This window comes from Brienomyrus brachyistius, chromosome 19 (assembly GCF_023856365.1).
Source record: "Brienomyrus brachyistius isolate T26 chromosome 19, BBRACH_0.4, whole genome shotgun sequence".
NCBI lineage: Eukaryota > Metazoa > Chordata > Actinopteri > Osteoglossiformes > Mormyridae > Brienomyrus > Brienomyrus brachyistius.
In genome coordinates, this window is record NC_064551.1 from 10,018,320 (window position 1) to 10,090,093 (window position 71,774).

Genomic DNA, 71,774 nt, shown 5'->3' on the forward strand with positions numbered 1-71,774 from the left:
TTGCGGCCCTGGCATTGCCCTTGCATGCCCGGTGTTCGCACGTTGGTGGGGGGTAATGTCAGGGTCAGCACCTGTCTGCCTCAGCCTTTCGTGTCTCTTCCCCTTTTGGCCAACAGGTGTCGCTGGCCATCCTGTTCTCCCTGTGCCCAAGTCCTTAGTGTGTTTCTCCAGCTTCCTGGATTGCTGCATGGTGCTGAGTGTGCAACTACTAACCTGTCAGCTGTGTGTTTGAGTCCAACCGCTTTTTTTTTGTATTTAGTAGATTTTATTCCCTAGTGTTTCCTTTGTATTAGTTTTTCGAGTTCCTGACTTTTGTGTTTGCATTCTGGTTTGGTTTTTGCTTTGTGACCTTTGTTGTGTTTTACCTGTCTTTGTTATTTCCCTAGTTTTGGATTCTGTTTCATAGTTTCTGATTTCCATAATTAAATTTATTCCATTGACCTGTTTCCCCGAGCCCCTTGATCGTTCTCACTTGTCCTGTTTTTCCTTGTTAGCTCTGTGTATTTAAGTACCTGGTCCTGCCCTGTTGCCTTTGCAGTCATTCCCTGATGTTGACTGTGATGTTGGTTATTCTGATATGCTGTGTTTGCTGTGTGTGCTTCCCTGCTTTTTCTCTGTGTTACCAGTTTCCCTTCATAGATCAGTTTTGTTCTGCTAATTACATCGTTCATCTATTTAGTTTTGACCCCTCGTGATCCATTTTGTTTGTAGTATTCCCAGTGTTTTCCATACTGTAATAAACCTCTGTTGATCTTGCGGAGTCACCAGTGGATCATCACCTCCTTTCCCTGCCTGCACCATGCACCACGCCTGTAACTGGTACTAAGAGTTATAGGAGTTATAGGTCCATCAGCTGACTTCACCACCTCCCCACCACCTCCTGCCAGGACCTATGCATCCTCCCTGCATTACAGTATTTGATTGTCTTTAGGGCAGATTCAGTACCTCATGTAATACATATGTGTATAGACAGCTGATTTCCCCACATGCAGTCATATATTTATAGATAGTATTAATATTTTTATAAATATAGCCGTTACATATATATATTAATATATCTATCTCCCCATCCATTTTCTATACCTAATTCTTGTAGTCAAGGTTACAGGATAATACAATTAGTCCCCAGGTTATGAACGAAATCCGTTACCTAAGTCTGTCTTTAAGTCAACAATACAGTACATGACAATTATACAGTAATAATAAAAGTACATATGGTACTGTACCTTCAACTGACAAACCGCTGAAGCCTGAACTATGTGTTTTCTTCATGGTTGAGCACGTATTCAAAAAGACCAATAGCAGATATGGCTGCTGACTAGAAAGCTGGCTAGTTATGGACAATGTCTGTCTCCAAAATAAATGATCAGGGTTTCAAGAACATAAAATAAAGAAGTAGACAGAATACACATGGAATGTGGGAAAACAGTGTATAGTGGCAGATGGGGGACATTGCCACAGGGCCAATAATCCTTAACAGCAACCCTGCTCATAATACTAAATATATTTGCACTGATAGGTTATTCATTTTGGTCAAAAATTAATAAATATATGCAAATTTGAATACGAATATCAACATTGAATTGATTGGTGAAACATAATCTTGAAGATCTGGCACGCAGTGTGGAAGTAAAATTGTACATGGGTAGGCCCAGGAGGTTGGCATATTGGGTCTGTTATGTCTTAGGCCTTAGTCAAGAAGAGATTGTTTTGAATACTGTGTGACCTCACTTCGCGATAGCTGCCTGCAGTAAGTTCCGCAGACCCAGAGGAAAGCTCGGACCTTGGAGAGGCAGACAGTGGAACCAAGGGGGGGAAGAAACCACTTGCAGGAAGAGATTCAAAGCTGCCCCAACTGGTGCACAGCCTGTTATAGCTTTATAAAATAGTTGTGGCAGACAATATATAGCAAGCTATGCGGTAGTGCAAATGTATAAGTAATTATGTTAATCATATTAATCATATGTTAACCACGTATTTGCAGTGATTCAATGACAATACGTCAATACGTTAATCAATAATCAAAGGACAACCAAGTATTTACAGTGACTCAATGTCATGTAATCAATATCTATATTCATATCTCAAGTAGGAGCCTAGCAGTCGAGACATGTTCTGGTAAACTGAGCTAGATGGGTGGATTTTACCTTGCCACCAAGGTGAACCAATAGAGCAGGAGAATTGTGCTTGTTATACGTTTGAGCTCGGTTTGTTGGTGTTTCGTGACCAATCAGGACTTAGAAGTCCTTATTGGGAATTGGGAGTTATGGTTTATCAGCTGGTTGCTCTGTGAGCTCCGGGGGACTTGGTACCAAGTGCCAGAGTGTGACAGGAGCGCTTTGCTGAGTTGCTAGAATAAAAGAGATTTCCTTTACCTCATCGAACTGAGAGGTCCGACTTTTATTCTAAGTGTTATATTTAAAATTTTTCTACCACAGCAGTTATATGTGAAAAATTAAACTTCCGTACAAATTGTGCTGTATAATGTAGGCGAAGTCATAAAACCATCCCAAACCAATTTTATAGGCACAGCTCAGTAGTTACATGGAATCTGAAACTGGAAACTGAAGGCCTTTAACAAATGAATTATAAAATGCAGCAGATTGTAGATTTATAACCCAGTGAATACGTTTGAGACAAGTTAGATTTATGCTTGAGGCTACATCAAACTAATATATATATATATGAGAGAAAATAGGTGACATGGCTGTTTTATGAAATAGCAGATCACATTTTTTTCTTGTATGTATTCTATAAATTGCTCTTAATTGTATTAACTGGGTTTTATTGTTATTTAAAAAGTGAAATTCTGTTGAAACAGAGGAAGAATTGAGTAGGAAGAATTTAGAATCTATTCTGCTTAATTTTAATTACAGTTTCTTGGCATTTTTAATGTTTTATACAATAGTGGATGCAGGGGACGTTTAGGATAAGTTTATTAGTAACTGAAGATGATATAAAGTTGTCCAATGAAGAATGAAGCATTTATCTTTGGATGATGCAGACAGGCTAGTATGTACTTCCAGACAAAAATATTGCAACACATATCTACCTGCACAAGAATATCCTTAGGGTGTTCTCGGCTGGAACAGAGCATAGTCATAATCATAATTCTTACAAGGACCAAAATGTCTGACTATATTCATCCTTCATACACGGGTAAATTTGGAGGGTAATATTAAATGCTACTTATCATCTTTAAAATGAGAAGTGAACCTGCTGCACACCATTAAACCTTAAGGTCTTTCTTTTCCATGTACTTTTTCCCATTCACTTAGTTCAAAAGATGCTGGTCATGTTTTAGCATCAAAAAATTTATAGTAGGCAGTAGAATCCATGTTTCATGGAATAAGTGATAGACAAGTGATATTTTGTGTATACAGGGGTGAAACCACAGGGGCACCAGCCCCAACTGAAAGCTGATTGGCCCCCTAAGTGCCCCATTATGTTTGTTTTATCATTTGTTGTGTACAATGCCCTTGAGTGTCTTGAAAGGCGCTTTTAAATAAAATGTATTATTATCCATTGTCAGTCACCAATTCAAAACATACCATTTACTAATGATAAGGTTGGTCCTGCTGTATGAATTATTGCCCCTCGCATGCCTACCACCTTGAATTACCCCTGTGTATAATATACAGATATACAAAACATATACAGTAGGCATAGACTGCCCATCTCATTATAGATTGGACAAAAACTGACACTAGCCTATTGCCACATATTAGAAATACGTCAGCAGCTGATAGCAATTGGGATCTGTGCACCCAATTCATATTCAGGAACTTCACTGCCATCTGCTTGCATATAGGGAGCACATCTGATAGATAAAAACTGTAGTTGTCCAGCATTTCATATTATGTTGGGGGGCCGGTGTGTATGCGGGTTTTCACTGCATAGTTTACTAATTAGAGGACTGATTGACTGAAGAGTCCTCACATCTGGGTTTTAAGAGTTGACTTAAAGGTCACCCCTAAAACCTGCACACACACCGGCCCTTTGCAGGTATTGCCCACTCCTGTTGTAGGGACATTATGAGGTTAATGGTAAGGTAAAGATTGGCATTTTAAAAATACTTGGGATTGCTAGTGTTTTGTAATATTATCTTACAAAAAATATGCTGTGTGCAGAGCTGGGTGCCCCTGTAAGTGCTAGTTTTGGTTGCCACTGATCTCCAGAATAGCAAAGTACCATCTGGCAATGCCTCAGGAATCCATAGCAACCTGAAATTCATAAAGGTATTGTGGTTCATAATAATACATAATGCAGTATTACTTTGTATAGCACAACATACCTGATGCTAAACCAGTCCATCACTGAAAGGAGGCTGGGGCCTTTGCATCAAATCCTCAAAATAGGGGAGGAATTGAGGGTGGGAAATCTTGAATAAAGCTACTCCCTTTTGTTGCCTCAGACAAGTGTCATTACCTAGTTAGTACCAGATCCACAGCTCTATACACCAACTTACTCTGAAGACGTCTTTCCTTCAGCACTAAAGGATGCCATTAGGACTGACCCTACCAAGGCCTTTCAACCTTCCATCTGATGTAATGTGCAGCTCTCCCACGGGACCACCATAGGAAATGTTTCTGGGGAATTTCTAGACAGACCAAAAATGTATGTGGGGGCTGAGAATTAAGCAGGCAGTACCATTTCAGTTACACTGTCTTTATTCAGTCACAAGACAGTGACTTTGGTTTCCAGTGCAGTCTAATGGCAGCTATGACATGGGGGGGGAGCATAATGCAGAATTCCAGGCATGTTAGGTGGCTCCTTCCATCCTGGTGCTGTGCATGAAGATAATGGATACTTTGCTTCAGGGCCAGCTGTAAGCTTACAATTAGCTATTGAGGCTTCTGTTAGCTAGAGATTGAGCCCAGAACCTTTCCCTTGAGGATCTGAAAAGGCAAGAGTTGTGTCTTAGACACAGCAGCACAAGCCATCTAGAGCATCTTCTGGGCCAAGTCAAGCATACCTGCGTACTGTACATCTCAAAGCCCTCAGCTGGTGTCACAGCATCCATACCTGGTCACTTATCTACAGCCATCCACCTACAGTGTGGAATAATTTAGCAGTGCAACTCATCCAACATCACAATGCTAGAGCCACAGACCTGTTAGCAGCTGGACAGAATGATGAAGCCTTGTGTTGGAAATCCACAGGCACAGAAGCCAGCTGCTTTCACTTGGCATGAATGTAGATCTAGAGTACATCACAAAGCTTGTCAGATGCCATCATACATACCCAGATGCATTTTGTTATTTTATCAATATAAATCCAGCATAAACACTTACCTCCCTGAACTTTTCATCTTGAGACAACCTGAAGCCCTCAAGCTGAAGCTTATCCTGCTTTCTCAGTAGACACTGGGATCCTTTCACCTTGGTATCAGTCAGGCACCTGAAGGTCAGACATGGGCAAGCAGCACTGCCAAAATTGCCACTCAGGCATACATATTACTTACCCAGAGATCGCCACAAAAAAGGCATAGCTAGAGAATTCATAGGGACTAGAGTGGCCACACAGCTGTCCAAAGATAAAAGGGCTAACTGTTAGCCTGGGTAACCGGCATCACTGGTCTGCCTGATGCGTAGCCTGCACCGGGGGAACTGGAATCACTGGCCTGAATGATAAGTAGCCTGTACCTGGGGAACTGGAATCACTGGTCTGCTGGTAAGTAACCTGCACCTGGGGAGCCCGAGTCACTGGTCTGCCTGATAAGTAACCTGCACCTGGGGAGCCCGAGTCACTGGTCTGTCTGATAAGTAGCCTGCACCTGGGGAACTGGAATCACTGGTCTGCTGGTAAGTAGCCTGCACCTGGGGAGCCCGAGTCACTGGTCTGCCTGACGAGTAGCCTGCACCTGGGGAGTCTTTGCAGGAAAGAGACTTCAGCTGAGCTTTGTCTTATAGTAGGAGAAGCAGCACTAAACTCCACTCATGCACTACCATTGTCCTGACACTGGTAACAAAGCACACTATATTTGCTGGTGTACTTGGAGTCTAATTTATAGTATACTGAAATCATTGGCAACCCTCAGTCCTGATCTGATTTGTCAGTATGGAATCTTGCCATGCAACATTAATCAAACACTGCTTGGGCCCTAATTATTAAACTCAGTTTGGTTCTGTTCTGCTGTTATTGTCACAGAGCACATATACAGCAAGATCATACACCATACACCATAGTGGTGATTTTTATTTGAAATCATTCTGACACATGATTGCACATAGCTAATGTAAATGGGTGGGACATACTGTATACAGACAGTCCTCAGGTTACAAATGTGATCCATTCCCTATGTCTGTCCCTCTATCTCTAGATCAGTTTTCTATAACTCTTATTCTATTTTGGCTCGTAGAGAGCCTGGAGCCTATCCATCCAGGGAACATCTCAGGATGGGGCACCAGCCCATCGCCAGGACCTCACACAGGCACACCTCTGAACAATTTGGCATCTCAAATTAACCTCAACATATTTTTCATTGGGGGGGACTGGAATACTGGGAGGAAACGCCACAACGATACAGGAGAACATGCAAATTTCGCACACATGGAGCAAAGGCAGAGTCTCGAACCCTGGTCCAAGTGGTGAGAAGCAACAGTGCCAACCACAGCACCACCCTCCCTCCAAGTCTGTTTTTAGGTCAAATTTGCAAGATAGAACCATAAGAACACAGAACAAAATAATACTGCAGTACAAAACAATGATAATGATACAGTAATAATAAAAGTAACTACATATCGTACTGCACCTCAAACTGACGAATGGCTGAAGCCGCCTAATGTTTACATGAGCGTTGCAAAGTAGTGCGTGCATTCGTTATTACTAACCATTGTTTTTTAATTCGATTGGTTTTATAGCAGTCTGTTCGTAAGTACAAATTCTCTGTTAGCTCTTTCTTAATCCGGAGACTGCCTGTACTGCTTCTTTGATATTTCACTTGTGTGTAACATGATTTTGTGTTGTCTCTTTTGATTACATTTCACAGAGAATATCGAAATACATCTGCACTCTTATAGCAATGAGCTGCCGGCACACAGTAGTGTTTGGGCCAGTTCATCTCTTATTATGTACAGACAAGGCCAGGCATATTCCAGAGTAACACAGAGAACTTTTGCAAGGGTTGTAAGGGGAGAAGAGAGCAGAGAGAAGACTAAGTATGTGATACATTTAAATTATGTCCCCATACTCAATTCAACTGTAATGTTAGAATTAATGAATTAGGTTTTTTTTTTTTGTGGTAATCGTATTTTATATCTCATGTATAATCGGTGTATAACTGAGTAGCCAATGGGGGCACGAGGCGGGTGCCTCTGAGATCATGTCGAGGAGACTGCAGCTGACTTCAGATTCTCTCTGGACGTGAAAGATGCACGCTTTGTTGTGCTTGTGGTTGTGCATAATTATTAGTTGCCTGTATTTCTCAGGTCAGTATCTTCTTGTTACTCTCAGTATATTCTTATTTCTCTCTCGTGTGCTCGCCATTACGGCTTTAGCTTCCATAGCTGCGTGTGGCACATTCCTTGTGGTACTTTAAAACTCCCTAGTTGCGGGGGATGCTATGCCACGGCACTCTTGTACACTGTCCATAGTATTGTTTTGTGTGTTGGATTTCCTAAGGTTAGTTACACGGGTTCAAAGTAATATATTGGGATCTAACATGTTGTGAGAAATGTAAAGAGAATGAAAACTCTGTGGATTTATGGAATGCCTTCCAAATCTGTAGATGTGATGTGACTTTGGCATATTGCATAGCAAACCCTGTGTAAATATGGCTGGACATTACAACAAGTAAAGAACTCAATTATTGGTAAAAGAAAACAATATTGTGTGTCAACGCTTAAGCACTACTTGAGGATAATGCAACTTTTGACGATGTAAATTGTGAAACAGCTTAAAATGAATTTATTCGAAGATAAATTAGAAGATTTATTAGAAGATTTCACGGACTTTATTTTCGTTATGTACATTGGGGCCAAGAATTGCCTCTGGACATGAAAGATGTAAACTGTGCTCCTGTGTTTAATCACTACTTGCCTGTATTTGCCAGGGTGCACCATATTGGCACGACGTGGTGATCTCCATGGGACGTGTAAGGAGTCACAGCTGATTGGATAATATTTTGTGTTAATTGAATTAAGTGTTAAATGAAGCCTACACCTTAAGTATGGTTTCTCATCATTGCTGCCTCCAAACAACCAGGACTTACCAGTAGGATATAAGAAACACAATAAAATGCAGCAGTAGTAATCAGCGACAGGATCTAAAAAGGGGTTTAAGTTGGAGTGAACATTGCCTAAGGAAAAAACATATTGTTGGTGACAGGAAGAGGTCCTCAGTTCTTTGTGATGTCCTGTTTGTGACTCGCCGGCATCCTCAACATACAAAGACAGTAATTAATGATTTAACAGGACCCAAATCAGAGTAAGAACCTTGACTTTTGAGATGGATGTATATCCCATGGTTGCAAAAGCATTCCACTGTCATGTGCAAAATGACTGACTGATAACCTAAAGGTACTCAACGTGCACACGTGAGAGGTGTCATTCATCTTAGAAATATGTGTTGTACCATCAGTCCCCTTCTGGGGTGGGCAAAAAACCTTGCTCTCCCCCAGCGATATTTGAATAGATTATCATATTCTAATGTGCTTCATGACATTTCATAATTCTCCCCAGGAAGTGGCAGCAGAAATCTTCAAACACTTTGGCCCATGAGACAAGAATTTTTTTTTTTTTTTTTTTGGTGGGGGAGGGGGGGGGTTTGTCTACAACTGCAAGCATATTGTACATCATCATTCTTCAGTGTGGGGTGGGGGGGATCTATGCTGGAACTGATTTGTCCTCAGGGGCTCAACAATGATGGCAAAGGAATAACGATCAATACAAAAGAACATAATTTTGCTCACATCTCACAATCTGGATCAATTCTATCAATATCAGCTCTCTAACATGAATTCTAATCCAGTTATCTTTCAGAAAGTCACCCTGTAGGAAGAGCTTATATAGAACATATCTGAGTCTTAAAAGAAATTCATCAGAACAACATTTTTAAAAGGATGCCTGTATTTCAATGTTATTATTTACGTAATTAAATATTCAGAAATTTTCATGGTAAGTGCTTCACAATGACTTGCGAATTCTGGGAAACCATTATTCATAATGTTACAAACAATAAAAAAACAGAACTGGGAAACACAAGATATAAGAATAATACTGGATTAGAGCAACATGTCTCAACGCTAAACATCATGTTCTAAGATAAATCTAATATCCATTGTAGCAGTGAAGAATCAAAGGTCATCCAAAAAGGAGAAATTACACAGAAGTATGGGCTAAAATCAGCTGTGTTCAAGACCCGTACAAAAGATCTGTTGGCTTTGTCATAGCTATGATGCAACTACAGTACATAGCTGGGGCGTAAACTAGGTCTTGAACTGTGTGCAGAGTTATATCTTTTTCCCAGTGACCTTTTTGCACATATTATAGAAACAGAAGGAGCTCATCAAGGAGGCTTCACTACACAGTAATTAAATCTAAACAATACTCCACAAATTGCTCTTCAAGGACACCCATTTGTACACAGTGAAGCAATCCCATAATAAATGCAATGGCACAGCAAGGACAAACCCATTACATTGCCACTGGGGAAAGGATAAATCCTATTTGTTTAAGCTCAGAGACCCTTTGAACTTTACAGACCATTGATTAACAATTTTTTTTCACTTTTTGTTTACTGGAAGATGAACTGGCCAGTCTTATGAGAAAAATCTGATGGGTGACCTTCTACTGTCATCATCATGGAGAATGAACCACTGCATGAACTTTTAAATGGAAGTTAAATGGAATTTCTTGATTATTTTCTAGTTCTATGTGTCATATACACTGATCCTTATAGAAAGGCCAGAGCACAGCACAGGGTTTCCAATAGATTTAAAAGCCAGTCTGGCTGATTAATATTCCCCCCACATTAACACTTTGCATCGACAGCACATTACGAGGTCCTCCATAAACGGATGCCATGCCAGGAGATGAAGTTGTAGGCTACTGGAAACATTAGACTTGCCTTCTGCTGCATTGCAGGTTTTGCTCCGTGATGTGCTGACTCGTGTAACATCATCAGTGACGCCACAGAGAGTGCAGTCGTGAGGGTCATCATAATTTCTCCTCCTGGAAAACCCAGATGCTTAGCTCAACCAATAGGTTGTAATTTGCCAGTACTGTGATTTAGTATCTGCTGATCCTGTGCTTCTTCCACAACTTGGTCACCCTGATGGTATTCTCATGACTGGAACAGAGCAGCTCAGGAAGCCAATCTCTATTTGTGAAGTTTGAAAAGGGAAGTTGGAAGCATAGAATTGTCCAAAATATATTTATATTCGAATCATGCTTTTCTGTCAGGCAGTCTGATGGACGAGTCTGGGTTTGGCGGATGCCAGGAGAACGTTACCTACCTGACTGCATTGGGCCAACTGTAAAGTGTAGTGGAGGAGGGATAATGGTATGGGATTGTTTTTCTGGGGCTTGGCCCCTTAGTTCCAGTGAAGGGAAATCTTAATGCTTCAGGTAACCAAGACATTTTGTACAATTATGTGGTTTCAACTTTGTGGGAACAGTTTTGGGAAGGTCAGTTCCTGTTCCAGCATGACTGTGCCCCAGTGCACAAAGTAAGGTCCATAAAGACATGGTTGGTTGAATTTGGTGTGGAAGAACATGACTGGCCCAAACACAGCCTTGACCTCAACTCTATGAAACACCGTTGGTATGAACTAGAATGAAAATTGCGAGCCAGACCTTCATGTTCAACATCAGTACCTGACCTCACAAATGCTCTTCTGGATAAATGGGTAAAAATTCCCACAGACACACTCTGAAATACTCCCAGAAGAGTGGCGGCTGTTATAGCTGCAAAGGGGACCAACTCAATATTGATGCCAATGGACTTAGAATTTGATGTCATAATAGTTCATGTGGGTGTAATGACCAGGTATTTTTGTCCATATAGAGTGAATGCTATTGTTAATGCTATTCACAATGTGAATAGCATTGTTTGGGGGGGGGGGGTCAGTTTCTGTAATATGTTGTGTGACCATATTAACCATGTAATGTCCCCATGGAACCCTGAAAAAGCTCCCGTATGCCCGCCCAATCCAGTATGCCTGCCCAATCCAGTATGCCCGCCCAATCCAGTATACCCGCCCAATCTGTGGGGACTGTAATTCTGTTCATGGTACCAACCAAACACACTACCAGTTTGTCAGCATTCTGACATTTATAAATGGTGTTGAAAATACGGTAAACCAACCAATGACTGGGTGCTCGCTCTATGGCACAACGCTAAATGAAGTCATCAGCAGCCATTGTCAAAGTGTATTCTCTCATAAGCACAAAATGACTTTAAAAGCTCTAAACATCTTTCCAAGTTTGTAGGTTGAGATCCTAGGTTGAGATCCTAGCTTTAATCTGAGTGTGTGGATTTTGCATATTCTCCCAGGAAAACTGTACTATGTGTGTTATGAGACGGGCTAGCATCCTGTCTAGGATGTTCCCTTGTCTGTAGCCCTTACAGCCTGGGGTAAGCTGCAGGCCTCCCGTGACCCTATACCAGATAAATGGTTTTGTCACATCACAGGCAAGGACGGAGGCGATAGCAGGCATGGGGAAAACCAAAAGGGGCTTTATTAAATTAAATTACAGACAGGCAAAATGAACTGGACCACAAGGGGTCCAAAAAAAAGTGGGGAAGATCAGGCATGGACACAGTGCTAACTGGAGAGACCATACAGACAGCAACATCAATGTCTGGACTGGGGAGCTCAACACAGGTAGGCACTATGTACATCACTGACGAGGGAGCAGACGAGAGGCACCTGGGGTGATCCACACGAGGGCTGTAACAAGAGGCAAGATTAAACAAGTAACAGGTGTGGCTCATTAGAGTCACACAATGGAGAGAACAAGGGGGAAGGGATGCAGAATGTGACAGGTTAGCTGGACGTCACCAAAGCCCTGTTTATCCATCCATCCATTTTCCAAACCGCTTATCCTACTGGGTCGCGGGGGGTCCGGAGCCTATCCCGGAAGCAATGGGCACGAGGCAGGGAACAACCCAGGATGGGGGGCCAGCCCATCGCAGGGCACACTCATACACCATTCACACTCACATGCATTCCTACAGACAATTTAGCAAGTCCAATTAGCCTCAGCATGTTTTTGGACTGTGGGGGGAAACCGGAGTACCCGGAGGAGACCCCACGACGACATGGGGAGAACATGCAAACTCCACGCATATGTGACCCAGGCGGAGACTTGAACCCAGGTTCCAGAGGTGTGAGGCAACAGGGCTAACCACTGCACCAGCATGCCGCCCCAGCCCTGTTTATATTAGACCTAAACATTAATCCAGCACAATGGCCTGTGCTTCAGAGTACCACCTTCTCTTTAATACCCCAACCCTGGAAACGCCCAAAGAGAGAATGTTCACAAAATCGTTGCAAGACTCATTACTTCATTTATTCTTTTACCTGAATACTAGAAGACTGAAGAAACATTATAACACTATTTTCCTTTATTTCAGTTCTGTCAGCCCTTTACTTTCATTTTCACATTGTTCTGCATGATCAGTAAGCAGATAAAGCTCTACTGAGCAGAGTAACTGCAGAATTTTAACACGCCGTTAACGAGTACAGGCAACACAATGACAAAGGAGAATGAACATATATCATGAAATGAGCAATTATAGGGGCTTTGTTTACGTACTATTTTAAATAATAAAAATAAAAGTCTGATCCTCTGTTTATTGGTGTATTCATACACCAGTCATTGTGGTTGACTCCACAAATAAAAGCATGTGTGCACGGCATTCTGTGGGCTGCCTGTTGGAACAAACAGCATCTCATTAGTGTCGAAACTCATTAGTGTCAAAAGTGTGTTCCTAATACAGCTGGTGAATACAAAAGTGATTGCTGAATGCAGTTAAACATGCCAGGTGAGAGTCAGCTATGATAGTGAGGTAATCTAGCTAAACTTTGAGATTGAGAGTTCCACTCAAATCTTTTTCTTCTGGCTCAATGGGAAGAAATATTTCCCTCTAACTTTAAGTACATTATGGTTTAAAAGGCAGCATATATCTCTGCTAATGCTCTCCTCTGGAGGGTTGTGGAAGCCATTATCTCTGTGCTCTCATTTTTTTGTGTTTGTGTGTATACTTGAGCAGCTTAGATTTCCAGAGGCTTTCTGTGATGGTGTTCTGCTCCATGAGAAAATCACTGTGATCCACATCAACTGTCTGGAAACAGGGTGCTCCTTGGAGGTGCTGTTTCAGTTATAGGGTAATGTGAAGGATTTAGTGTCAAGTTTACTCAGAGCATACTGTTTATATGAGGTAAGGACATATTTGAAATCCAAGCCAAGAGTAACTTCAAAAGCCAAGGAACTAGGAACATGCAAGAGGTGGAGCTTGGAAATCCTATAGAAACAGGACTGAAGTCAGCATTATATACACTGAAGGACAAGGCACACATCGCATATTACAGAAAACAGTGTTACATTTGACTGTTGACACTTTGTCAACGTTAACCTTAGTACCAGCTACCCAACTGGCTTATTGGGCAGGAGAGGGAAATGAAAGCCAACATTTGTCCTGTATAAATTGTTTACAGTACTAGACCTCTAAAACTCAACCAGTAAGAGATGGCAAATAAAGTAAAGACCTAATAGAGCAACAGATTGACATGACGCGTTTACTTTAAACAGCATTTCTTTGCTTGTAAATGATACAAACTTGCCACATCTTAAAAACTGGGGAGGTATCCTCTTATGGTTCTCACACTAGCTCAGCATAGTTACTGAGCTTTTCATATGACTCACTATTGGTAGGAGAGTCTGGACAAAGACATCTTGCTGTTTTCATAGTAAGTAATTCCAAGAATCTGGGTCTGAAACATCAATAGTTTGACTCTCACAACTGAGCTTTTAATGCTCAGTATCCATATGAGCTTTTAATGCTCAGTATCCATATGAGCTTTTAATGCTCAGTATCCACTCTCCCTGTCATACAATGACTATTAGTTAGGAAAAAGACCATGAAATTTGGGGCATTTCTTAAAAAAAAAAAAAACAAGTAACCTAATAGACTTGTCTGCTTTAAAAATGAAAGGCCTTACAGTCTCTTAACCTTCGAGCAAACGTTTTTTTCCAAAAGTGATAAATATTAATTAAACACTGTCCCTAAAGTGTACAATACCACATAGGGAAGAGGGCAACATTTTATATCCATAATGTCAGGTTTTTTAGACCGTATCAATCAGGAACAGATCTTGGCAAGGGCACAATGGCTAATTGTCCAGGGCAGCATTTTCTAAGGGGACACTGACATTTTTTTACCCATTTCACTGTTTTCACTGCAGTTACACTGTCATGCATGTATCGGACACAAAGTGAAATTGGCCGGTAACAATGGACCCTGATCCATTTGGCAGACGCTTCTACAGAAGCAGTTAAAAGAACCAATATTCAACAAACGACAGATGATACATCACCCGAGTAAAACAAATTACAGAAAGTTTCCACGCATAATGTCCATTCCAAAAGTCTACTTATGGATTTTATAGCTGTTTTCAGGATAGTTGCAGCAATTTAATAACACAGAAATACAATTATTTACTAAAAATTCCAATTCTACTTTAAAAGTCTTCTGTTTATGCAGAATGATATATAATAAATCAAGTCACCTAAAAACATTTTTAGATATACACAGTATAGTATAGTATAGTATAGTATAGTATAGTAACTAAAATCACTATATATTTTATTCATTATTCACTTACAAAAACCTGGTACCAAAGTTCGGATGCTCTTCTTTGACCTTTCCCGGTTTCACACACCACCCTGCCTCTCTGGTATGACAGCAAACTCAAGGTGATACAGGTGGATGTTCCCAGAATTTCTTGGATGGGGACTACCCTACAGACAGGCAGCTCCAAGACGTTCTATGGGAGTCAATGGGCGAGCAACACCGGGGAACCCCGCAGAACCGTGTAGCTGCTCCTCTTATTCACCCTCAGCACGATGGACTCATCAACTCATCAAGTTCAACTCGAGCTCAAGCCAGATGCAAAAGTTCTCTGATGGTCGCTCCAATGTAGGCAGCATTGCCAAAAGAGATTGGGCAGAGTACAGGAACTAAGCAAGACAGGGAAGCCAGTCCCTCAGAATGGTCACCATCCATGGAGAGAGCTTATAATTGGTGAACTTACAAATGTATATGGAGATTCATTTAAACAGCAAATTGACTTGCATGGGCAATTGAACTGCACTGTTGTGGCCAGTATGCTCTTGGTTGCTGTGGTCCACTGGGGGAGCAACACCAGCTAGGGGGAAGACAAATCCCTGAACAAACTCTAGATTAGTGATTCTCATACTGGTACTTGGGGACCCCCAGATAGTTAACATTGATTGTCTGGCTGGGAGCTGGGAGAGAGCAAAAACGTCTGGGGTTCTCCATGGACCAGGTTAAAACACACTGCTCTAAAAAGCACTACTGGGGATCTTCTCTGCCTGCTACCATCAGACTGAGCCATGCTTATCCACCACCCCCTCTTCCCACAGTGATTAATGTGTACAAATTTCACATGAAAAGCAATTTTCATTTCAGAATTAATTTTCATTTTAGCAGAAAATGGGCTCGAGTATCATAAACGGATAAACACATTATCATCTCATTCCTAAAAGTGTAGAAAACAGAAGCAACCAGAGTTTGTGACAATGTGTAACTTTTAGGAGACAATTTTTTCCAAATGGACTTATATTAATAAAGCAGGATCTGACAGTCCTTGGAGCAGATGGGGGTTGGGGGCTTCGTTCAAGGGTCCAACTGGGAAACCCCTGTGGGGAGCCGGGGATCTGAACAGATTCCCATCGCAAGTACAGCACTCACACTGTTGGGCACCACCTCCAACAGCCCACAGATAATAGCCTTGGTCACAGAGGAGACTCTCTGCCTTCTGAGATCCGATTCAGTTTCTGTGCAGTTTAAACACTCTCTTCTGCTGTAAATATCCTTATAAAAAGCATGAAGGAAAAAACAGATATGGAGTAAGAGGCCGGATTGCAGTACACACTCTCAATTATTGTAATGAATCTTTAATAAAGAGTTAGACTCTCTCTGTTTTTCACTCTAATTTGGCGAGCACATCTCAGTGATGAATCACTGCAGTGGTCCAACCCTACCATTACTTTCCACACGTGCACTTTTACTGACCTCTTGGTGTAAGTGCTGAGCTATAGTCAGAAAGTAATCTATCAGACAATTAAGTGCATAACAATCGTGTGCCTATTTCTCTGCTCTCTGATTTTCTTTGTGCTTTTACTGTATATGTGTTTTATTTGACTCTAATAATATTTAATTCTTAGTCTAGCCCAAGTTTATTTTATTAGATGATTGCAAACTGCCATAGTTGCTTTTAATAATGTCTGAAATAATGTCTAACCTGTCGGTAGCGCACACACTGTTCAACACGTAAGCAGAGAGGATACAAAGCATGCGTGATCCAGGAGATGGAATCACATGACAGACCATCTATTTTTCCTTCATTGAATTAATTAAAAATGCCTGATCTTTATGTCTTTTGTACTCTATTTTTTTTATTGATTTTTGTGATCTGTGATGAAAAAAAAATTGATTTATCCATGACAGAAAATTCATCACACAGGCATGTAAAATACACATCAGAATATATCGAATGTTATCCTTTCAATAACTAAAATCAAACCTCTGTTTTAGTTATAATCTGAAATAATCCTGCTATTTTGAATCTGGGAGATCATTCTAACTGGGCAGGATAAGAAGACACTGTTTATTATATGCTCTCCCTGAGACACATACAGATGAGAGCGAGTGTCACGGTGCACGCAGGCACGGAGCGGGGAGGCAGGCACAGGAGTCAAGGAGCCGGGTGAACACGGGGTTTATTAAGGGAGACCACATTCAGGAACATGGAACGACGCCAGTGACAGGACTGGGGACACAGACTCTGACGAGGATTTAAATACACAACAACAATCAACAGGACTTGAAACAGCTGGTAACACAGGGATTGCACACGAGGCAGATGAAGGGGTGTGGCACACAAGAGGATCGGCACGATCGGGGCATGACAGCGAGCTTGGAAGTCGCTGCACAAGGCCAGCCAGATTGCTGACCCGGGGATTCGAACCAACAACCATATGATGCCCACTACGGAGTCCAAACCTGCTGAACCACACACTAGCTCAACCACCTTAATACAAATTCTGAGCCAAACCTAGCTTTGTATTCCCTGTTTTCCTTTAGACTTTGATTAAAGGTATAACATAGTTACAAACCATTTCATTTTATTCCTACCTGTTTATGTTTGTGTTTATTATTGACTGTTCATAAACTAGGAATTCAACTGAGCTTATATATTATGGAAAGTTTTACGATGAAACCAAATGTAATTAGTACTGTTGCCTAGAAAGATAAAAATCAGGGTATGTTTTCGACAACCAAGTACACAACGGCCTTATATGAACATTGAGATAACTGCAGGAGTGACTGCTTTTGAGAATATAGAAGAACTGGGTAGTAACAGTTCATTTCCACCATTTCAAGGCTGAAATTAAACATTGATCATTTAACAATAAGTTTAGTTTAACTAAATTCTAGCTCCAGATACTCTTTACACCTCCCACAAAAAAATGCAGCTCCCATGTAGAAACACACATGGACATGCATACAGGGTATTCTGTGCTGTCATGTGACATTTCTGTATTCTTTGTTTTTTTAGATTTAAGGGTTTCAGGCTGACAAAATACAGAAGCATCTCTTCTGGAATCTTCCAAAACAATTCATAAGCAGACAGATTTGTACTGGTGGAAGGAGGAGCTGCAGGCTGTTCACTTAAACATGCATAAATTACAGTTAAGCAAACAAGTCCTATTGTATGAACAGACATACTTCATTCATCCCCATGGGGAACCTGTCTTTGTGATTATGTGGTCAGGCTCTCGATGAGACACATACACAGGTGAGAGCAATCCTGGGGCTCAGCCAGCATGCAGCACCCCAAATGCAACCAGAGGATAAGGGTCTTGTGCGGGGACATCATTCTGCCTCCCTTGGGGTTCAAATGACCAACCTTCCACTCACAGGCATTGCTGACAGGCTCTGGGTAACCAAAGAGGTGGGTGCAGACATCAAGATCACACATGCAACAATACAATGACGGGACTGGGGAGCTCAGGACGAGGGGACACTATATACACCACAGACGAGGAGCAGACGAGAGGCACCTGGGATTATCCACACGAGGGCTGAAACGAGAGGCGGGGTTAAATGAGGAACAGGTGTGGCTCCACAACATGGAGAACACGGCGGAAAACGGCATGCGGGGCGTGACAAATTTAAGGTACAGAAATGGACTCTGAGGAAGATCCCCAAAGGTACATACAACATTAATGTACCCCAATGGCACAAAAATGTCCATTTCTGTATCTTAAAAGGTATAGCTACCTACCGCTAAGTGTATAATTCGCAGACCCTTGGTAATCTTTTTTTCTGATAGTGCATGAGTACTATATCCCATAGACAGGTATTCCAACACACCCAGCTGAATACAAGAGTAGATAAATGCGGAAAGCAAAATGCTTGACATTACTTGACATTCTGGATCATAATACAAAAGTAAACAAGAAACAAAACATCTACTGGCTCATTTTGCTGATGTATACCAAGATTGGGTTGAAAAAAGATGGCTAATCATTTTAGAATGATTTTAGGAGCAATTTGGGGGCCATCTTTGTGCTTTGCGATCCATTTCAGAGCCATCACCATCACTCAAGAGATAAGAGTAGCCAGCTAGTCCTTCAATCCCCTGCCTCATATAAGGATGGAGAAGATGAAGGAAATTCATCGCCATAGAAAGGCATTACACATGCATGTTTAAGTTCCTCCGCAATAGGGAGCCATGTGCTGCAACAGGGTATGTTCTGAGATTTAAAATCAAGCAGAAACATGTCACAGATCTTTACCCTAACATTGTGGTGAGATTTAATATTTCATTTTTTCCCACATTCTTCTGATGTTGTTGCCTAAGTTACCCAAGATAGATAAGCAGCAGACAGAATAAGCATATTTAAAGTTGTATGTAATTTAGACCCATTCCCTGGCAATCAATGCTTATCTGTCTAAGGTTACAACATCTATATATTTACATTAACTGAAGAGGAACAATCCTGTTTAAATATATTGAGGTAATGCCTGCTTACTCCAAAAGCTAGATGGATAATCACTTAGCCAAAAACAAATATGCTGGAAGAGATTCAGGCCTGGAGAGAAGTGACATTCAGTGATTATAAATGATGGGCACTGACGACTGATAACATTGCCTCCAAAAACAGTATATAAAACAATAACAATATATGTTACACTATGTGATGGACAAATAGTAAACAAATAATTCATAATTATTGGTTATCATACTGTATTTAAGCAATTTTATTCCATGCTTTATTCCAGGAGCATGCTTACTTACGGGTATGGAAAATAATATATTAATATACAATCATATATTTCTTGCATTTTTTGCATAATATGTGTTTTTGGTGTAAAGCATAAATACAATAGCTCTGTTTTATTATAGCATTTTACGTACCTCTGGAATAAATATTTTGGAACAAATCTTAGAAAGTGACCAAAATGCACAGCTCGGTATAAGCATAATTCTACCTGCTCCTGGTTCAGACCACACATTTGCATATTATTGTTGCATTTTCCTCACGGCTCAGTTAGATGCAGTTGTAAATGTTTACAATTTTCTTGACAAATCATGAACCAAAGTGTAGTTTCAGGCTAATTTAAACAGCTTTCTACCAGAGTTATGCACTGTTTGGTGCAGTGTTGTTCTGCTAGCGCTGGAAATATTATTATTGGATTTATTACTGAGAAGTGACACAAGATGGCCTCACTTCTGACCTTAAATGTTGATGGCCCACTACTTTAACTTGAAATCACATTAGAGGATTTTTACTTGATATCCCCATTTTGAAGCATGACTAGTCCAAATGCCACTTCAGTTTCTGGGATACTTAGTGCATCGGTATCATCTACCACAGAACCCTCAATGCCCACTGAGGGGAAAGTTCCAAAGAAAGAGTGCATCTTCTGAGCAAATGGGTCACCAATATCACAGTATTGAAATTTAGGATCTTGGGCAACAGCACTATTTTCACAAGGCTCAACATCCATTACTTTGCTTCTTTGGTAGTATTTAGAGAACTTGTTGAAGATGATGGTGATTGGCAGAGCCACCACAAGCAGCCCACAGATGATGCACAGGGAGGCAACCAGTTTCCCTGCTGGCGTCACTGGACACGCATCACCGTAGCCCACAGTTGTCATGGTGATGGTAGCCCACCACCAGGCTACAGGAATAGTGCCCAGCTGTGACCTGTCCTCCTCCCTCTCCACTGAATATATAAGTACAGAGAAGATGGAAACCCCAACAGAAAGGAAGAGAAGAAGAAGTCCAACCTCATGGTAGCTATGTCTCACGGTGGCCCCCAGGGCACGTAGACCCACAGAGTGACGGGCCAGCTTCAAGATGCGGAAGACCCTCATCAGTCGCAGGACTTGCACCACCTTGCCAACATTCTCCAGGTTCTCGTTCTCTTCCTCATTCCCGTTGCCCACCATTTCAAATGCCAGCGTTGCATAGAATGGTAAAATTGAGGTGAAGTCAATGACATTCAGGGGATTTCCCAGGAACTTTCTCAGGCATGGGGCAACAGCAAGCCTTATGCAAAACTCAGCAGAGAAGCAGATCACGCAGGCGATCTCAAGGACAGCCAGCGTCGGGTCCTCGACTGGCCTATTGTAAGAATCTAGGTGCTGGAACTCGGGCATGCTGTGAACACACATGGCAGCGATTGACGTCAGCACGACACTAAGCGAGGCCACCATGATTACTTTTGCAGAGACCGAATGCCCAGGGTCCTCCAGTCGAAGCCAGATTTCGCGCCGGAGGTTTGCGCACCATGTGCCGTCAAACCTTTCCAGGTCCTTGTCCATGGCAGACAGCTCCTCAAAGGAGGAATCAAAGCTGGGCTGTTGCTCATCGCTTCTTAGGTCCCAGTCCCTGTCCTCTATATACTCCTTGCGTTCCTGGTACTGAATACTGCAACAGGAACCCATGTAGAGTTCCTCAATACCCCAATATTCAATCTCCTGGCTAAAAGAGAACACACAGAACTCCTCCATCATGTGGATCTGGCCCGTATGGTAGAAGTTGAGGACACAGTGGAAGACACGAGGGTTCCTGTCAAAGTAGAACTCCTGGTTTGTGGGACAGTAGTCATCACAGAGCTCCAGGATGGCTTTTTCAGACCGGCAGCCCAGCAGACGACCCAGTCGTGTGTGTGGGAAGCGGAGGAGTGTGTCGTGCTCCATTATATGCCTGAAACCCCCCACGTTCAGATTAATTTCTTTACCCTGCACCCCAAACCTGTGGAGGACCTGTCCATACACCATGGTGGAGCTAATGCTGTAATTTATGTTTTGACCTCTGAAGATGGGGGGGGGGGCAGGTCAAGCCCTGGGTAAGGTCCCATGACCTATAAAATCAAAATCAAAATGACATGCATTACAAAACATGCAATACAACGAACAAAACAAAAACAGTCCCACAATTTTATGTTCACATATATTTCAATTGTCCTATTACCCCTCATTTAACTACACAAATGTTTATAATACTTAGGATAAATGAGCACAGAATGTATCTATGCAAGTACAGAAGGCACCCTTAAGCTTGGAACTTGTGATTGAAGTACAATAACATCCAGACACATTCAGCAACACTTCCTTGTTTGGCCAAAGCCTCTTTTGCTCTCTCTCTCTCTCTCTCTCTCTCTCTCTTTGCTATTCCTTGCACTCTCTGTGAAAAGGGGAAGCTGTGGAAAATACGTACAATTTTTTCTATTGAAATCAAAATGAAAAAGTAACTTTTCCAAGACCTTTAAATATTGGAATATAAGAAGGACATCGATCCACATATAATGAACGGACCTTTATGGCTTACATAGGATTGTCGTAAATATTGTAAGAGTATTTTAAGCAATGTGTCTAGGCACGCTCGGATTACGTATAAACTGCCTATGTCTATCTTAATAAAATTAAGTAAAAAAAAGTCATACCTGTATCGGTCGTGAAACAACGCTGCATTTTCGGCACCTTCTTTTAAGAGCTGAAGCGCGCTCGCAGCGCCGTGCTGCGCAGTTATGCGAAGTAATGCATCGCTCCAGAATACGCTGATAAATATCCTACCGAAGGTGCACAGGCGTCCCGGCTGATGAAAAGCGGGTCGGGTGTGCGTTTAAAAAGCTGACTAGACTGTCACAAACAGAATAGTTGGAAAATGAACTGGATGAATGAATTTCACGCATTACACATTCTATTAGAAATAGCAATATTGGTTAACTTATAACGTTAATGTTGCCTTAATGACCTTATGTAAATGTATGGATCAGATAACGCGTAATTACAAAGAAACTTCAAAATCAAGTGTGACTTATATACTTATATAGACACTTATATAAAGAGAAATTGCATGGACACCAAAATAAAAGACGTCTTTGGTCTAAAATGATTAGGATGTAATAATAAAGAGTGTTATATAATACATATATTATATTTTATTGAAAATACCATAAACAGGTCAAATAAAATAAATAATATAAAATATACGCAGAATTCGAATCTGTTTTTATTAAGCGACAAGTTAATTACATTCTGTTGTGTATTGTATGTATGTTAAAATGTTTTTTTTTCCACTAACACACGACTTTTTAAAATGAGACCGCTAGATTACACCACTAATACATTTCATTTTTCCAAACCACAATTTTTAAGTAGGAAATATATAGTTACAAACCAATGGAAATGGACGGAGAGCATACAATTCACTAATATTACTTTCTGTAGTATTATATCCACGTAAAATTTACGTGTTTCGTTTTCTTGCGTCCTAAACACACAACTGCTTTCTTTACAAGTTAAATTGCACGTACGATCGCTTAGCCTTCACAAAATACCCACATTGCTAATTAACTAACCAGAACCGTCTACCTTAATAAGGGGATCGGAAATTTGATGGATTTACTGATGGGCTGATAATTTAATTATCACACAGGGGCTGCAAATCCTCAAGTTTATAGCAGGAGTCGAGGGGTGGTTGAGCAGTGTTGCCGTTTGTTTGCGGTAGTTTGCTGTTTTGTGAGCTGCAGTACAACGCAGCCTTGCTGGGTTTTAAGATGGCGCGTTGTGTTCGCTTTGGGTAATGATTCGTCCGAGTTATTTGTAAATTAAGCCTATTTTTGTTTTACATGTTCACCCGCGTTAACAAGTTCTTTTTTTAAAAAAAAAAATGTTTTTTGCCCCCTTTACAGAACGTTATGGCTCTTGATGTTGGCTGTGGGGATGGAAGCAAAGAATGGTTATGCTCCAGGTAGGCAGGTGGTGCAACCTATAGCACAGGGTTGTAAACTGGTCCGCTAGCTGGAGTGAGATTTGTCTTTTTAACTAAAAATCTCGCATGTGATGTTGAGCAAGGTGTTTATAACAGTTTTCGTACCTTGTAAATGTTGTCGGATTAACAAACAACCCCAATGTACTAATTCTTAGTTTATAGTGGAATAATATAGTTTTGGCATGAGACTTCTTGTGTGAGCGCAAGAAGGCTGCTGGTATGTGTCACCAGATGCATGACATCTGCCAACCCTTATAGTAAAACTGGACAAGGTGTTAACTATCTAATTTTGCTGATATTACTGCCAGGTAGCGGTATTGTGGCTGAGTGCCATGGCAACATAATGCGGTTGATGCTGGACCGCAATTTCCTGCAGGGGAGAAGCTTGAAAGTGGATGCTGTCTGTAAGTCCCAGGAATCATAACCATTAAATGGTGAAATATGGCCTGATTGCTGAGTGTTTGTTTATTGCAGATGGTACAGATGTGGTACCCATAACCCCCAATCTGGCATCACAGTGTGGATTCAGCAGGAAATCTGATCCCTGGGGAAACGTCAAGCTCTTTGCTTCCTTGCAGAACTGCTTTTCTTATGCTCTGGTAACTTGCTGTCTGACTGCGAATTGCCATCTATGGTGATGAGCATGGTAACTGCTTCTGCATCTCTGTCCAGAATGACGACAACTTCAATACAACTATAAGGCTTCGGCTAATTGGCACCAATGCTTCAGAAGATGCTGTACATGCGATCTCTGCAATGTGCAAGCATAGCCGGTGGGCTTTCCGCGAGATCCTCTGTGACAGGAATTACATGGAGGTGTGTGACTGACTTGTGACTGTTGCCTGAATGGTGTAATCTGTTTCTGAAGTGCCTTTTTGTGGGTTCTTAGGTGTCTGTTGGAAGAAAGCTTCTGGACATTGCTACGAAACTGCCTTTGGGTCAGAAAGCCCCTCCTAAAGGGTCTGGTAGTCAGATCCCAGAGGTACTGATATAACTTCGGTCTCTCTGTGGATCTGGCGGTGGTGAGCCTAAATGGTGTCTGTGGTTTTAAAATCTTTCCCCACCCCCAGCAAGCTGTGTCTGAGTACACAATGTGGAAAGTGCTCTTCTATATGCCTGGAGGGGAGAAGACCCTAACTGTGGAAGAGGCCTTCAGGCAGGGCTATGGCCTGGAGAGTACACCTAACCGTTTAGTGCTTAGAGCGTCCCAAAATGCTTCTGAGGCTTATCTGACAGACGTGAGCAGCCCATTCCTTATGATGTCAGCTGTATTTCATGGGGGGGGGAAGCTTTAATTTTTATTTTTTTTGGGGGGGGGGGGGGGGACAACCTCAGGTGGATGGAGTACCCATGCATGTGCTGAAAACATCAACGTTCTTCAAGCAGAAATGGATGGTGACACTGGTTGATGCTGCAGTAGCCTGTCCTGCAGGTGACTGACTTGAGTAAACTCTCCTAATACCATTTGTTGCTGTTGAGGAGAACTAACACTCCTGTGTTTTAGGTGGCGTTTCATTCACAGAGGATCTGATCACTTGGACGCTTCCTCGAATTATCTCCCCACTGCTCACCTCTGCTGCATTCACACTCTTGGAAGTTCACATGGGCATTGATGGGAAGCAATTAGATGGCATAACCATGGCATCCAGAGGCTATGTGCTAACTTTAACAGATCTGTACATCACTGTTCAGATTCCAGTGGGTGCACAGGATGGCCACTTCAAGGTTTGTCTAAGCCACCTGGCTAGCTTTGTGGTGGATGGCGTACATATCCTGCCATGATGCGAGGTGTTTGACTAAAGCTTGTTACTACAGAGTTATGCTCCAGGTTACCAGTATCACATTGCCTACACTATTGAGCCTATGCTTGAGCTGCTGTGGCATGAGGAAGATCTGCATACTGACACAAGATACAAAGTCCTGTATCCCATTACAACCCCTCTCAGGCCCAGGCCGCCACATATCATTGACAGTGAGTATGCAGTGAGCTGAATATAGCAACTGACTCGCAACACCCCTGTGACATGTGTCTTCTGCCTTTAGACACTATCCCACAGAAAAGGATGTTTGAAGTAGTGTTGGGCACCTTCCTTCCTGATGTTCAGCTAGTGAACATCACATTTGGTTCGCTGCTGCTGTCTGTGGCTGAAGCCAATGCCCAAGGCTTTGCAGTTCAAGAGAACTCCTTTCCCAATGGGTCAAAGATCTTCTCATTACAAGTGCCATTCTCTGATCCTGTGGTCTTGAAACATGTACGTACGTCTGCTGTCCCATACTCTTGCCTAACCTTTTCCAGTCAACACATGGTCAGGCAGGTGACAATACTATAGATGCAATGTGACTAGTTGTACTTGCTGCTTGTTCCTGCAGACCACAGAGCTAGAAGTGAAGATCTTCAAGCTGCCTCTAGTCTTTGGGTTGCTCATCCTCCCTGAGCTTTCCCCGTTCAGCCACCCTGCTGTCCTAGAAGCATCCCTGCAAGACATAAGTAAGAAATGAATGGCTGTAATTGTGACGGAGGCTCCTGTTTTAATCTAGGTGATGACTTGGAATTCTCCCTCTGCAGTTCTGCCTACTGCAACTGGCACTTGTGATCATGAGAACTTCTATGTCCAAGTTAAACTTGGCAGCATGGGACCTAATATGTTGACCATGATAGGAAAAACAACTTTGACGACTGAGATTGCCAGTGGTTATGGATACAAGGCGAATGATACACACTTCAGAATTGCTGTGCCTTTCAGGGCAGTGGATGCCATCTATGAGGTAATGTGTGTTCCTCAAAGGCTTATTCTAATTGGACTGGTCCTAAATGATCTCCTCAACCCTTAGCTGGTTGAGCCATTCTCCTTGAGGAGCAGGCTGGATATGACTTTTTTGGATCCAGTCAACAATAAGAACTACAATGAGTTCTCCATATCCTGTGGCTTTCCTGTGACCATGGCAGGTACGACGCACATTCCCCTTCTGGCAATGGACTAAATTGCTTGAGCTAAACATCAGTCTTGTTGCAGAATGTTTCCCCAATGGCACAATGACTGTGCTGGCCATAAAAGTGGAGTCTGTACCACAACTGAATCCCATGCATCTGACTCTGAGGGATCCCAGCTGTAAACCTGTGTTCTACAATGATAGAGTTGCCTACTTCTCATTTGGCGTTAATACCTGTGGAACAACGAGAAAGGTACGTTTTTAAACCACCCTCTCCCACTCATAATGGTTGCCAGCCTTTGCATTTCTTGGGTAACCCTACTTTACCTGTTTCAGTTCACAAAGAACCTCATGATTTATGAGAACGTGGTGACTCTACCAATGATGCAGTCTCTGTCAAATGCTTCCATAAAGACTAGTCTGCAACCATTGTACAGGTAAGGGTTACTCATTCCTTTTTTTAATCTGTGGAAGAGGTCAGTATGAACTAACAACCAGTTTTTGTAGGCTACAGGCATCTTGTCACTATGTGATCAATACCACCCAGATGATAGCTTTCAACACCAGGGCCCAGCTGAATGTGCCCCTTGGGGCAACTGGCGTAGGAAAGCTGTCTGTCAGAATGAGGCTTTCACAGGGTAAGTGGAGTGGCAAGATTTAAAGTGGTGTCTATACTGCCAACTAATGTGTCCTTCTCTTCTAGATGCATCATATACTGTCTTCTATCAGGATACTGACTACCCAGTTGTGAAGTACTTGCAGCAGCCCCTATACTTTGAGGTGGAACTTATGCAGTCAACTGACCCATTAGTAGAATTGTTCTTGGAGAACTGCTGGGCAACTATGGACAACAGGACCTACCCAAAATGGGATCTAATTGTAGACAGGTATCCATAAACCTGATCAAAGCCAGTATGTGATTGAGAAATGGCTGCCAACTTGTCCTTTCTTTCTCTAGCTGTGAGAATCCCGGGGACAGTTATCCTACACTGTTCCACCCTGTGTCTGCTGATGCCCGGGTGCTGCTCCCCAGCCACTTCAAGCGCTTTCAGATGGCCATGTTCTCATTCACTGCTGATGGCACAGCAGTAAAGGAGAAGGTGACCTATGACCAAGTTGCTGGCTAAGCGTAGAAGCTGCTTGTACTGTTTAACACCTGTTTTCTCCTAGGTCATTGTGCATTGTGATGTTATCCTGTGTGATGCTAGTGGCCCCCAGGATAGCCTTTGCAACAAGCAATGTATGAATAAGCAGCGCATGAACAGACTGGGAACAAGCATGGTGAAAAGGGGTACAGTTCACATTAATCCTAGGACTTTGCTGACCTCAATGAGCATCATTTTGTAGTGCATAACTTTTTTTTTTTTTTTTCTCTCCATCGTGTTGCAGTGCGTAGAAGCATAGCAGGGAAGGGCCCTGTCAAAAGGCATGTGTCATCAGGCCCAGTTATGCTGGGTTAGTAGCAGCTTTGGCTGCAGCAGCTGATGTGGTTTTGAAATAAAGCTTCCTGGATCTATTTTGGTGTGATCATTTGTATGTGACAGCCACATAGCTATACTCCTAATAACCAGAACCGCTTTGTCTTGATATGCACCTGGATGTTATGACTTGTCCACTGAGGAGCAGACGAGTTTGCCCATGACTAGATGGGGGGGGGGGGGGTTGGCAGGCATGTGAGCCTGTCTCCTCCTGTGCAGGAGATACTTAGGGTTTTCATGGCAAACTAGGCTTGTACTACTGTAAATTCACACTAAGTCAAATTACCGGTGGCGCTCCTAGCAGTAGCAGGCTGCTTAATCTGTAGCTGAGGGCTTATCGCTTGTGGAGGTTTTGTGCACTTTGCTCACCCCCGTGTGAGACCTTAAGTAAAGCCAACTGATCAGGCAGCATCACCAGAAACACTGGCTGTGATAATGGGCATTTAGTCTGGTTTGCTTGGACTAAGCTTGCCTTAAGCTGTTTGAGTTGGTGTGCAGATGACTCTCACTGTTTTGCTTTAATAGTTGGTCTGCTTTGGCTATATGCAAGAATCTTTCCCTCAAAATGCTTGAGTGCCTCTAGATTTGAGTCTTCCAGAATTCTCTGGAAGATTTGAGGCTTTAAGCCCAGATATTACTCTATTTTCACCATGAATATGAGTTGGTGAACAATGCCAAGGTAGCACACAGAATGCATCCATTTTCCATGCCACTTGAATAGAGGCTAACAGGGTTGGGGGGGGTTATTCTAGGTGACACAGGGCATAATTAAGTGATCCGAGTGGTATGCTAGCCCATCAAAATACACAATATGGGTTATTTACTGAATTTAATCATCTTTGAACTATAGGACACTTATACAAATACAAGGAAAATGAGGAGTTCCAAAGGGTAGTTTTTATTTTAAGTTTTACAGAACAAAATGGGTCTATTTTGAAAAAGACTTGCTTTGGTTTTAAACATTTGAATGTGAACATCAGTCCACAAACCAAAAAGTGGGAGCCTACAGTGTTGGCCAGTGAGATGCCCTGGGGTACAGACTACATACAAATTAAAAATACAAGAATAGGTCTGTGCTAATTTTAAACCCTCCCAGAATTAAGCTGTACTTCCCACCATAGTGATTGTTTTTTTACATGATGTCCAATGGCATGGACATCTTAAACTATAAGGCACAAGTAGCGATTGTAAAACACTATTTTAAATGCCATTTCCATTGTAACGTGTTTACAAATTCTCCAATTGTCTGTAGTCTCTTTTAATCCTTTCTTCCCGGTCAATTATTGTTTGTTTTAAACTCAGTTTGGCATCTTCAAAATTACAGTTCAGTTCCAGTGCCTTCCTGAAGTCTCTTTCTGCCTCTTCGAAAAAACCTTGAAAAGAAAATACATTTAAATGCAATTTAAGCGACATCACTGTTTTAAAGTGTGTACTTTACTACCTTCATTGTCAGGGGGTGTATTTTGCTATAGTTTATTATAGGTATTTGTTAAAAATTAATTTCTCAACTCAATGGCACCATCTAGTGGTGACGTAGGCAAACAAACTATGGTGGATCAACATTCCATTTGATTTTACACAATTAAATTAACAAACCTGGACAAAACAACTTAATTGGAGCTTTTAATTATGATTTTATAAACGGTTTTTACTACATACTATTGGATATGTACTGTATACCATTGGACTACTGTTCAGTATTGCATTTCTGATAAACACGGGAATTGCTATACGTCTGTTTATCAGGGACATTACTAGTACACGTAAATCCTTAGTTCGATGCAGCAACGGAATGAATTTGGTAAGTAAATTAGCAAAAACTATTATCAAAAAGAGCTACCCAGTCTGTATTGTATGAGTCCTCTGTTGTAGAAGGGCACCTCGAAAAGGCCGTTTGACTCTATCGCGGAGCTGTAGTCTTCCATTGCTTCATAAAAGTCAACCCTCAAGTACTTAATCTGACCGCGGTTGTTTAAAGCGACAGCAAGGTTATTCGCATCATGTTTTCTAAAAATAAATGAAGAAACAAATATTATAAAGTAAGTGTTTTAAAGGGGAAAATCGGCATCGGACGTTTGGCTTACTATGTGTCAGAGTTACCTCGCCTGCCTACACGATGCAATGAATTTCGTATATAAATCTTCTGCTTTATTAAAGTTTTTCTTGTTGAACTCCTCGTGTGCTTCTTCGAGAAGAGACAAACCATAGTTTTCCATTTAAGAACCTTAAAAATCCCAGATCGCTTCGATACCTTCCTCCGTATTGGTGACAAGAGCGGTCATGAGGTATGCGTTCACTTATCTTTGCGGGAACGGAAGCAGATTCGTCAGGTTTGGAGAGCCAATTTAAAAAAACGACGTACACCAATGAAGAAAAGGACTTGTCTCGCATGTCCTGGTAATAAGGTGATGCAGCCGCCTATGAATATACCATTGAATCTCTTACGAAAAAAGATTGCTCTTCAAGTATATTTTCTAAACAATGTGAAGTGTAAGCATGGGCAATTCTGAATATTTACGATTTTATTTCACTTTTCCAAAATTAACGAATCTGCCATCACCACACGTGCAAGAATGTAAGAAATATGTAAACATTGGAGCATGAGCGCATGCCGTTGTCACCAACATGAACCATAACACAGGAAATGATGACGCATAGATATACATTAACAGGGTTGCCAGCTCTATCACATCTGGTGTGATACTCATACTTTCAGTCTCACGCTCACACAAATCTTACAGCAAATATATATAATTCCTCCATAAACCTAAAGTTAGCTACATTAAAAGTGTGCAGATTTGTATTGAAATGAAAATCTCACGCCAGCCAGCTGACCAAAGTTGGCAACCCTGTATTCTCCTGCTTGAGGGTAATATTTGTGTAATGTCCACCCATTCACATTATAAAATTAAATGTGTAATCAATTACATCATGGCATATATTCAATACCACTCTCAATTACACATTTATTGCCCACATCCACTTACTCTACTGAAGGCTGGATGGTATCCCAGGAGCCCAGAGCATGAAGAAGCATGTTTACTGGATGGAATTCTATTCTAGGGCGATTTTAAGTCACTAGTATAAGTCTCTAGTGTTTATCACTGAGCCACTGTACTGCTGTCTTAATTCAGGGTAAAATATTAATCCTAACAACAGATATAAGAGATGCGTTGTTTTTGTTTATGGTCATGGGGTCAGACCACTTGTATCCAGTTAATTTGTGCCGGAGCTCAGTCCAGCAAAAATCTCCAGCCCAATGTCTGCTTAAAATCCACCCAATGTAAGCTGAAACTAGCCCAATATCTGAAATGTCAGTATACCCCATCTCAGAGAAATAACCCTTCTTTTGCATGCTTAATGCTTAATCGTCTTAACATTAAAAGGAGTGAATGACTTGTAATTGACTGACCTTTGCTGTTCTTTTGTCCTCGTCTCTCCTCATTGGCTGTTATGTACATGCAGGCACCAGCATTCAAACAGTTATCTCATAAATACACTGCAATGCAGGTAATAAAAACTTTACCAAGGGTATAACATTTAAAATACACACTTATAGGATTCATATTATCACTCAACTATTTATAGGCTTTCCGGTCTGCCCTTTCCATCTGTTATCTGCTGTGTATCACAAACACACTTTAAATTCTGCATGCCATCTCCTGCCATTGTCTTCCATTATGACTTTATAAACGGTTTTCATTGCTGCAGTCTGTTCTGTTTATGAGAGACATTTGGGAAAATGACCACTCAACAGCAGCAATACTAAACGGCAAAGCAAGAAGAGAAAGTGCAAAGGCCAATTTCCTCAAAACCCCTGTCACCTGCAGCATCTGTATGCGCTGCAATTTCTATCCCGAAGTCTTCAGTTTTGCTTGCTCTCTTATTTTTCCAATTCACGGTATGCAGGATTCTCCACTGTTACTCTATCTTTCTTAGATCTCCTTTGGTAAGATCATCTATCTATGCCTTTGCTGAGCGCCTCTTTCTGATTTCTATGACCAACATCAGCATGTAGTTCCTACTCAGGTATTTCACATCCAGCAGCATTTGGTCATCTATCCCCCCTGAGGTGGGGTAGCTTGGTGTTGCAGTGGTCGGCACTGTTGTCTCACACATATGGGACCAGGGTTTGAGACTCCACCATGACTCCATGTTTGTGAAGTTTGTATGTTCTCTCCATGTCATCATGGGGTTTCCTCTTTGCACTCTGGTTTCCCCCCACAGTCCAAAAACATGCTGTGGATAGTGTTACTTCTCTGTTAAAGAGTTACTTATTTGTTAAATCTCGACTAAAGACCTATTACTTCAGTTTAGCTTACCCACAACTTAAGTCATAACACATCATAAGCATGGCTGCTGATGCTGATGTACCTGACATTTTCATCTTCTATGTTTGTCCATCAATGTGTCTATGCATGTTCTGGGCACCCATATGACTTACAAACCGTAAAATCGAACTCACTCATTGACGGACTTTGGTTTTGACCTTGATCTTGAGCTTTTTTCTTTCTGTCTTTCATTTCGTTCTCTTCCCTTCTCCCTGCTTTTGTATTATTCTGTCTTAATGACGTTGTAATTTATCACAGCACAGCCATGTGAAGTGCCTTGGGGCGACTTTTGTGAAATGCACTACATGAAAATAAATTGCAATTGGATTGAATTAACAAAACGAAGAGGGAGAAAATGGGGTGACCTCTGCTGGCCAAATGGGAACATAACAGCCCTCGACTCACAATCAGTTGTCTTTTGGTGAGAACAGTTAGAAACCAAGCATGCAACAGATCTGTCACAAAATCATGCTGCATTTTTGTTGTTTATACTTGGTTATTCTCATAAATACAATGCCTATACAAGGTTTTTACCCCCTACAAGTGGAATTTCAGTCTTTTTGGCGCTGATCAGCAGAAACGAAATTCTTCAGTGTCAAAGCAAATCTGTAACACAAAATAATTGATTGCGTAAGTTTTCCTGTATTATCAGCTTTACACTAGAGCTGAGGGTGGAATCGACTCTGTTTCACTCTATCCAGCCTGAAACCTGCAGAGTGAGGACATAACAGGTGGCTGATGGCACAGACCAGACTTGACATGGGCCTTAAGGTTCACTGGAAACATTGCACATGTATGTGATGTGTACATGAAATAGCTTCCTTGAAATATTCCACCGATTGCACTACCTTTGTGAACCATCCCCAAGTGTCACAAAGGTTTTTTTTTTTTCTCCACCCCATGTTAGCTGTTCGTCTGGAAAAAGACCTTTTTCCTGAATTCCTGAATGGCCTTTTTCATGAATCCCAAATATCTTAGTGTGCTGTGAGAAATGCCATAGGGGGCCCAGACCGAGACTCAGAAAAGACTCAGTCGGCTTCGGTCATCTTACCTCCCACAACTATAGGGCTGTGCATTTCCATCATTCATGCAGTTAGGAGATACAGGGTTAATGATTGCTATACTGAAACTGGGTCACAGGCTTTGGCATTAGTAATGTTATACACTTAGATTAACTGCATTTGTCTGGCAGGGAATGGTAAGGTGAATTTAGCATTACTTTACGTTGGATAGTAAATCTGCGTTTTGGGCCAGTTATTTTTATTTATGTTGAGAATTTTTAGTTTATTTTAACCAGTCAAACATTTGTCATACACCAGGTAATTGACTCAGCTCATTAGGAATTACATTTTGTTACAAACACTAAAGCAAAAGCAGGCTGGTCCCAGCCAGTGTCACGTTAATGAAGTTTCAAGATTATTGCCATTATTAATACATCATAACCTTCCGTTTAATGTTGTTTCTGACTGATTCACTGTCTGTCCACCTCCCTATGACTTTGGCTTGTCTGCTAAAGGTTTACATTAGCTTCAGGTTAATTAGAGCGTTTCACACAGTGACAGTGCTTTTGCACGGGCTGGATGACATATATCTCAGAAACAACATCAATCTTTATCTTGGTCTTGTAATTTCACAGGCTTCATCCAGACAGTCATGGCCTTGTGAGCTTAGTTATAGAAGTACCTTTATAGTGGAAAGATATTCCTTCTGTCTCTGTGCTATAAGTCCATGAATGGTCCCACTGTTGCCTGACTGAGACAGTAAACCTATTCATAGAATTATACAGCAAATAGTGCCTCTATGCGTTTACCTTCTTGCATGGACCTGCATCGTGAAATGTGTCCTCACAGGAGGAAGAGGATGAGGCTGTTTCTGTGTTTGTACTGTAGCAAAATGGGGGATCCACAATGCAGAGACATTGCAGTATCCGGGTTGCCAACTCTCACGTTTTTGGCGTGACACTCAAGCTTTCAGACTCTCACGTTCACGCAAGAAATCTTATGGCAAATCTATATTATTCCATTATAAACCTAAACTTAGCAATATGAAAAGTGCTGGGGTAGTTTGCAACTATTTACAAGGTAATAAACTCATACTTACACATAAATGTGTGTGCAGACAAAATCTCACACCAGCCAGCTAATCAAAATTGGCAACCCTGCAGCATGACCTAAAAAGGTAGTTTTTTCTCATGTTAGTAAGTCAGATACTTATATGTAAATCTGCTCTCTCCCATCGAAAGATTTCTTTTAAATGTTGTCAGTAACATTAGCTGCAGTGTCTTTAAAGCCTCCAGCTCTCACACATGGCTTACTTAGCAAGCTAACTACCAGGCTAGGCTAGTAAAAAAAACATCACTAAACTTGAGGATTACACAAACCATACAACTCCAAACTCAATGATAACAACTTTGTTTACAATATTTACAAATGCCAATGGCAATAGATGGCAAGTAAAACAATTAACAGTTACTCTGTGTTTCAGTGAAATGCTTCTGTGGTCCTGCTTGGGACAGAATGAAGGAAAGCTGAGAGCCAACACTGCCGACACCATGTGAAAGTCATTGGTAGTTAGTCCCATCTCCTGTAGAGAAGCCTGGCTTCCAGGTGGGCCTAAAATATCTGACTGCAAGTCTATCTCTCCAATGATCATTTCCTATGCAAAGACTATGAATGAAGCTGTTTTAGGCCCAGTGAAGCACAGCAGGCAGGGGGTTCAGAAAACACGTCATCGGAACATATTAACCAATTATCTTTTGTCGATTCTCCCTTTAAACAAACCATATGTGAATCTTCCATAGACTGCTAAAGATGCACAGCGTCAGTGGGCGTCCATGGTCTGTATTTATCCTGGCTTCAAAGGGAAAATTAATATTAATGTATATGCTGTCGAAAACTCCCTGGAAATGATCAGTGCTATAGTTTAATTAGTAACATAGATTAAACTTTAAATTGTGAATAAAATGAATTTGCATTCATACAGTGATTAAATCACTTCTTTTGGAAATTATGTGGGGGAAGCCAAGCTTTCTGCATCGTCTTAGAGCAAGGGCTTGTGGGTCGTAGAGTTGACAGAGTGATTTCACTGTTGGGTCCCTGACCAAGGCTTTTAAACCCCAGTTTCTCCAAGAACTGCCAGAAAAAAATAAAACCAGTATGTTGCATTGGCTAAAAGTGTCTGCTAAGTAAACTAAAATGAATATTCCAGGTACTATCAAGTGATTACAATCATTTAGCAAAGGCTATTGTCCGAAGAAACAAGTGAAGAAGAGGGAGCTAGACTGGACAGGACCTCGCTCAAGGGCCCACTAGTGATATTACTGTTGATGGACACAGGATTTGAACCCACAGCTTTCTGGATATAGGAACCGAACCATAAATCCTTGCACTTCCTACAGTACCATCCTAGGACAGACCACAGTTATTTGGGTCCGCCATACTGCATTCTCATACACATACATTGAGCTATGTTGCTATCTTTTCTTTTTCTTTTCTTATTAGTCCTGTACCTTGTTTATTATGTATTTGTTATATTATTTTTTTCTGTTTTATTCTTTTATTGCTATTGCTCTTTAATTATAGTGGAGGTGATCACTTTCATTTCTCTGCTGGTTATAGTCTGACTGTATACCTTACATGTGACAAATAAAAATCATTGAGTCCGGTATAACATTAAGCTCTTTTCTATTTTGTCAACCTATTTTGTCCAAATCCTGAATGTCTACCCCACACCTCACAGTACTCATGGCATATTGCCCTTTGGTGTTCCTGCGTGCTTCCCTTTATCCCAAATTCCTTGCGTCAAACACATCCGCAGTCCCAAATCTGGAAAAATCAAAACGCATTCTGTGCAACCCTGTGGTTCTGTTCCTGTTTCAGAGAAAGTCGTAATTTCAGATTTCGCTCCTGTATGAAATTTTTGAAAACATTAGAACTGTCACGTGTTGCTCATTTATAACTTTGAGGATTCCAAAAATGGTCTCATTCCAATAAGTTCCTGGTTTATAGACCATCACAGCTAATGGGTAGCAGCCAGCACTCTGCACACATTTATTAATGTTCATGAATGAGCACAAATTCACTGTTTCCAAGAAAGAACATCTGTAAAGTATAGAAAGACATAATTTTGTGCATTTTTCCAAGTAATTTATTTTAAAGCAAACATACATGGTACATTCCAGAAATGAATGAAGTTCATTCCAGTATTTTTGCTGTAAATAGGCATTACTGAGTTATACACCACAGCATGGGCAAAAGTTTATCCTCAATGCTCTGTTTTCTCACATTATATTGACACATATCTACATATATAAATATACTATATATATTTCTACTTAATACATCGTGCATTGAATTCCGCTGATCACCTTTCATCTGCTGCTATCTGTGGTTTCTAAATGCAAATTGATATTCTCTCCTTGAAGAGTTTAGTACAGACATCTTGGTCCGTCTGTCAAAGGAATTTACAGTTGCTACCATTTGCAGCCTAACAGATACAGTAGGAACTGGATCAAATGGACTGGGTGTCCATTTTGAGTGTAGGATGCCTTCTGAGCTTCCTCTCTCTGCTGTAATAAGCTCCAAACTGCAAGTCACACTGATTGGTGGAAGGATGCATCAGGTGGTTCCCAGAGGACCTTTGTTTTCGTTGTCCATGGGCGGAGGAGGCTGTGCTTGCCTTTCCCTACATGCGGCCCCCTGCAGTACGCTCCAAGCGTTGCACCCGGTGTGTTAAGTCATCCAGTAAAACAGACAGTTAAAGAAATTTCATACGCCAAGTCATTATTGCTAAGTAGCTAAAGGACAGATATATAATGTACTTTCTGCATATTTTTTGTCCAACATCCATGTAATATACAGTATTACACTAGTGATCGAAATGACAGAAACACGTAGCATTTTTGGTATTACACTTAAAAAATTAGTACGTGAATATAGATGTTAATATTAATAAACAATCAAAGAATGTTTACAAATATCATGCACTTGACGATCAAATAAGTAACTGGAGTAACTGGAATATAGTTCTGCAGTCTCTAAAAACTGGAAGTGTTTCCACAATTTTGGCCACTAGTGTATTTTTACCATGGAATTTCTAAATGGAATCTTACTTGGTAAACTGGTAAGCCGAGTTCGTCATTGTGGATATATTTTAAAAGGTGAAGGACACAGAAAGGAAATACCGGAAGGATATGTCTTGCCGTGAGTGTCAGGAAGGATTCCTGCGTCTGCTTCTGGAACGCCAGCCGGGCCTCGCACTTACACGGATCCATAGTCACCACAGCTTTCACCTCTACCAGTCAGAGCGGCAAAACAGGGTCCATTAGCATCGGGATCTCAGTCTCACAGCATCACAGCTATCTACTGCAGCCCATGCACACTGATCTTGCTGTGACGACTGCAGTGAACGGACCGGTCACATCACTACTCTCCACATCATATTTGTCCAAAACATGATTGAAGATACATGGTAAAAGAATCATGGTTATTTCATGATGGTGGTTGGTTGGCATAACATGACCATCTGTTTAGAGTAGGGATGCCCCATAAGGCCATGGAATGCTTTAAGTTTTGAGGAGGGGTAAGTTAATTTCCAAAAAAAGCTGGCTTCAAGCCAAGCCCCTTGTTTATGACCCTATTCAAATAGCATCTGCGAACAATGAAAATAATGGAGACAGTTAAACTTATTAAACTTAAATGCCCCCCCCCCAGTCTGCGAAAGAACCACTTGTTTAGAGTGTCTAGTTGTGAGGTACTTTGGGTTGGGGACCATTAACTCAGAAAACTGACTTTTGGGGTGTGTTGGTGTCCATTCTTCACGTCAAGAATGTTATTCTAACAAACAAATGACATTTTGAGTTGTGCTACTGCCTACAATTATGGTTGAGAATTTCAATATTGGGAAATACCAAAACCACAGCCCTACACTGCTGGCAGTGTGTTTCCTAGCAACATCTGATTTAAAATATGGCTGTTCGTTGCTTAAAGACCATTCAAAACTGAATGGAAACCTGTATAAGAACAGATGCAATGGAGATTTAAGACACAGTACCTGAAATTCTCCTTCATTTAAAGATTCATTGAATGTTAAGTGAGCCTAAGAGCTAGTCCGGAGACGAATGGAGCCAGTGATCAATGATTCCTTTTAAATTTCTAAAATGTCAGGAAATTACAGATTGCTGAGGTCATTGTGCTGTAACTGATTATTCATTCTCAGCAGCTGCAAATATTATACCAGACTGGGTTTAGTGACCAGATGCAGGAGAATCAAAATGAAGATGCATAAACAGCGTCAGTGATGCAACTTAAGTAAATTTTGGTAACACTTTACGTAAGGCAATGTTTTTAGTAATATATAAACACTCATAATGCATTATAATGCATCCTTAATGCTTATACCAACCATTATACTGCATTATAAAGGTATCTATAGTGCATTATAGAGACCTTCATATAGCATTCATAATGCATAATACACATGGCTATAATGTGTTATGCCTTTTTATAAATATTTGTAGCCATGTTTGTACAGTAATGCTTTATGAATGCATTATAATGCATTATGAGTGTTTATAAATTACAAAAAACATGGCCTTAAGTAAAGTTTTCTCAGAATGTTTTCTACTAGCCAACTGGAATAGTTCAGTAAAAATTTGGTCCAACATGCAGATTCTTGACTAGCCAGCTCAGTTTTTTTTGTAGTCGCCCCACGTCTAAATGTCTCGCCTCTGGGGAGTGACTGACCTTTATTTCCAGCCCTGGCTGTACTATCCAGTCAGCTGTAGCTCAGGGTTAGTGTTTAGAATAAAGAAATGTTCTTACTCTGACACGTTTTCTTGTCTTCGTTCAAGACAAAGCCCTCGCGACACTTGCAGTAATAGGAGGCGTTGCTGTTGACGCATATGTGCTGGCAGCCGTGGCCAAGAGCACAGGGGTCCAGACCTGGAACGAATGAGGTCAGACAATCGCCTCTGGCCTGCTGGCTAGAAGTGGAACTATTCAGCACTCGGCATCAATGCGTGCTTTTATATAACTACAAAAGGTCCATTTCCCATGGACACCCAGGGCTAATCTCTGATAATAGATAAATTTTTTATAATGCATCTGGTGAAAGATGTACTGGTTAAAAAAATGCACAATGAAACTGCAGTTTGTGGTGCTGATGGTAAATTTTGTGTTTTAATGTGGATTATAATATGAAATATTATTTTTATCTGTAACCTGGATGTTTAGTGTTTTTCTTCAGTTGTATGTATGCCTATTAATAGTAGTAGTAATGTAACGTAAAGTAGTAAAGTAAGATAGTAAAGCACTGACACTGTGTTTGCTATTGGACATAACTGGCAAAACCAAGCAGAATCAGCTTAGTTCAGTCTTAGACCTAGAAAGTTCCTGGAATTTATGGGTAAAGTTTAGTGTGAAATGCATTTCAGTTTAAATAGTGTATATGTGTGTGTGTGTGTGTGTGTGTATATATATATATATATATATATATATATATATATATATATATATATATATATATATACATATACATATATATATATCAACAATCAATTTCTTACTGCATTCTAAATAATTATTTCTAAACTAAAACATATTTTTAAAACCAACAACTTTCTCAAATAAAGCTAAATTATCTAAAATTACACGTCTCCAAGAAAACCAAGAAAATATAATATAATATAATATAATATAATATAATATAATATATGCATTATCAAATTTGTTTCATTTTGTATATATTATAAACTTCATTTAAGACGATAAATAAATCATGCTCTAAACCTACTTTGTCCAGCTGTCCAACAGTGAGGGTATTAGTGACAAACTCGGCCTCGCTCTTACCACACAGAGTCTCGCGAAATTTGGAGGTGAGCTGCTCTATGACTCCGTAGGTCTCCACATAAAAGACATGCGCATTCAAAGGATTACTGGCCATCAGCTGGAGCGACTGGATGTCGGCTCGGTCCACCCCAACAGCGTAGATCTCTATGCCAGAGGCTCGGGCTGTGGCTGACACCTCCTCCACCTGGTCCTGGGGTCGGCCGTCCGTCACGATGATGGCTACCTTACCGATGTTCTGGGAAGGTGGCCGAGCACCTGACTGCTCAGTGAAGGCCTTCTCCAGGGCTGTCCTGATGGCAAGGCCAGTCATCGTGCCCGTGGCCAGCGGCTGGATGCGCATCAGAGCCTGCTTCATGTCTACCTTGTTGAGGTGCGTCTTGAGTAGGAACTCGATCTTGACCGTGCTGGCGTAGTTAACCACTGCCACCCTGGTAGCAGTGGGGCCAACGTCCAATGTGTCTACCATGTCGACTAGGAATATCTTCACCTTTTCAAACTCGCCAGGACGTACGCTTCGGGAGCTGTCGATGATGAAGACCAGGTCTAGGGGGCGGCTTTTGCACTGAGCTCCTTTCCCTAGTGGTCAAAAATAGGAAGTGCAGCTTCAGGTAATCTAAGTCACAGACATATCCAATCACATGATCTTCCCTATCATATCTAATTCTTCTTCCCACATAAGAGTGTAGCAGATTCTTAGAAAATACCTCAAAATGGAGCCTACCTCTGGTATCCAGCGTCCTTGGTGTTGACATGGCCCTGTCTGGCGCCCGTGACCGTGCGCTAAGTCTGTTTGTAGTGTAACTTTCAGGTGAGTCGCTCTGTAGTGTAAAATCCTTTGCCTTGTAGGTCCCGTGCACCTCCCAAGTCAGGACCGAGAAGCAGCAGACCAGACCGCCGAATAGAGATTTCATTGTTTCGAAGCTCTTCCCCGCATCAGTTTCAAGTTCCTGTGCTGAACTCACAAGTATCTGAAATATATATGTTCTAGAGAGTAAATTTAAACATTCCTAACCAAAACACGTGCAAAAGCTTAGCCAACCCAAATGTGGAGGTGGAGACTTACCAAATATTCTTAAAACATATTTTTCTTAATATAAAGATAGAAATATATTCTATCAATAAAAGCATTTTATAGACCTAGCAATAAAAATAAATTAATATATTTATAATTATACTACATTATACTGAGGTTCTTGTCACACAGTGTTTCCTGCTGCATTCATTTTAATTTGTATTAGCGGTAGAAACTTTTGTCATAATTTACTGTAATCAATTAACAGAAAGTAATCAAGCTTAAGTAAAAATACTATGCTCACTGTAACATATATAGTACAGAATAATGATGACTAAATTGTTGGTAATATTCTTTTTTTTAACGTTTTGCTGTACGTTTTTGTCTCTGACTGCTGCATTTTTAACAAAGGACATATTATAGACCAGGAGATCGTAACCTTTCTTAAACCAGGGACCATCGAATGAAAACAGACCAGAGCTATGGGACGGTCCCAGTACAGGACAGGAAATAAACAAACCTTGGATTCCTGGATTTTTATTTGTGACATGCAAGGTATACAGTCAGACTATAACCTGTAAGGGTGGATGTAAGGGGTAGCCAAGGATGCCCCCCAATTAAATATGTGGCCACCCCTCACCAAAAAATAAAAACAAAATATTGAGTAATTAATTCTGCAAACCAGGGCTGCCCAATCCATTGATCATGGAATGCATCCAATCATAATGTGATTAATGGATAAAGCTCGCAAAATCATTGGGTCTATCCTGACCCGGCCTCTGAATGGAAGGCGGTCAGCCTTTGTTGAAGTCATTTATTGAAACTTTGTTGGGCAGGAATTAAAATGTTTCTGTAGTTGTTGTTGATGATGATGGAAAAAAACAGCACTGGAGTGGATGAAAGGGATGCGCTGAGTATGACAGAGAAATCCGGGAGATCCAGTCTTAAAGCACAACGTTAGTTTAGTGGTATAGCAAGACTTTCCTGAAATAGATTTAAGCCCTTCAAAAAGAAAAGGGTATGATTTTAGAAATGTTGAATGATGCTATTGGTGCAATGTACAATGCAATCATAATGTGTGTCATCCAGTCATCCATCATTTTTGCCATTTTTCCAGTAGAGGGTGATACGGAGCCTGGAGTCTATCCCAGGCAGCACAAGGGAACACACTGAAGGGAGCGGCAGTCCTTCGTAGGGTACACACTCACACAGACACTTTCACAAACTAAGGACAATTTACAGATCCTGATTCACCTGCGTCTTTGGACTGGACAGAACACATAAGCTCCACACTTAGAGCCAGGAGCTAATTATACATGCATTGGGGATGTTTATTTTTTTGTGTATTTTTAGCCATTAATAACCAGCTCTGAAGTGTTTGTAAGGGTAAATTAAAATAATTTACAGAAAATTTAACATGTGCTTTAACATTCCCAAAACAGGTCCTTAAAAATCTCATTACCCCAACAGTCAGGAAACATCAAGACTATTAAGAAAGCCGATACATACATATTCGCGTTTTTAAAAATTGCTTATTACCAGTCATGCTCAGTTACTTGAAACTCTGAAATAATGTATATTTTTAAGTTCACATTTTTGTTTGATTTTGACTGATTTCTGTCATTAGCTCAACAGCTTCTGGAATCTACAGCCTAATGTTTTTCATATTTCACTGAAACTTGATATATTTTTAAGTAATGTGGCAAACCTGAAGGACCACAACATATAGATTCTACACATGAATTTAAAAAGCAAACTACATTTTTTTGATTAATTAAATTATCATTAAATGGACACTTTTGCGGTAATGATACAAAGGTTTCGATAATGATGTTGATGGTTTCATGAGAATCACCCATAATAGCATCTATTTCAGGGTCATGCGAAGGACTCAATATGAACCAGCAGAGGGCGCAAGAGGCTATAAGGAGTACAAAATTAGCAAAATTAAAAATACTTCTTGAATATTACTTGCTTCTCTTAATAGGTCTAAACACAACACTTATTTTACAGACATATGGCGAGGTGTAGGTTCTGATATCTCCTATATGCACTTTTAATGTATTTTAATGGATGTGTGCCACTCGCTACCACAGACAGCTAAAGGATGACAGGATGAAAAGATGTTTACTTGCTGGCCATAGATGAATGGTTGAAATAGATGTATGTTTTTAAAAATGTAAGTTTATTTAACTGCAAGAATAAAAATGGAAATAAGTATTTTAAACTCTAATTGTAGTATAATCTAAGCTTAGGCGTCCATTTAAAAAAGGGAAAACAACACAAGGCAGCTGGAGGCAACCTAGATATCACATTTTCTCGCATATAGGAACATATGGAAAGTACCACATGTCATGTTTTCACTGGAAGGGCCTCCATTGGAAATGTTCTCTCCATTGCAAGGATGGGCAACCCAAGTATGTTTCCCCTCTAGAAATGCACCCATAGGGCACCTCAAGTTTACCCAGTTGTAAGGGCATCTCATATGGAACTGCATTACATGTTCACATCACACAGAGGCACCAATTTGGACACTTAATCATGATTTCTCACCACTTAGGAGTGTCCTTTACAGCACTGCATCCCATTTAATCCACTGGAGGGGCACTGATTTGAACACTTCATCATGATTTCTCACCACTTAGGAGTATCATTTATAACACTGCATCCCATTTAATCCACTGGAGGGGCACCGATTTGGACACCTCATCATGATTTCTCACCACTTAGGAGTATCATTTATAGCACTGCATCCCATTTAATCAACTGGTGGGGCACCGATTTGGACACTTAATCATGATTTCTCACCACTTACGAGTGTCCTTTACAGCACTGCATCCCATTTAATCCACTGGAGGGGCACCGATTTGGACACTTCATCATGATTTCTCACCACTTAGGAGTGTCCTTTACAGCACTGCATCCCATTTAATCCACTGGAGGGGCACCGATTTAGACACTTCATCATGATTTCTCACCACTTAGGAGTGTCCTTTACAGCACTGCATCCCATTTAATCCACTGGAGGGGCAGCGATTTAGACACTTCATCATGATTTCTCACCACTTAGGAGTGTCCTTTACAGCACTGCATCCCATTTAATCCACTGGAGGGGCACCGATTTGGACACTTTTCATGATTTCTCACCATTTAGGGGTACCATTTACAGCACTGCATTCCATTTCCTCTTCTGGCAAGGTTGATTACATTGTCTTGTTCTGTAGTGTGTCATCATACCTCACAAGGCGGGGACACCCTAGACAGCACTGTCACTTTGTCCACTCTAGAGGGCACTTCAGCAATGTGTTTTCAACCATGTGGACGGTGCTTCGCCCCCCTGTGTCCAAGTGCTCTTGATTATATTATATATGCAGACACACATAAAAAAAATATATATATATATATATGAGTGTGTGTGTGTATACAGTACTGTGCAAAAGTCTTAGGCAGGCAAACAAAATGATGTTTAGATTGTCCTCGTGTTGGTGTAAAACTATATTATGCCTGTCAAAGTGTGTCAGCTTAGCCATTTCAGAACCTGCTAAAATCATCCTTGTATTTGCAGCGACCGTCCAGTGCAGCCATGTATCTTTTGACTTGGCCACTAGCACACCTCATACAGCTAGTCAATCTGTCACTGACTTTTTAAACCAATATAATTAATTATTTAATTGGGCTGTTGGTGAAATTTAACAAAATCATGGAACGGCTGAGGTGCCCCTGAGGAGAAGTTTGGGAACTGAAGTGGTGTTCATCTAGCCATCCAACTAGATATCAGTAACTTTTTAGAAAACAGAAGAAATTATTACTCTGCCTCATGCCCATTGCTTCCAGGATAGGCTCCAGACCTCCCGTGACCCAGTAGGATAAGTGGTTTGGAAAATGGATGGAAGAAATTACTAGTTTTTATTGTGTTATTCATAAATTTGCACGTTCTAATGTTAAACTGTGTTTTTTGATTCTAAGCCAAAGTACACTTGCTACTCAGATAAACAGCTTTAAACATTTCGTTGGACTGCCTAAGACTTTTGCACAGTACTGTATGCATGTATGTCTGTATGTATGTATGTATGCGTGTATGTCTGTCTGTATATATATATATATATATATATATATATGTATGCATGTATGTCTGTATATATGTCTGTATGTATGCATATATGTATGTATGCATGTATGTATGTATGTATATATGTATGTATGCATGTATGTGTGTATATATGCATGCATTATTTGCTTCATCTGCGCATTACTCTGGACAAAAGGCAAAGAAAATGTAAATGCAAATTCATCAAAACATTTATATACAAGACTTTTCTCATATAGATGTAAGGCCTTCAAAAAAATACGATTTTAGAAATATTGAATGATTACATTTTGCATTCCATCAATACTATCATAACTTGCATGTCATCCAGTCATCTATCATTTTTACCATTTATCTAGTATGGGGTGATACAGAGTGTGGAGTCAAGGGAACACACTGAAGGGTGCCACTTCTTCGTAGGGTACACACACACACACACACACACACACACACACTTCCACGAACTAAAGACAACTAACAGATAACTCAGCTGCGTCTTTGGACTGGACAGAACACATAAGCTCCACACTTAGAGCCGGGAGCTAATTAAACATGCACTGGTGGATGTTTATTTTTGAAAAATTTTGTGTATGCATTTTCTACTTGGAGTTTGTTTATGAGAACAGGAGGCACTCAATAAGGGTGATTCACACGAAATCTTGATTTCGAGGATTTCAAACATGAAGTATTTAAACACACTTGCGTCAACAAATTTCTTTTTTAGCTATTAATAACCAGGTCTGAAGTGTTTGTAATTTACAGAAAATTTCACATTTCCCAAAAAAATCTCATTACCACAACAGTCTGGAAATATCAACACTATTAAGATCTTGTACCTCAGAACTTTTTTGCCCTTGTTTCTGGTCCAATAACTGGAAGCGTTGCATGTATGCATGTATGTATGTATGCATGTATGCATTATCTGCCTCATTTGCGCATCACTCAGGACAAAATTGTCAGGCAAAGAAAATGTAAATGCAAATGTATCTAAACATTTATTGAAGGTACTTGTTTTCCATAAGGAACCATAAACAAAAGAAGCATCATGCCACCACTGAAGGTCACGAGCCCAGCTGCTCTCTTTGGGCTGTGACCCAGCAGAAGCCCCAGCCCTCACTCCTTTTAAACAACACAAACCCTACAGGTGAACAAAACACAAACGCAAGAGACGAACAAAAGCTTAAGGAAGAACCTTGGTGTACATGAAAGTTGTAATGGGGGCGTTTTCATACAGGTTACATATAAACTACTCTTCATCTTCGATTATGTGGGAATCAAGAGGAGGAAAACCTATGCAGAACTACGTAAAGTGCCAAAATCAGATGAAGAAAAGGTTATATTTAAATGCACATATTCATATTCACTCATTTAAGGAGTAGACAGCGGCCAAAAAAGACTAATCAGAAATCAAGCAATATTATTGCCATGTGAGATTTTATCAAAACAAAAGACAGGAGTAAAGGAAAAATGTAAAGGACACAACCGATGGCCACCCTGCAAACTGCGGGGGCCAGAGGATGCTGAAGGTGCAGGACTCCACTACGCAGGCAGGAACGGGGCACCTCAGGCAGGCAGGTATGGAGGAGGAGGCTCCTTCTCCGGCATCTTCATGGCCATCTCATAGGTGGGCAGGACATACTGCACGACAAGGACAGGGGTTCGTAAGGACGCTGTTCCAATCAGCCAATCATTCAGGGAGTGTTCAATTTATATCATTCTGATTGGACAGTGTCGCATTGCCTGGTAGGGATTTAAATGGGTACCTGGAGAGGTGCTTCAAAGGAGGGATAGACTGCAATCTCAGGTAGGTGCCTGTTGTTGATGTACTTGTAACAGTTCCACACGCAGTTGATCAGGTAGGCCTTATCAGGAAGGGAGAGAAAGCCGCCCCAATGAGAGGAGAATCAATGAAAAACACATCAAACTTCTCATGTCCGTCTAGAAAATTTCACCGGATCTTTACCTTGAGGATGAGGAGGAAGGCGAAGAAGACGAGAACGAAGAGGAGCAGGCAGCTGTTGTCAAGGGAAAGCAGGCTGTCCTTGTAGGGGAAGTCCGGCTGGGGGGGGGAGGAGGGGGGCATTTTTACAAGCTATGGACACTACGGTATGCCAACAGCGAGAACATACCACCAGCAAAGAGAAGCAGCACCACAAGAAGTCCCAGACTAATTATATTGAACTACTGGTGGAAAAAGTCAAATGGCACTAAAATTGTGGTTTTTGGGCTGCATAACATCTTTTGTGCCTTAATGAAGAACCAAAATGGGGAATGTGAAAGTGCGAGTAAGGGCAGATCATCTAACATCTAATCAGATGTGCTTACTAGAAATTTAACTCCTCATACCCTACTAGGTTTCACACCAAGTCTGACTTACACAGGCTAAATAAATTCAGATCATATAATATACTGGTTACAAACAGTTAATTTCAAACATAAAAAAAATCATTCTATTCTTAGTGATCCTGTGAAGCTAACTATATTGCACATAAAGACAAAAATTATACACACACATATATATATAAAACACAAATATACTAAACATATTTACATTGTACCTGCAACTAATTATTTAACTAATATTTCCTGTGCTAAAAGGAGTGCAAAATAAATGTTGAATCGACAGAGTCATTCCCCCACATGACTAGCAGGTAACTGACCAGCTGCTCTAGATAATCCTTGATGTGTGGCAGGTAGCTGAGGGAGCTGACAGCCACCAGGCAGCTCAGGGCAAAGTCAAAGAGCTGGTAGCAGAAGAAGGGGATCAGCCAGCCATCGCGGTGCTGAGAAGGAACAAGCAAGTACAGTCAGACAGGCAAGCGACAGTATCTCACATCAGAAGCACCATTCATGTGCATCTGCCCTAGTTTGAGACTTTGCAAATCATGCATTTTCTGCCTTTTTTATGGGATCAGACATGGTAAGATCATTACCACCATGGCAACATTTTCATTTTCAGTTCGCACAACTGTTGGAATATACCTGACAATTTATAAATTAATGGAGAATTAAATCGGGACAGAGAATGCAAAAGTTTTCACTGATGGCAATCTGGAATGGTAGATCAAGTGATGGAGTACAAGTGTTCAGAATTTGCAGGACAAAAAAAAAAATAAAATAAAAAATTCAAAGCCAAGATTCCTTGCCTCAGCTTGTCTCCTGATACTGATGTCATATCTGTAAACATGGGTCCAGGGCCAGAGTGAGGGGGCAGACCTTAGAGCTAAGAGTTTGTTGCTGGTATGCAAAACAAATAGAGCAAACAAAACAGCAAAATATGTTGCTTCAAATACACAAAATGTTTTAAAATAGTTTCCCGTTTACTTCTAGGCCTTACAAAACAGCATCTGTTTAAGTGCCTGTTTAAAAAGAAAATTGCGCAGTATTGTCAGTGTAGAATTAGAGCAGAATGGGTATTGTCCTCAAAAACATCAAAAAGCTTTGACACTGTTCATTGTGTGAATCAAGGACATTGTATGACAAAGATGCTGAATCCAGGCCCACCTGGTGGGACTGCTGATATCTGCTCAATACCTCACGGCAGTCTATGCTACTGCTGAACATGCTGGATTATAAGACAGGTAAACTGTACTGCCAGCGTAATTCTCAGCCAGAGATGAGAGTGTTCCATTGCCACCTTCACAGACACTTGGCTGAACCATACTTGCAGGCCCTTTGATTTACAATACAGTACTTAAGGCCAGTGAGCTGAAAAAACCAGCGATCCCAGAGGTGGTGCCGTTCTACCATCGACGGCTCCTGGCGTACAAAGAAAGTTCTTGGCCAACTCACATCAAGTTCCTCACAGTTATATGGCAGCCCTCTGACCTAATGCGGGAATTAAGCCACTATTCTTACTGTTTACATCCAGCTGCAAGCGAATGCTTAGCGAGTCGTACACCGTGATAAGCAGGCAGGAGGGTGAACCCCAAGGCTGATTAATCATCAAGGGGAACTTAAAAAGTGCTGTGGAAGATTCACCAGCACATCGCAACAGCAACCAGAGTCAGGATCACGCCAGAGCATGGCTACACCGGCATTAAAGGGGAGCAGCACGCCCTGCTGTATCTGCAGGACCAACCACGCTCCACCCCACTGCCAGTGAGATATATCATCTAACAACCTCACCAATTACATAAACACCAAAACAAAGGAATGTCTAACACTTTCAGAGACTGAGTGCTTCAGGAGAACCAGGTACAAGCTGCAAAAGGCCATCAGACACACAAATATTGGCTTAGGAGGACAGGTTGGCATCACAACATGGGGGAGCTGACAAGGCATCTGCAGGAGCTACACAGGAGAGAGGCCTCAGATAAAAAAAAAAAAATCCAATTTAACAGGACATGATTAGTCGAATAAATGAACAACATTTTTGCAGTTTGAGGTTCAAAACATTAGCCAGACACCCAAAGCTCCTTGCATAACTGCCTGGGCAGGAAGCGGGGAAAACTTTCAGCAAGGTCAAAGTCCACAAAGCTACGTGCCCTGATTGCATCATTTGCATCTGTGTTCTAAAGACAGACATGCAGAGCACGGCTTGTTTTCACTGACATTCTCAACATCTTTGTTCTAGTCCACAATCCCACAGTGCTTCAGGAGAACAACTGCCGGTATTTCTTGACTCCCTCAGCCAACCATTCATTGTATCCGCCAGCCATGTTTGCTTTTAGCCTGATCTAAGAAGGTTGAAAACAGCAACGGTATTTTGAATAACTACAAGCACCAACTTCAGTGGTCTGGTGTGCAAACCAGAGGAACAGGTCACTGGCTGACACTGTCTTTCTGGCCCTTCATCTGGACAAGATGATCTACACCAGGATGTTATTCAACTTCAGCTCCAATATGCCTGGCAAGCAGGTGGCTGAGCTTCATAGGTCCTCAGATACTCCACCTGCTACTGGTTCCTGCCAGGTAGCATTCATATAGTGTAAGCATTCACCTAAACCTAAAGAACAACTGGGACTATATGGTCATATTCTGAAGCAACCACATCATCAAGTTTGGTTACTGTGGTTATATTCAATCTCATTAGTATCCATAATGATAAATCCTCATTCAGAAATGAGGAGGTGTAGAATCTGGATGGTGCCCCAGCATTAACTTCACCCAGAACATCAGTATAATGAAGGAGATTGTTGTGAACTTCAGGAGAAAGACCAGGAGTCACTCTCCAGTCACCACATGGCTTTTCAGAGAAGGAGTGCAACACATCACAAAACTTTTTTTTGAGTCGCAGATTGGATCATTTCTCAGATCAGCAAAACAAAATGAGGAAAACAAATATCCTTGCTTCCAATTTAGTACTTAATAAACACTTAAGGCAAGGAACTTAAAATGTCCCTTTGATGTGAACACACAGATAACTGCTTTATTTCTGCATCGTGCAGAAGTCCATAGAGGATGCACCATTATCTTCTATCTTATGTCGAGAATGCAACTAATTTCTCTCATGATTTCAACACAGCCAAAGTTATTTTCTTGAGATCACAAAACAACAAACATTATCCATGGAGAAAGAGGGAAGCAGATTCCAGTAAAAAATGCTATGGAGTGCATGCAGATATTTATTTTAGCGCATTCCCACCAAAACTCTAAAACTTCCCCCATGTGCTTCACATAATGGGGTAATTCTTCCCCCATTGGGAGAAATAAGAGTCACGTCCTGAATGCATGTCCTCTATGGACGTCCACAGCATTGAGATTTAGGGAATTATTACTTAAAAAGTAACAGCGGCAGTAAAAATATTTCACCCTTTACAATTAATTCACAAGCGCGCCGAAACGTGACGGGAGGGGTATTCAGTCAGTTACACCACTACTCTCCAGTGTAAACTGTCCACAAGTACAGCCTGAGCCTGAGATGGACAGAGATCAGTGTAATCGCTTCCTACGATGGATGACACCACACTTATCTTCTACCTCAATATCACTGGGAGTGTTCTCACCAAGAGTATCGTCATTCAATGTGGTGGAGCCAAAGTTCAGAAAGTACAGAAAGGCCATACGGCGGGTTTTGAATTGGCCCCAGAAGATAGTAGTAACCGAACTCCCATCTGTCATATGAATATTACAGGACCCAGGTAATCCAGTGGAAAGCTATTCTAGCGGCTTGTGGCTGCTTTCAACATGAAGTACAGTCCAAGTGTTTCTTGTATTCACTGCACTATTACGCATCTTGTCTGTTTGTTTATTTATGCTGTACAATGTTCATTGTTCCACGTGCTGGGTGTGGCTGAATGAGTAAGTATCCCAACACACTCACAACACCTTAAATAACACATAAAGCATCTCGAGTCTTGAAGTTTCATTTGGCAAAAACAAATACACAATAAGAACCTCCACAGCTACATTTTAAGATATTTAAGTTTTATCCGAGTCTTGGCTAGTGAATTACATAAAAAAAAAAAAAAAAGTGTGCTTTGTTTTTACAATACCATCCATCCATCCGTTTTCCAAACCGCTTATCCTACTGGGTTGCGGGGGGTCCAGAGCCTATCCCGGAAGCAATGGGCCCGAGGCATGGAACAACCGAGGATGGGGGGCCAGCCCATCGCAGGGCACACTCACACACCATTCACTCACGCATGCACACTTTAGTAACTCCAATTAGCCTTTTGGACTGTGGGGGGAAACCAGAGTACCTGGAGGAAACCCCACGACGACATGGGGAGAACATGCAAACTCCACACGCATGTAACCCAGACGGAGATTTGAACCCGGGTCACAGAGGTGTGAGGCAACAGTGCTAACCACTGCACCAGCATGCCGCCCCGTTTTTACAATTTTGTAATGAAAATAATTTCTCCCAAAAGGTTTAGTGAAGGTTTCAAGACATTAGTCTGATGGGCTGAATTTTCAGCATTGTTACATATATACTACAGAAATATTAACCCTATTGTGCTGTATAGCTTATATCACTCAATCTACTGTCATTGATATGGTAATTGCATGCATTATGTAAGGAATACATCATGAACAATAGACTACAACAGTGTGGAGACTTGAGAACCAAGCAACAATTCATACCCTACATATATTAAGATTGCAGCAATACACAACAGAAATCGCTCAATACATATTTAAATATCTGAGGGAGATGCTGTGAAGTGTGCAAACAGCTGTCGGAGGTCAACTTAGTCAACAATGTACAAGAAGGTGATGTAACCAGAAGTGGACGCTGTGGTGAAGGGCCAGAATGAAGAAAGGTGCTCAACTTACCGTTATTGCTCCATACACCATCATGGCACTGATAGTAATCATCAGCAATGAGATTGCAAACCCCACGCAGATATTTTCTGCAGGAGACAAGAGAGACAACAGATAGATCTGTCACAAGTCAAGAAGGACCAGTCATTTAAACAAACGCACAAGTGTATAACCATTCATGCCAGCCAACACGGGTGGAAAGTTTGGGTTCAGAAAGGACAAATCCAGCCCAAGATTGGGTTTCTACCAGCCAGTAGCATATAAAGAGTCTCAGTCACAGTCAACTGATTGGTTGAAGCAAAACCTTGGTATGGATTTGTACTTTCTGGACCTGAACTTTCCACCTCTGCCAGCCAATGCACTCTTCAAGAGCAGCGATTCCAAACCCGGTCCTGAGGGACCCTCAGACAGTTCCCCACAGTCCTGCAAATATGTGGACCGTGTGGCAGGCAGCTGGGAGAGTCCAAAAACACAGACCGTCTGGGGGTCCTCAAGGACCGGGTTGGGAAACACTGCAGAACTAGTACTGTTGCCCCCTGAAATGGTAACAAGGAAACACCAAGACTAAGGGCCAATTTTAAAAAAGTCTCAGGATTACATCCTACATCATGACCAACTCGCTACACCATCCATTATTAGTGCTGGTGAAATAAAGGTCAGTTACTGATTACTACAAACCCCTTCACAACTGCTGGCATATTTAAGGCCAATGTGAGAATGTACGTCGATTTCATCTCTCAGGATCAAAGCACTTGCTAACAGTCTATAATGGTTTGTGTCTTCAATCTGCAGACACCAACTAAAACACAAAAAATGGATTCACACAGTGGAGTTTTCTGACCAGAACCTTAGTGAAGTCTTAAGGCTAATTCATAGTTACTGTGGATGTAGCACAGCTGACCTGGCCATTGTGATGCAAGTTTCATTACTGTGGTCAAGCTCAAATATCGTATTTAAGGGAGCAAGTGAGGAAGCACGCCACTCAAAAACTTCAACAATGCGGACAGTTCGTTCTGCAATGGAAATGTGCCTCAATTGTTCATTGGCCAGGGCAACAGGAAGCCAAAGTGGATTGGGCCAATGATGGTCTACAAACACTTTTTCAACCCTCTAAGACCAGACTAAAAACAAACATGGCTAGTGGATTCAAAGAATGACTGGCTGAGGCTATGGATGCAAACTAAAATAAAATATGTTTGTAACTACAATACCATACACCCATCTATGTCCTTGCATACTGTAAGTGCATAATGCATACCACAGTTCATAAACGTGACGCGAGAGCAGCTATGCTCTACAGCCCCACCCCAGGCCTGGTATCAAAGAACAACTTCCTGGCATGTTGGTGCTAAAAGAGCAAGTATCGAGGAACGTGGACAGACTGGCACTGCGGCGCACGTGCTGTGGTGTGTCGGCAGTAAGTATGGACCAGCCCTTTCACCCATTTTAAAACTGGAGATCTGTAAACTGAGGTCATTAGCCTGTATTTCGACACCTCAAAACCCACTTCCTTCGCCACTTGGCAGAGTTAGCATCCACCTGTTCTCAGTAAGGAATCTGCCATGCATGCAAGCATACTGGCAAATCTCAAAACTTCCTTTACAATAGTAAAGTAGAAATATAATTCGTACACTACTTTGCACAAGTTTTTCCCAAATAGCACCTCACTGTAAGTTTCGGCAGTACATGTTTTCACAGTCGTACAGCTGTAAAAATTGTTCAGATGGCATGCAAACGATCTGGCACGCATCAGCATCCAGCATACCTGACATCATGTCAGAAGCAAAGTAATGTTCGATGACCTCATACTGCAGGTCGACGGAAGGGAGATTCTCTGGCTGAGTTATAGTCACAGTCAACAGGATCCCAAAGAGCAGGTTTACAACCTGGAGAAGAGAAGAACAACCAGCAGACAAAAGAACAAATATGAGAAGCCAGATAGTAGAATAATCATGAAAAATTAAGTGCCACCTGGTGAATAACAACCAAAAAAATCCTATTCAGTATACCATGGTGGAGTAGATGACCTCCAGATGTTCTCTGGTGTTTCTAACATGGGAGTCACCAAAAATTTGATACATTCAATTTTATCTAGAAGCACACAGCTTTCTGACATAAAACTATTGGCAGTTTTTAGTAGTCATATTCCATACACATAGAAAGCAAATCATGTAAACACCTAGCAGAATACACTAATTTCAAATAAACATTAGGTCTACTCCCGCCTTATTCTTAAAGGTTGTACACCACACCTAGCTTAGAGAGCAGGCTTTTAGCCTGTTTGAACACTATTTAAATGAACAGATCGAGTTCTGGTCAAGTTGCACTAAATGTGCAACAGATTGCAAATGGTTGCTTGCTACCCTGCTTGTCTTCAGTTCAGAAAAGAGAAAAGAAAGAATTAATAGAAAATTCAGATCAACCCCATTAAACATCCCGCCAGTACTGCATTGGAGAAAGAAAACAGATTTTCCTTACCATAAGATTAAAATGAGCCAATTAGAAGCCTTTAGATAATTTAGAAGTTAGGTAATTTAGGCAACACCTACACACTCAAAAACAATGACCAGTATTCAGAACAACTTGATATGCCAGATAATTTAGGTGAGGTGCAAAACATTCAAGCCTAAAGGATATACAAGATTCCTTGGAAATTACAGTACTGGTCTGGAAGCTGCTTAGGAACATTATACGACCGTCACGTATCCAGGATGCCATTTATTCAGTACAAGTTACTCCAAATTCTTCACACGTGAGGGAAAGAAAACCTCACCCATGCTTGATGGTTTCTGAGCAACTTTTACACAGCCGCCCTTCCCGTAAATCTCATTTGCTCATCCAAGCTGTTTTATGCGTTTGTCATCCTCTCACACCAGGATGAAAACCACATTTCCCCCGCGAACCAGAAAGTTAACATTTCTGCAAGCAGTTTGTTTCAGCGCCGTAGCACTGACTCCACCAAACCTACCTCATTCCCTGAAATGTGTCACAGCTCGTAGTTCCGCGAAAGCCACATTTACCCAGTAGTACAAACAGACTTAAGACACGTTTTTCAAAACTAGGGCAAGACTAATAAAAAGCAGCAGATATTAAGGTTGCATAAATGTATCACCATGGCAGAAAAGCGGCCGATAAAGCGCCGATACCCTCTTTAATTAAAGAGAAAAGCGCTGTATTACAACTTAATAAAACTGGATCTACTTTTAAGTTTGACAAAACAACTGTTAGTGATCCAATCCGGACGCAAATACCACATTATACCTCACTAAAAACTTCATTCATACACTAAAAAAGACTTTCCTACGGTTCGCTTGCAAGGTGCTTTTGTTCCATAGATAATTTAGTTTAAATTCGCCCGTTTGAGAATTCAGCATTGTGAAAATGCATGTTATTTACTTGTTCTAAGGTCATTTTTAAAGACCATTTATAAGTTTTGTTTGATATTTATGTTAACAGTTTCTGCTGTTTGACAAACTGACAGTATATCAGCCAATACAATATTGTTTAAAACTATTGAGTGTACCTATATTATCAATTATTGGAAATACAGCTCCTTATAATCCTGTCTCAGCCCGGTCTTGTACTAATCCAAACCATTATAAATAGCCTAATTATTTATATTCCTTTGAGAATAAGACCGTTTTAATACAAATGTTTAGTCTTTAGTGAGTTAATGTGACTAAAAAAACCCATAGCGAGAGAGTAGAACATACGAGGACTTGTGTTTGCGTAACAGGATAGTTATTACACAAGCCTGAAAACTGAAAAATAAACGTGTTATCTGTTCATCGGACTCATCTTCAGCTGTGGAGGAAAAAACAAATTAAAAGCTTGCATTTCCCTTTGCCTTTCAGTTCATGCGCTCAGCTCTGTAATCCTAAAATAAACAATCAAGCACTTAACCTGGAAAGTAATCACTAATCATTTCCAAGGAGATGTACTTATCTTACGGTTCCGCTACACGTTCACCGATCTTTGGATAGTAAATTTTATACGCTACATATAATCCGTGAATATTTCCGCCAAACTCATTTTACGAGAAATACGTGAGCAATTGTTCAAAGGGCCAACTAACCCCTAGAAGCCACACCTGGGAAAAAAAACACTCTTGACTCTACTGAGTCTTTCTAACTCAATACTCAAAACCCGTAACCACCATGCTTTGCTCACAAGTACTTTTACGCTTATGAGAACAATATCCCTGATCTGTTTCTTAATATTCATTTTAATGAAAGTGATCAGCTCAGATCACTGTACCGGCTTCCGAGTCACATGAACAATCACACTTCTCTGTTCTAAAGGAGTCATTTGCCTAATTGAAAGAACTTACAAAGCGTGGTGCTATTTAGCGCCATTAAAGCTAAGGACTGCTAAACAAGTCGAAGGCGACTGGCGATGAGCCATGACACTGCGGGAACACGATCGCTTTTTGTTATGTTACCCAAGAATAACTGGCGTCTCTGTTCGAAAAGCCAGCGTTGGCCACGTATATATGCGCCCATTTTACCATCCAGGTCAATGCTGGTGCCTTCAGTCCTCGATCGCTCATGCGCACAAACGTCCACGAAAGCCATGCAAACTCAACACCAAACGTACGTTTTTTCCCCCTCACTCACCATGTACCAGGTACCCAGTATGATCGTCCCCGTCCTGACATGGCAACATCCACAACATCTGGTGGTATAGAAGCGCTCCCGATTCGGTTTGAACTGCATGTCGTTCGCTTTTTTTAATGCCAGAGACGCAGTGAAAGGTGTAGGGAGTAGAAATGACAGAGTCTTTCTCCGACTGCCACAGCCCCTGCCCCAGCGCCGCCTCCGTGGCCAGCTGACGCAAACACAAGCAGAAATATTATCAATATACACACGCTTGATAGACAAGCCGATCAGCCAGTAGTGGAGCGTATACACGAGCCGGAGTCGCGTAAGCCTCATAATAAATAACTAAAAGCCAATGTCTATTTTTCTCTATGCGCCCAAAATCGCATTTTATTAAATATGCAGAAGAATTTTATGACGTTTGTGATGAGCCATTTTTGGAGTTTTATTCCGTATGATTAGGGCCGCGTTGGTGCACGGGCTTTCCCGGGCTGAAGCACAGGAGCCTCCACTAAAAAGGGACCTCAACTATTCTTGTTAAATAAAATTAAAGACTTGGAGCTGCCAGCAGTCCCGTGTTTTCGAGATCGTCCCGTACTGAAAAGTGAAATGCCATATCCTGTTTTGAAACAGTATAGGGTGTCCCGTATTTTCGTTTTCGGACCGAAACTACATTTAATCCGAAAAGCGATTTCACCCCGCCTAACATTTTCCAAAAAAAATTCTCGTAGAAAATAGCATGGGGATTTTGACAACTGAAATAAACAAGGAGCCTCTAACCATGCAAGTTAATGCGCCCCTGACGATGTTCTAACGTCTCGATACGCACAAGTGCAGTGTTGCCAGGTCCACCAAAAATCTCCAGCCCAAGGTCTGCTTAATATCCGCCTAACGGAAGCCGAAAGTAGGCCTGTATTTGAAATCCCAGTATATTCTATCACAAAGAAATAAACCGATATTTTGCATACTGATCACATTCAGATGTTCAACTTTTAAAATCACAGTACACAATGAAGTCACATGGACACACATGTATGTAACAGTTTTATTATCTTGAACATAGTATTGTGTCTGCAAACTACCACAATGCTTCTGATGTAGCTAATTTTAGGTTTATAAAGGAATAATAGGCCCATTATTCATCCATAAGATTTGGTAACCCTGCTTTCTGTGTCTGTCTCTGACTTTCAGTGGCTAGTGATTCAGTATTACTCAGCATTAGAAGCACTTGCTGCCGTCCATCCATCTATCCATTTTCCAAACCTGTCCAGAGCCTATCCCAGAGGCAGGGAACAACCCAGGATGGGGGGCCAGCCCATCGTAGGGCTCACTCACTCACACATGCACTCCTACGGGCAATTTAGCCTCAGCATGTCTTTGGACTGTGGGGGGAAACCGGAGTACCCGGAGGAAAGCCCACGACGACATGGGGAGAACATGCAAACTCCACACACATGTGACCCAGGCGGAGCCTCGAACCTGGGTCCCAGAGGAGTGAGGGAACATTGCTAACCACTGCACCACCATGCCGCCCCTCACTTGCGTTCATAATAATCACTTTTCCCCCTTACAGTCAGCTGCCACAGAACATTATGAAAGCAGCCCAAAAACCCCCAACCCGCTACTGTATTTTCAACATAACCCATCTGGGTGGGAAACCGCAGACCTGGCAACTCTGCACAAGTGTGTGTTTGCTTACATAAATGGCTAATGCACCAAATTAATACCACAGTAGTGATTAAGTGTGCCTTTGAGTGCACAAAAATCTGAGTTTTGATTGACTCAAAACGTTTACTTGGTTGGCTCTGTACTTCTTTTTACCTAGGTCTTAAATGGTTAATTTAATATCATATATTGTGATATTTACCCAAGCATTTATGTATAATCTACTGCTACAGGCAGACAGGAAGTCAGTTGCATAACAAGTTAGACTGGAGGGATCCAGATGAAGTTTTGTTTACCTTACATCTAATAGTGTTTCTGTTTATTTACCCGTAAAATCCTATACACATTTTACCAAACACAGATTCTCTGTTAGTGGTGATTACCTCTTTTTGTATTAATTTTCAGGAGGCACGTGGTTACAGAACAACCTAGACCAGGTCTGCCTAACCCTGCTGCTGGAGATCCACCACTCTGCAGTGCTTAGGCACGGCCCTAATCTAACACACCCTGCAGATAATCAGGCCCTTCAGTAGCATGTCAGTAGCTATATAAACTGAAGGGCCTGGTTATCTGTATCAGGTGTGTTAAATTAGGGCTACACCTCTGCTTTGTGCGGTGGTAGGTCTCCAGCAGTGGGTTTCTAGACAGCCCTGGCCTAGGAAAAATCCACAATTCAAGGAAACTACAGTATGCAAACGTCAGCCAGGTGGAGAAGAGGGGACAGGATTGAGACCCCAACCCTGGAGGGATGACCCAACAGTGTTACTGACTGGGCCGCCCAGTTTTCAGAACAATCATTTAATTTTATAACCCGAAGCTGAATTCTGAAGTTCCTTTAGTAGTATTTATACTGTAATTAAATCGTGAATTAAATCAGCTCCGATGTTCCCCTCATTTTACCTGCTAATCCATATTAATGAAGTCCCTTACTGCCCCCTTCTCTACATCTTCTCAGTCCCTGTGTGTTTGTTTCTCAGTTCTATGTTCTTCTCTCTATTTGTTATCGTACTTGCAGTTCCGGAGTCTTTCTGCTCGCTTTGCTGTTCTTGCGTCTCTCTCTGCTCTTTCTCCTTCCACGTGCTTCTTTCGGTTCCGTCTCCATGATCCTCTAGTGACTACTGATTCAGCAGCTAATTAAAGTTGAACCCAGAAACCTAGAACAAAGAGTCTTTCTCTTTTTTTTCCAATTTTAGATTCATGAGGAGGTTTATCCATGGGGGGGGGGCATCATGGATAAGTGTGCCTGCTCTGTTTATTGTTATTTAGAGATCACTTATTTGCAGAGGGTACATGTTAATGGTAATGCAAACAGGATTAGGTTTACTTGGCTTCTTTTTTATTTTAAATATGGTCAGCCTTGGTTAAAAAGGTCAGCAAAAAATATCCTTCACCACATTATTAACATAGCTGGCTCTAATACTGAGATACTACTGAAGGGCCTGATCATCTATATCTAGCGTATTAAATTCGGGCTGCACTTCCGTTCTGCAGAGTGGTGCATCTTCAGAAACAGGGTTGGGCAGCCCTGTACTCCATGTCGCACCGACATTCTGTGTGCCGTATTGCCTAAAAATACCTTTGGGGCACAAAAGGTGACAGAAGAGAGTAGCAGAGAACATCATGGAATAGAGGAAAACTGTACAGTACATGCAACAATAACACTATCTGGCCATTTTACTGCAGTGGTTGGCAGTGTCGCCTCACACCAGTTCCTGTTAGCAATTAGGAACAGCACACGAAGGGCAAATACATAAAATGTATGTAAATATAATGTGGGACATGCTTGAATATAAACATGTATTTTTAATAGTCATATAGTAGTAATAGTAGTTTTGATGATCTCATGACTGATGTCATGCAAACCTACCCTGAGATATGAACAGAGGCTGGCTGCCAAGGAACTAAGCTCTGAATGTTAATGTGGGATCATGCAAAACATTCCTTTATGTAGCTTGTTTGCTCTGTTCTCTCATGCATAACCAACCTCTGAATATGTTTCCAAAACAAGGGAGTGTGTCCTAGAGGTGAATAGGTCAAATGAAGGGTAGTGTACTATTTCTAACAGGAAACCTGGCCAATTCATTTCAGCATTTTTGTACTTACAGTTTGATAAATTGCCCTCTGATGGAGTAACCCCCCACCCAGGATGCACCACAGCATTGTTCCCCTATGCTGCCAGGGATATGCAGTCCTGAGGGTAGATGGTTAGAAGATTGACGGATAATCTGACACATGCTGTAACTCGAAGTGTGTCACAAATGTGCAACACTATGTGTGACTGATGTCAGAGGAAAAGACCAGTTCTCTCTCACTGACTTCCAACAGTTATCCTTTGATTATCAGATGTTTACTGTACTTTGATTATGAAAATATTGATCATAAGCCCATGTTAATTGTATAGGTCTGTTTAGTCATTCTGTGTATGGCATACCGTGAAACATTTTATGCTTTCACAAATCCCTCTATCAGGGATGGAATGAACGACTTTAAATACCAAACTTGTTTCAGCTTGAAAGGTCAAATTTTATCTCCAGCACAAACATATTAAGACTATTCAGGTGAAGTGATTACCACTCTGAGGTTGGACAGGTATCAGGCACTGTAAGCTTAAAGTGGGAGTGAGCCTATTTCTTAATAAAATTAAGTCTTTATAGTTATATAAGATTTCTATTGACTTGAAATATATTTACTGCTTTTAAATCTACAAAAGGAAGCATTGCACAAACGGATCAATATTAGACATTGTATGCCAGTAATGGATTTTAAGATAAATATGGAACAGTTACAGATGAATACAAGTGAAAGTTTAGTTATAGAGCCTGATTACTCTGACCAAGGTGGATTTTATTTATTCACTGTCTGTCATGATGTGTGACAGGCAAGGAGATATATGAGAGTAAGATGCAGGCAAACACCCTTTAAGGGGTGGGGTTTATTAGTATAAAAAGTGAAAAAAATATACCATTGGGGGGCAGCCATCCTCCAATATTCCCAAATGCAGAGTACATGCACAGCAAGCTTGTCCTTTCCCTCCTCTTCACCTTCTTCCTGCTGCAGCTGCGAACCTCAGGCACTGTGTGGTGCTGATCGCCCCCTGCTGGTGTGTGGTAGCTTCCCTGTGAACTGTTGATCAGGGATATGCAGTCTGCAAGCAAGTGAAGCTTTCTGTTCTTGCAAAAAATATATACATAGTTTTGGATAACATGCATTCATTCATGATGACAACGATTCGCTTCCCGAATAATTGGATGTTCATCAGGCACAAAGAGGATCCAAGTGGCACTGAGCTATCTGGAAAACATAAAAAATGGCTGACAATCAGCCCTTTGATATGTTAATTTTCCAAAACAGCATGAGGTAACACATTTCTGAAGCGTTGGATCCCAGATTGTAGGTGCAATTTTTTACAGTCTGGAGGACGCTGTCTCAAAAGTCATGAACGCAGACTGACAGACAGACTGCATTGCACTGGCAAAGAGGAATAGTGGAGCTCACAGCAAAGCAGACTGACAGACAGACTGCATCGTACTGGCAAAGAGGAATAGTGGAGCTCACAGCAAAGCAGACTGACAGACAGACTGCATCGCACTGGCAAAGAGGAATAGTGGAGCTCACAGTAAAGCAGACTGACAGACAGACTGCATTGCACTGGCAAAGAGGAATAGTGGAGCTCACAGTAAAGCAGACTGACAGACAGACTGCATTGCACTGGCAAAGAGGAATAGTGGAGCTCACAGCAGATAGACAGACTCTTATCAGGACAGCTGCAAAACTCCACAAAATAAAGCCTTGAAAATCGCGACAGAAATTAATAAGCAACTCTTGTAACCCAGGCTTGAAAAAACCCATATGTGGTGAGCTTCACACAGCTGGTGATAATGCCCAGGCATTATTTGGAAGCCGTTTATGTCCAAGGACGGTGTACAAAGACAGCCTGAGCAATGGAGAAAGTCATATAATCTAATGACTCATCTCTCACCTTTTTCCCTTATACCCAACAATGTGGGGGATTCATGATGGTACAAGCAGCCGCCTTGTAAGAAGAATTAGATCTGATGGTTGCTGGGGATGGTTATATGACTATTCCAGGATGATAAACACACAATACACTCTGCTAAACAATTCCAGGAGATAGTTAATAAATGCCAAGTTGAAGTCTAATTCCTTCCATGGCCTTACAAATTACCAGATCTAAAAATCCTCTAACTTTTAATGGAGTCAGAAGTAGACCATCACTTCCTCCATCCCTCAAGGAACTGAAAGTTTTTTTCTTTAAGAAGGATCCAATATCCCACACAGCACAGGACATATATGACAACATTCCAAGAAGGCCTGAAATATATCTGAAAGAATGGGTGGCCCTACATGGGTCAGGGAACTTCACAGCTATACAGATGAAAATAAGTCAATTAGAAATTAAATGGATGGACCGAATTAGGGCACTTTCAATTAGAATAATGCATTTACTACCTGGGAAATATACAACAAATAATAAATGTAATGTAAGTGATTTCAATGCTGTGATTACTTTGATTTGATGGATGTACCTTTAATATGCAGTTATTCAAGCCCATCTTTGAATAGTAGAACATGCGAAGCTGACATCACACCGCGTTGAATTCTGGGTAACATTTTATTTATGCATGTAGAAGCCAATAATGTAATAATTACAGCTAATGTAAAAACTGTGTCATGCCCAGCTTGTCTGATCCTTGCCCTCTCATCCTCCACGTGTGCTTCCCCGATTGTGCCCAGCTGTTCCCTGTTGTTTCGACTTTGTCTCTTGTATATCAGTCCATGTCTTGCCCTGTCTGAGGTCGGTCGTTGTTGTAATGTGCGTCGCTGTTCCCCAGTCTTCCCGATTAAACCCTTGTTTACCCTGTATTCCGCCTACCCGCCTCGTCCTTTCCCGCTGCCTGCCTGCCTGTTCTCCGCGGATCCTGACTAACTACCAGTAATGTAGTTGTTTTTCCCGTTCTATGTAATTAAATGGGTACCTGCAGTAAGAAGGGCTTGTATGCAACAAATACAAAAATCTTCAAAAATTCCAATCAGTATGGTTCGTCATGTGAGAATGAGAATCTTAGACAATGTTGATGTAGTTTGCTGTGCTCTGACATACGTGAATCCAAGTGTTTTGCAGTGATTGCTAAGCAGTACACTGCAGTTTAGTGTATGTGTTGTGGTTTAACATTGGTCAGCTTTCCATATTAACCCACATAAACACACCTAGGTTTAAAATTCACAGCAGGATTACCGTTTAGCTGGATAACTTGACGGATTTAAGGTACACCAAGTTAAATAGGCATCATCTTTGTTCACTTACATTTAGCCCAGACTACCTTAAATCTGACAAGATATCCAGCTAAACAAGAAATCCTGCTTTGTAAAACAACCCATAGGTGTATTTTCAATCCAATGAAAATATTGAAATTATGCAGTAATACAATCTGTTGCCAGACACCATACTGTGAACAACCCTATAAATGACAACTGTTCCAAGAAATCTGCTGTTGTAGCTCTGCTTGTGTCAATAGTCATTTACCAGTGTTTTTGACCCTCAGCTACACTAGTCATAATTTCACAGGTTGAACAAAGCAGATGTCATGTAATCGTACCTCTCTGATAAGTTTTAAAAGACAAAATAACTAGCAGGATAATAATTGCTGTTGATGAATTTATGATTTATTTTTTGCAGACAATATGGAGTTACAAAACAATGAAGCCAGGCCACATTGTATGAGTCAAAATGAATTCATTTTCAGTGTTTTCCACGAACAGATCGCTTTAAGGCACATTTACTTTTTCACATGCCTTGTGTCACGATCGGTGGTGATCGGGTGCTCGCACAGGCAGGCAAGCGGGCAGGAAACAGGCAAGCAGGTGGAATTCGGAGGAAACTGGGGATTTATTACGGGATCAGGTACGGGACATATCCACTGACTCAAAAACATCAATGATGGACAAGGAACCAGCGCAAGACACGGACTGAAATACACAAGACTGGGCGAAGATAATCAACTGGGTACGACCAGGGAAGCACATGTGAATAATCAGGGGGCGTGGCACACACGAGGATCGTACGAGCTGGGCGTGACACCTTGATTCAATCGTTTGTGAAGCAACTTATAACATTATAAGGAGTATAATAAGGACCTTAAAAGCCTTTCTTCTCATTCTTTAACAGAGATATTTTTGTGCAATCATGCATAACATACAGCAATTTAAATAGTGTGTGAGGCAGTGTGTGAGTGTTTGGTTCTGCAGGCTAAACCTCTGTGCCTATAATTGGAAGGTCAGTGCTTTCAAGCCTGACCTTGGCATGAATGCTATGTTTGTAGACCCTTCAGCAAGGTCCTTAACCCCCAGCTCCCTGAGTGCCACTGCAGGTGACTGCCTAGTGCTGCCAGGCTTGCTCTCACCCACGTGTGTGTAACTGAGAGCAAGATGGGGTCCATGAAGTGTCATTATTATAACTTGCATATTAACCATAACTTAAGTCCAAAACATTAACCTGAGGATCTACGCATAAATATTTTTAAAAATAAAACAATCACGCAACGTGTATGTGCTCAGTCCAAAAATGAGATCATTTAAAATGTGCAGGCAGTACATTAGGGTCTGTAATCCAGGCTGCCAAGTAATATGAATCTATGCTATTTATCCTTATTAGTTATCAACAAATACTGTTGCTTGACATTATGATTTAATTTCTCCCAGTAGGATACTTTTCTTTCTCCTTCCCCTTTTCCATCTCTTCTCCATGTGAATTGAACAATTTAAAGAACGTTTAAACGTCTAACCACCATAGCAGACATAAGTAAACACAGTGCATCCCTCCCAAGGTGATGTTCCTGCCCCATCCTGCAACATAACAGGATTTACCTTAACATACTCTGTTGCTGAGGACAAGGAAAATATCAAAAAGTCCATCCAAGTTTCAAGACATGTCATTGAATATGTCTATCGCCTTCAAGGAAAGCATCAGAAGACAATTACAGATGCGGGATCTACCAAAGCTGTGTGTGGAACTCAAATAAGCCGTCAAGGAATCCAAGAAAACATTGGCCAAAATGAGAGAGCCAAAGAAATCAAGGTGAACAACAGAAGGCACAGTGAACGTTGTGAAGCAGAGAAGAGAAGGACAAAATCACGGAATTTAAGATCTCCTTAAAAATTGAATTGTGAATTTCAGAAAGCTACCAGGAAAGACAAAAATGAATATCACAACAATATTTTCAGAGGCACTGAAGAAGAAAATAAACATTCCTTTTTTTCTGGAGATCTGTGAGATTAAAAAAGAAGTTTCAGCCTCAAGTGGGTATACTGAAAGACGTCTATGGGTAAGTAAAAGCAAAGATCAAGCGGAGATAGGAATACACCGAAGACCTCTACAGCAAAGATCTCAACACCCAAGCGATATTTAATGCAGTTAGATACACTGTAGAACCATCAATAATGGAAGAGGAGATCAGATTAGCCTTGAGAAGAGTGCCGACAAGGGAGGTCGTGGGGATAGATGGTATCCCAAGAGATATTCAATATTCTAAAAATCTGAAGAAGAATCAAAGTGTTGATCCAGTTACTCTAATAAAGAACAATTCAGTGGCCTAAAGATTGGAAGAGATGCATTTCATTATCAAAAAATCATTCAGTTTCTACAGTTGTGCAATCATACAATTTTTTTTGTCATATCACATACCAGTACAATAACGTCGAAGGTCATTCAACGCAGAGTACATCCTTACAAATGAAGATAAGAGCCTGATAGTTAAGCTGGTTTCCAGGAAGGCTGAGGAACAAGAGATATCATTGCCGACACACAATGGGTAACTGAGAAGGGCAAGAAACCACAGATGGACATGAACCTTAAGTACACTGACGACATCACACTTATCGACAATAATTCTGTAATTCAGGATGATATTACTTATAAGGAAAGTAAATGAAGAAAAGGAAAAGATAGGACTAAAGCTGAATGAAAGAAAATGAGTTTTTTTGAGTTTTAATCTGTAGTTTTTTTGGTGAAGACATAGAACTTGTAAATGTTTTTTTGCCTCCTTGGAACAATCATCAGCAGCAAAGGATCCAGCAGACAAGCAAGAAATTAGTCAGATGGACAGAAGTGCAAGGAAGGATCATGAAGAAAAAGATCACAATTGTTCAGAAAACTGAATTTTCTGTAAGTCATTATATTGATATTAATTCTGGAAAATGAGAAAGCAGAACATAGAGTGCTGACACCTTTGGAGCTGCCTAGCACATTTAAGAATGTTTTAGACAGCAATGGAAACCAGCAACTAGATTGTACAAATGACCAATTAAAGCTGAAACTTTCCCTTGATGTACAAATGTCCAAACTGAAGCATTTTATGGCCATGTTTTGAGAAGACTTTGGCTTCAGAAAAAAGTTTTGTGCCTGAAAAAAAAGAGGTAATAATGGGATGAGACAATCAGACCCAGAGAGAACGTTCTGGAGGAGTGCCATCTCTATGGTCATCAGTCAACATCAGCTCAACGTTTAACATTAGCACCAGAAATAATAATATATTTACACTTTTAAGAAGCCATAATACATCACGAATAGACCGAATCACTGCAGGACCATAAGAACGTGAATGCCCCCACACTCGATTACCACTCCAGGAAATGATTAATTTCTTGATGATGCAGCATTTTAGCGATCAACAACTAATTCTATTGAAGAAAGCAACATTTTGAATGTTGTTGATGTTTCATATGGTGCTTAATTATATCTACTATTAAGGAAAAATAGATCACAGAAGCCTTCCGAAAACAGAGTCTTTATTCACAACTGAACACATGTAGAGATATTTATAGATAGTGAGAACGAATAGATCAGCAACGTGACCTGATGTTAACATTCTGTTAAAAATGTACAATTCTCTCAGGACAAAATGTCCTTTTTTTTACACCGATCAGCCGTAACATTAAAACCACTTTCCTAATTTTGTGCAGGTCCCCCTTGTGTCGCCAAAACAGCTCTGACCCATCGTGGCATGGACTCCATAAGACCTCTGAAGGTGTCCTGTGCTATCTGGCACCAAGTCGTTAGCAGCAGATCCTCTATGTCCTGCAAATTGTGAGGTGGGTCCTCCGTGGATAATACTTGCTTATCCAGCACATCCTATAGATGCTTGATCAAACTGAGACATGGGGAATTTGGCGGTCAAGTCAACACCTTAACTTCGTTTTTCATGTTCCTCAAACTATTCCAGAAGAATTTTTTTGCAGAGTGGCAGGGTGCATTATGCTGCTGAAAGAGGCCACTGCCATCGGGGAATACCATTGCCATGAAGGCTGCCATAAGGATTCCCAGCAGAATATTGCCTAGAGCATCGCACTACCTTCGCTGGCTTACCATAGTGCATCCGGGTGCCTGTTCTGACACTCACATCCCCATTCTAAGTGCTTTTGGCAGTGGACAAGGGTCACCATGGGTACTCCGAGCAGGCTGTGGATACACAGCCCCTTACACAAATTGTGATGCACTGTGTGTTCTGACACCTGTCTATCATACCATTAACAGCATTAACATGTTCAGAGAAGCACTCATGTGGGATCAGACCAAATAGGCTAGCCTTTGCTCCCCCTGTGCATCAATGAGCCTTGGCCGCCCATGATCGCGTCGCTAGTTCACCGGCTGGCCTTGCTTGGACCACTTTTGGTAGGTACTGATACTGGGAACACCTCACAAGACCTGCTGTTTTGGAGATGCTCTGACCCAGTCTTCTAGCCATCACAATCCAGCCCTCGTCAAAGTGGCTCAGATCCTTATGCTTGCCCATTTGTGCATCAACTCCAAGAACTGAGTGTTCATTTGCCTGATATATAATGGGACATTTGACAGGTACCAATATAATGAGATAATCAATATTATCCACTTCACCTGTGAATGGTGAGTGGTGTATAACATAGTATCACAACTAGACGTGCAAAAACTCTGCATTGTGCTGGTTCTCATCCCGGCTGTCCTTGGTATAATCTTTTCAGTTTCTTTTAAATATCTTTCCAGCTGCCTTGGCTCTCTCCTTATCAAGTAATTCCTTAAGACACAGAATTAATTGTCTTTATATTTTCCCACGTCCATGTTACAGTGTTAACACTACACACCCATCCAACTAGTACTCAAGATATTTTCCTCATTAAGAAACTCTTTTGATTTCATTCTTATCACAGATTATAAAACCAGTTCTAATTAGCAGGATCATCTCCACCGTGTAATGAAAGATCATTAGATGAGGTTGCTAGGTTAATAAATAATTAATACTTTACTGATCTATATGGGGAAATTCTCTTTAGGCCACCCCCACCCTGATCTCAGTAGGTGAGAGCAAGCTGGCCATGCAGGGCAGCCACCTGTTGCAGTGCCCAGGGAGCTGGGGGTTAAGGGCCTTGCTCAAGGACCTGCAGATATACCTAGGCCAGGCTTAAACTGCTGATCTTCTGATCACAGGCAGGGGCGGACTGACCATCGGGAGCACCGGGACATTTCCCGGTGGCCTGACGGTCGTTCTGGCCTGCCGGCTGCCGCTGTGCAGTCGATCAGCCTGGCATGTGATAGGCTGGTGTGCAACTACGAATTAATTGACGGATCTCTCAATCTACGAATCAGGCAATGGCGGAGGGAAAATTACACTCCCACATGACCCAACGTCAGCGACGCACTGCCTAATATCTGGCTATATCCAGAGACAGGGTAAATCTGACTAAATCGTTCAAAAAATGGAGCGTAAACGCAGAGGAGGAGCAGAGAGGGAGCGTATAAAAAGGAAAAAAGCCCTGGCCGCAGACGCAGCAAGCTGCTGCAAAATCCCAGCCATGTTCGCCAGTAAGGGAACAGGTCAGTCAAGATTACATTTACATTATATTTATAATAATTTGGCAGACGAACACTTTCATCCAAATCACTTAGATAATCACAATAGATAAAATTAAACCAACAAACGAGCAACAATATGTAAGTGCTGCTGTGCTGTGTCAAGTTTCGTTTCGTCTACATGTAGCATATTTTTTATATAATAAATAAAAATGAATAAAAAGTAGACAGAATAGTGTTAGTGGGTCAAATTGTTTTAAATAATAAATAAACCAAGTAGATGGTATGGAAAAGAATACAGTATTAGTTATTTTGATTTTTCATTTCTAGTCTACAATATGTAGCCTACAATGTTTGTTTATTTATTTTGAAAAGGTGACGAAGGAAGCGTCAGTAGCACTAGTGCTGTAAATGCTCCTGCTGTTGAGCTAGAGGTGGTGGACAGTTCAGCGTTTGAGTCAGAGCAGGAACCTTCAGGTAAAGTTTAAGATAAGCAAAACTAAACATGCAGGCAGCAGGCTATACTTTTTAAACAACATGTGCTTTTTATGATTTATAAGATCAGTAATAGGACTGTGATTTTGAGGACATACAACTGATGGCTGCACAATTATAAATACAGATTATTGAACCCGCTTATTTCATATTGCAGAGCAACTAGATGTGCAGAGTGAGAGAGAGAATGATTCAGGGAAAGGTGAAGGAGACAGTGAAAGCCTTGATATCTCTTTTGATTATTTTGCCCGTCCACAGTCTAAGGATTTAGATTTTTTTTAAGTATCACCCAATTCAAACATCTGAAAGAGCCATTCCTGATGTATTACATTCAAAAGATGGCACAAACAGAAAATGGCTGACATACAATGAAAGTAATCACTCTCTATTCTGCTCAGTATGTCTTGCATTTGCAAAACCTTTAGGCAGTGACAGTGCATTTGTCAAAGGAGGTATGCAGGCCTGGAAACATACCCATCAGAGAGTACAGGAACATGAGAGAAGCAGTATCCATAGAGAAAGTGCTGAAACCTTTTTTCTTAGAGTCAACAAAGCAGATATCCATACCCTTCTGACTGATAAGCAAATGACCGTCCATTGAGACCAGGTTAGAAAGAGAAGGCAGGTCTTGGAACGTGTGATTGATGTAGTGAAAGTTATTGGTAAATGTGACTGCAGCAGCAGAGGTAGCCTGGGAGTGGAGTCAAATTCCCGGCCTGAATTATTGTCCCAGTCCGCCACTGATCACAGGCATAGAGGTTTAGTCCACTGAGCCACACACTGGCCCCCAGTAGACATGAAATATATGAAGCACTTAAGAAACCGCAGCGTAATCTTGAGGGACACTTAATAAACCAAATAAAAACACCCTGAGGCTAAACTCAGCCTCCTCTTCTGTTCAGGCTGGTTGGCCTTAGCTGTCATCAAAAAATAAATATACAACCTCAAATCAACTAAATCTGACACAGTATGGGAAATGCAAAACATAAAACAAAACAAAAAACAGTGATTTTGAAACTGACTTTTGTTTGATTGCAGGCAGTATGAACCCAAGATAATTCATGTTTTGTCTGGTCAACTTCATTTATTTTGTTAATATACATCCATTCCTGTATTTCAGGTGTGCAACACATTCCAAAAAAAGTTGGGAAGGGGGCAATTTAGGGCTAGTAATGAGGTACAAACAGGCGATGTCAACAGATGACTGTGATCATGATTTGGTACAAAAGTGGTATCAACGAAAGGCTGAACAAAGATGGGCAAAGGATCTCCAGTTTGTCAACAGATGCATGAGAAAATTGTTGAAATGTTTGAAAACAATGTTCCCCAAAGAATGATCGGGAGGGCTTTGCATATTTCTCTCTCTATAGTCACAATAATCATTCAATGATTCAAGGAATCTAGAGGAATTTCAATGTGAAAAGGGCAAGGGGCACAAGCCTGAGCTGAACAATATATCATCAAGAGATCGAAGAAGCTGTCATTCATCAATAGCTGACATGGGCAATGGATTACTTTGGCAAACCTTTGCCAAGCACCACAATGCAGAGTTACATTCATAAATGCCACTTCAAACTTTACCATGCAACAAAGAAACCTTATGTTAACCATGTCCAGAAGCAGCGTTGACTTGGAGGCATCTGGGATGGACCATCAAACAGTGGAAATGTGTATTGTAATCAGCTAAATCAGTTTTCCAGATGCCATACACTGCAGACAAAAAGGACCATCCAGAC

General features: G+C 41.2%; 5 protein-coding genes and 1 long non-coding RNA gene across 7 annotated transcripts; 1 reads left to right on the top strand and 5 right to left on the bottom strand.

Annotated features, from left to right (window-relative positions):
• Window positions 1-4,739: 4,739 nt before the first annotated feature.
• Window positions 4,740-5,954, bottom strand: LOC125714338 (uncharacterized). 2 transcript variants are annotated; one of them, XR_007383644.1, is made up of 7 exons: window positions 5,820-5,952; window positions 5,646-5,776; window positions 5,465-5,526; window positions 5,295-5,381; window positions 5,114-5,202; window positions 4,976-5,051; window positions 4,740-4,898 (listed from the first exon to the last, which is right to left on the bottom strand). It is a non-coding gene; the product is annotated as an uncharacterized LOC125714338 (long non-coding RNA). The 2 variants fall into 2 exon arrangements; XR_007383643.1 differs by having other exon boundaries at window positions 5,646-5,954.
• A 14,092-nt stretch (window positions 5,955-20,046) lies between these two features.
• Window positions 20,047-21,549, bottom strand: LOC125715094 (potassium voltage-gated channel subfamily S member 3-like). The gene has a single exon (XM_048986335.1). The coding sequence runs from the start codon at window positions 21,547-21,549 to the stop codon at window positions 20,047-20,049; it is 1,503 nt and encodes a 500-aa protein (XP_048842292.1).
• A 1,655-nt stretch (window positions 21,550-23,204) lies between these two features.
• On the top strand, window positions 23,205-27,992 carry LOC125714330 (uncharacterized). Its single transcript, XM_048984834.1, has 21 exons — window positions 23,205-23,353; window positions 23,466-23,524; window positions 23,854-23,949; window positions 24,020-24,144; window positions 24,218-24,361; window positions 24,435-24,527; window positions 24,616-24,783; window positions 24,881-24,977; window positions 25,050-25,270; window positions 25,361-25,517; window positions 25,589-25,797; window positions 25,916-26,033; window positions 26,112-26,311; window positions 26,378-26,492; window positions 26,560-26,729; window positions 26,813-26,913; window positions 26,984-27,114; window positions 27,180-27,363; window positions 27,435-27,576; window positions 27,647-27,767; window positions 27,866-27,992. The coding sequence occupies exons 1-21, from the start codon at window positions 23,331-23,333 to the stop codon at window positions 27,934-27,936; spliced, it is 2,745 nt and encodes a 914-aa protein (XP_048840791.1). The 5' UTR covers window positions 23,205-23,330; the 3' UTR covers window positions 27,937-27,992.
• Window positions 27,993-28,836: 844 nt separating this feature from the next.
• Window positions 28,837-30,260, bottom strand: ttc32 (tetratricopeptide repeat domain 32). The gene is made up of 3 exons (XM_048984843.1): window positions 30,055-30,260; window positions 29,795-29,961; window positions 28,837-29,327 (listed from the first exon to the last, which is right to left on the bottom strand). The coding sequence occupies exons 1-3, from the start codon at window positions 30,168-30,170 to the stop codon at window positions 29,182-29,184; spliced, it is 429 nt and encodes a 142-aa protein (XP_048840800.1). The 5' UTR covers window positions 30,171-30,260; the 3' UTR covers window positions 28,837-29,181.
• Window positions 30,261-36,560: 6,300 nt separating this feature from the next.
• Window positions 36,561-41,043, bottom strand: matn3a (matrilin 3a). Its single transcript, XM_048986336.1, has 5 exons — window positions 40,854-41,043; window positions 40,133-40,708; window positions 39,107-39,226; window positions 37,479-37,577; window positions 36,561-37,027 (listed from the first exon to the last, which is right to left on the bottom strand). The coding sequence occupies exons 1-5, from the start codon at window positions 41,041-41,043 to the stop codon at window positions 36,969-36,971; spliced, it is 1,044 nt and encodes a 347-aa protein (XP_048842293.1). The 3' UTR covers window positions 36,561-36,968.
• Window positions 41,044-46,203: 5,160 nt separating this feature from the next.
• Window positions 46,204-57,267, bottom strand: LOC125714336 (lysosomal-associated transmembrane protein 4A-like). Its single transcript, XM_048984841.1, has 7 exons — window positions 57,057-57,267; window positions 54,206-54,326; window positions 52,453-52,529; window positions 47,892-48,014; window positions 47,195-47,290; window positions 46,995-47,093; window positions 46,204-46,869 (listed from the first exon to the last, which is right to left on the bottom strand). Exons 1-7 carry the CDS (start codon window positions 57,153-57,155, stop codon window positions 46,795-46,797), a joined length of 690 nt encoding a protein of 229 aa, XP_048840798.1. The 5' UTR covers window positions 57,156-57,267; the 3' UTR covers window positions 46,204-46,794.
• Between the last annotated feature and the right edge of the window lie 14,507 nt (window positions 57,268-71,774).

Coding starts and splice junctions, on each gene's coding strand:
- LOC125715094 (XM_048986335.1), bottom strand. CDS start 21,549: ATGGTGTATGGACAGGTCCTCCACAGGTTTGGGGTGCAGGGTAAAGAA.
- LOC125714330 (XM_048984834.1), top strand. CDS start 23,331: ATGGCGCGTTGTGTTCGCTTTGG. Junction 23,354..23,465: donor GCGCGTTGTGTTCGCTTTGG/GTAATGATTCGT, acceptor CCCCCTTTACAG/AACGTTATGGCTCTTGATGT. Junction 26,034..26,111: donor AGCATCCCTGCAAGACATAA/GTAAGAAATGAA, acceptor CTCCCTCTGCAG/TTCTGCCTACTGCAACTGGC.
- ttc32 (XM_048984843.1), bottom strand. CDS start 30,170: ATGGAAAACTATGGTTTGTCTCTTCTCGAAGAAGCACACGAGGAGTTC. Junction 29,962..30,054: donor GCATCGTGTAGGCAGGCGAG/GTAACTCTGACA, acceptor ATTTATTTTTAG/AAAACATGATGCGAATAACC. Junction 29,328..29,794: donor ACTCATACAATACAGACTGG/GTAGCTCTTTTT, acceptor TTTCTTTTCAAG/GTTTTTTCGAAGAGGCAGAA.
- matn3a (XM_048986336.1), bottom strand. CDS start 41,043: ATGAAATCTCTATTCGGCGGTCTGGTCTGCTGCTTCTCGGTCCTGACT. Junction 40,709..40,853: donor AAGGACGCTGGATACCAGAG/GTAGGCTCCATT, acceptor TTTGACCACTAG/GGAAAGGAGCTCAGTGCAAA. Junction 39,227..40,132: donor ATTTCGCGAGACTCTGTGTG/GTAAGAGCGAGG, acceptor CATTCGTTCCAG/GTCTGGACCCCTGTGCTCTT.
- LOC125714336 (XM_048984841.1), bottom strand. CDS start 57,155: ATGCAGTTCAAACCGAATCGGGAGCGCTTCTATACCACCAGATGTTGT. Junction 47,291..47,891: donor AGGATTATCTAGAGCAGCTG/GTCAGTTACCTG, acceptor TCCCCCCCCCAG/CCGGACTTCCCCTACAAGGA. Junction 46,870..46,994: donor CCTTTGAAGCACCTCTCCAG/GTACCCATTTAA, acceptor CTTGTCGTGCAG/TATGTCCTGCCCACCTATGA.